The following is a 70,985-nucleotide window of genomic DNA, read 5'->3' as shown; positions in this document are numbered from 1 at the left end:
AGCATCGCTTGGGGTGCGCAAGCCGTGCCTTGCGTCCTTCCAGGCAGACACCTTGACACCCTAGTTTGGCAGCTGGCAGTGGCTAGCGGGGAATTCCTTTGTCGGGAGGGCTGATGCTCTAGAGTTTGAATACACTTCAGGAAATCCAAGTCGTCCGAAGCCCGGGACGTGCCCGACACCACGTCGGGCTTTCCGCAGAACGTGTGAACAAGCACAGTCCTATTCCTCTGCATCACAGAGAACAAGTGTCCACTAGGACAGGGCTCTATCAATCCAAGCTTTCCACAGAGAAAAATAGCACACACACAGCCAGTCCACATGACACGGTGACGTCCAGGATGGGGTGCTCATCCTCTGTGGTGTCCCAGCCCAGGCGTCGTCAGAATCAGGGTCGGGGCACGAGGGCCGCAATGTGGGTATCCGACACAACCTACACACGTGTGGCCGTGCTTGGCTCGATTTTCAAGTAGTTCAAGCAGGTGTGCCATGGGTGTGTGAGGAGCCACAAGGTGGGCTCTTCTAGCTGGCCTAAAGTTCAAAGCCGTCCTGCCAGGGGCCATCCAGACGTTGCACGGCCGGCAGCCAGCGGCCGCGTCCCCTGGGTGGGAACATCTTCCACCCATTTGGAACATGACCCTGTTGCCCTAGGTCTTCCCAGCTGGTTGGTTTGTAGTTCTCTGGGCTGCCGGTGAGTGGGTGGTAGATCCCAAGAACTTGAGCCACCTCATCTTTTCTACTTGGCATACATGGAAGGCCCAGGGTCACACCTTCAGCAGGGCAGTGTGTGTGCTTCCTTTAGATAGAAATGGACGGCCATCTGTGCACTGGAGTCTACTCCCCCCCGCCTCCCGGACACAAAAAGCAGCCTGGTGTGGCACCACCCATCACCACCAGACACCGCCGTTGGTGCAGCCGTACGGATTCCCTCTCAGACTTTTCCCCCTCTTGTATTTGGCAGGCCCACGCCCAAGTGGACAGCGGAGAAAGAGGCTGGTTCTGAAGCTCAGTCAAAAGGATGCTCTGCAAGCCCTCTTTCAACAGAACCCCTACCCTGGCATCAAGGCCCGAGAGAGCCTGGCCCGAAACCTGGGCATTCCCGAAAGCAGAATTCAGGTAAATATCAGTCTCGGGATTCCTGTTCTCTCGGGTTCCGTGTCCAGATGCCACCCGGCCCGAGCCGTGTGAGTCCCAATTCCAGGTCGGGGAGCTGGCTGCCGAGACTTAGCCGTGCTTTGTCTCCCGTGCGTTGGGAGGGAACCAAAGATAACCCATCCAGCCTCAGGGAAAATGGGTGTCCTCTAGCGAGCCTCTGTGCTGAAGGGTTTGTACGTGGTTTCCGAGCCCAATATGCAATTGGCTACAGACACTTCGTGGTGGGGTGCACGCTATGGAGAGGAGCCGTCTCCTCCCCTTGGTGCTCCTGGTCTGGGTGCTGGAGGCAAGCCTGGAATCCACTCCCGGCTAAGAATGGCTGTCCCTTGGGAGAACAGGGCCAGAGGGAGCTGAGTGGCCCTTGGTCCTACAGGAGGTCAGGAATCAAAGCCGAGGGAAAGAGGGTGCGTGAGGCTGCTTGTGCCAGGGGTTTCGGTCCTTTCTGGCTCACCTCCGAGGTGCTAGCGGTGCTCAAGGCTTCCTGTCTGGTAGGGTGGGAGAGGAGCCCTGAAAGGGGAGAACCTTAGGAGCAGGAGCACTGTGCCTGTGGCCTTTCAATGGGCACTAAGACGCGTAGGCTTCCCTTACTGAACTGACTGGCAGGTTCAACAAACTGCCCACACAGCCCCATCAGAGATGCCTAAAAATGGACACACACACGCCCACACCCTCACCGACACCCATATCTACCCCGATGGCCACACCTCCACCAACCCCAACCCCACCCCCCTGCCACCCGGCCGGCCCCCAAGCCTCACACGACCTCACCCGACCTCACTCGGCTGCACCCTACCCTTCACCACGCCGCTCCACTCCACTCCACTCCACTCCACTCCATCCACACCTAACTCTGCATTTGATTCTTGGGTAACGATGAAGGCAGCATGTGGTTTCACTGTTGGAGACAATGACACAGATTTGAACGATGGGGATCGGGTACCTAAGAGCCTCCAGACCTGGAAGTGGCAGGACCTTGCCCTCCTAAGAGTTCCCTGTCAAGGAGTCTTTTCCAGGCAGCATGGGGTTTTCAGGAGTTCGCCCACCTTCAGGGAATTTTGGACAAGAGCACTCACCTATGCGTGGTGTGTTAGGAAAGGGTGCTGTCCATGGGGCCAGGAGGGAGACAGAGGAACATTCCTCAGGCACTGAGCATGGTCAAAAAGGAGGCACAAAGACTCAAAGGGAGCCAGTGAGAGAAACAACAGAGAGAAATGGACACAGAGACAGAGACAGGGACTGAGAGAGAGGAAAAGAGAAACAAGCATAAACAGGTAGATGGACAGAATCGGAGACTGAGACTAACAGGCCAACAGGGACCATGGCAGGTGACAGGAATGGAAAATGTCTAGTGAGACAGAGAGCTAAGCAGAGAGAGACAGAAACGGTTAGCAAGAGAGATGATCAGACAGAGAGGGTCGGGGGAGGAAACGAGGGATATGGAGAGGAGAAGAGAGAGGGAGAATATCAGCAAGCTCCTTCAGACTGACTTTGGGAAAGCAAACATTGTCTCCTGCCTCACGTGTTTTTTTCTTTGGATTCCAGAGGGAGGATGGCAGGGGATATGCTGATTTTCTTCCGTGCAGATAGTGTTTTCTGGAATCCTGTGCAGTTCTTCCGAGGTGATAGCCATAATCTGTGGCAAGTCCAGACCCTTTGGGTGCTGAATATTTCCACTGGGGGCACATGGAGCCTAGAGTTTGTCCACTCCTTTGGTTGTCTGTTTGCTGTGTTGCGAATCACTCTGATAGCTCTTGAAATCTGTCCCTAAGCATTTGAGTGACAGGGGTTTTACTCCTTCTATTTAGGTTTGGTTCCAAAACCAACGAAGAAGAAGCCTAAGGCAGAGCCGACCGCCGTCGGGGAACATCTTACCAGACGGGCAATCGCATCCTGTGCACGAGCCTCAGGCTCTGATGCAAGGTGAGTCCCTGGCTTTCCAAAGGCATTTTCCCATTAGGGTTCCTGGAGACAGATTCATCTCTGAACGTGGGTGACAAGTAGTCAGCAGAGAACCCTTAGGAGAGGACACAAGCCTATCTGGGCCTTGCCCTGCTAGTGCTCACACTATGAGCCTCATGGCCCTGTTTGGAGGGCGGGGTCTTGCATGGCCAGGAAGCCTTTCAACCCTCTGGTCCTGAAACTGTCCAAAGTGCAGAGTTCCCTTCTCTTATCCACTCACAAAGATTTTCCTCGGGCTCCATAGCAAGATTCGTTCCAGAATTGGCCCATCAGGGCTTCAGAACACTCCAGAAAACATGCTGGGAAACCAACCAAACAGCAAACTAGAGAAACAAGCAAACAAACAGTCAAGCAAGAAATAAAATTTTAAAGTGAATAATTAAAATGTAAAATGGAAACTGTGAGTGTGTGTATGTGTGTGTTTGTGTGTGTCTGTGTGGGTGTGTATGTGTGGATGTGTCTGTGTGGGTGGGGGAATGCATTGTGCCTGTGTATACTTCTACATACACATGATAATTCACTATAGACATAGCGATACATATATGTATAAAAACTATATTTGTATCGATTAACTATCTTTCTATCATCTATCGATCTATCATCTATCTATGTAGATCTATACCTATGTTTCAATCTCTCTCTCTCTTTACCCCTCACCTATCTATCTCTCTCTCTATCTATCTATCCATCTATCTATCTATCTATCCCTCTATCTCTCTATCTTTCTATCTACCTACCTATCTGATATGCCATTTCCTCCATATGGCAGAATTTGTGTGCACTGAATGTGAAGTGGGCTTCATTGTCCTCTCTTCTTTGTTTGTGCTCCTCTAGATGGCCGCCCAAAAGAGGCTGGGAGAAAGCGCACGTTCATCTCACCCTCTCAAACAGGGATGCTTGTGCAAGCCTTTGAGAGGGACCGCTTTCCTGGCATTGCCACCAGGGAAGAATTGGCTCGTCAAACAGGACTTCCTGAACCTCGAATCCAGGTAAGGTCTCAGTAGGTGGAAGATGGTATGTCCCAAGGCGGGAGTGCCGTTTTCCTCCCGCGCCGGTGCTGGATATACGTAGGCACTGCTGATGGTTCTGGATGTGTGGGTGGGTCATTGGGGGGTTGGGGAGAGGAATGGGGCTTGTAAGTTTCCCTATAGACATTCACTCAGGTGCCTGACCTGAAGGCATCCATTTCCTGAAGGGGACGGAGCAGAGGAGGTCCCGGACAGCCTGGGAGGGGTCCCGACAGTCTAGCCAGACAGCGAGGGATCTCTCATGGAAGCCAGGGTTCCAGTGTGGCCCTGATTTGGCCCCTCATTTTGCAAGGACCTGGGGACTGGCAAAGGTCCCATCACCCTGGGTCAAGGCCTATCCGAAGGCAGTGTTTTTGCCCGGAGCCTGTCAGACCAGGGGTGCTGGCATGGGGGTTGCAAGGCGACGTGGGAGATCGTGCTTCTGATGTACCTGTCTCCCTTTCTCTCATCTTGCCTAGATATGGTTTCAGAACCGGAGAGCTCGGCACCCGGAGCAGAGCAGAGGGGCGCCTGCCAAGGCCCGGGCAGAAGACCCCGATGCCAGACCAGCCCCGACTGTCCCATCGGACCAAAGGCCCCCGCCCAACATCCACAACAGCGCTCATCAATTGCCTCCAACTGATCCACTGGACAGCTTCCGGTCCCTTACCGCTGCAGCCCCTCCTCTGGCCCCAAGCTTCTTTGTGCCTTGTGCTCCCTGTGGTGGCTGGGTGGGCCAGCCTTTGATGCTCCTGGTGGTCCAGCCCGCCCCGGCTTCGCAGGGAGCAGAGAACCCTCCACATCCGGGAACAGACCCCGGCGGCACCACAGCAGGGCCGAGTCCAGGAGGGAGTCTCGCACCCATGCACGCGGCACTCACGCCCTCCGCCCACGGAGGGGCCTGCCCGCACAGCAGCCTGCACCCTGGCATGGCAGCACGCCCTCAGCCTGTCCCCCGCAGCGCTCCTCCACACACCGGGCAGCATCCGGCTCAGCCACGCAGCCCCCACGCGCCAATTCTGCAGCCCGAACAGGCCGAGACACACCTGTGGCAGCAGCAGGCCCCATCGGATCAGCTCACGTGTCCTCTGCTCTACCCGCAGCCCCAGACCTCAGGCGCCAGAGGCTCAGGGAGCCTCTTAGATGAACTCTTCTCAGACGCCAGGCTTCTGGAAAAGGCACAACCTTTCCTGAGCGACGGCACCCCGGAAGAGGGACTTTGGCCAACCCTGGAAGAACCCCTCAGTGACGACGAATTCCAGGCCCTCCTGGACATGCTGCCAGGCTCGCCAGGGCCTCAGGAAAGCCTTTGGTCGAGCCCAATTCAGGCCTCCTTCCCTGGGATGCCGAGCCACGGCTGAGAAAAAAGGACGAGGAACCAGCCATTCTCCTAGGGCTCGGCAGCAAGGGCAAGGCGCCCAGACTGCCGGCGCCACTGCGTGGCCTCCCTCAGCCCTGCCGTGCTCCGCGGGCGCTCTCAGGACGCACGGGCACCAGGAGGGGCATCCTCCCTGATGTCAGAAAGGATGCTAGCATGCCAAAGGACAAGAATACCGCCCAAGTCCTCTTGGCTTGGAGGTCGATTTGCGGGTTCTCTCTTACATTGCCTTGATTAAATAAACCTGGCTTGGAACTCAATGCAAAGTCTTTGGCTCTGTTTTGGTCCCCTTGTAGTCTGTGCCCCAGCATCCATGCCACTCCTCACAGATCCACCATGTCCCCCTTTGCCTGGGACTGGATGGGAAGGGGGTCGGGGGCCCCTGATAAGAAGCCAGCTTCTACTTGCAAACTAGATTCTCTTGGAATCCCTACAGCAGTGAAGCACCATCACTGAGATTCTGGGAGCAAGAGAGCTTCCATTAGGGCCAGTACAGGGGAGCACCGTTACAAATCTCTCCTAGCACTTTTCTTGGTTCCCAGATTATAGCCAGATTATTATCAGCAGGGCTCAAATTAACCAAGGTGCTGGGGATATAAGGCAGGCAATCAATCTCTCTCTCTCCCTCACGCCCTCCATCCCTACCTCCCTCTCTCACTTGTCTCCTTCTCCCTCTCCCTTGTTCTCTCTCTCCCTCTCCCCCGTCTTATGGTCTCTTTGCCACAAACACTTACAGCGCACACACAGCCACACAAACACACAAGCATCGTTTGAACCAAGTGCTGCTATAATTAGACTCATCCCCAAATGTTGCTGAAGAATCTCGTAGTCTCCATCTCAGTGCACATGGCTGAGTTTCATGAACCAGGGTGGCACTAAAGACGGCCCATTATGTGTTTTGGGTTTCCATGTTTCGAGGGTCTAGGGCCTAGGCTCAGCTAAAATGTCAGATGGGTTTGTATGTTCCAGCCAAATATTCCTTCCTAGCACAGCTGCGCCACCATCCTCTAGGACGCTTTGGAATTCCCCTTCTGCTTCTCCTGCTCCTCCTCCTCCTAATTGTCCTCTGCTCCCCCTCCCCTCCCCCTTCCCACTCCCCTCCCCCTCACCCCTCCCCTCCCCTCCTCATCCCTCTCCCCACACCCCTCCCTTCCCTCTCCTCCTCCCCAGGTATTCGATTTTGGAAAACACACCCTCGCTTCCCATCTCTATCCTACTGGGTCCATCTTGGCTGAGGCGGGGCTATCATTGCACTCCCCAGCGTTACTTGAGTTATCTGTCTCTTCTCCCAAGTTGTGGTGCCGGGCCCTCCTTTTCAGCTCTGGTTTCTTGCCTGACTTTCCCGGACTCGTGCCTGCCGTCCGGAGAAGGAGTGACCGTCTACAGGTTCTCTGGATCCATGTGTTTTCACCATCAAACGATTTTTCCTTGCTTCCCTTTTGGCGGCTCCAGCAGGGAAGTTCGCTTGGGAATGCATTCCGTTTGCGTGGGCCGGATTCCCGACAGCAGAGCTCCCGATGCCGTTGGGCATGGGTCCTTGGGGCTGCTGGACAGTTTCTGACCTGTTTTGACCTGGTTGATGGCCCCAGGCGAGTGAGGGCAGCTCCCCGCTCCCCTCCCCCTCTTCCCCTCCCCCTCTTTTCCCCTCCCCCACCCACTGTTTGGACGTGCATTCGACCTGGCTTCCCTGGGAGACAGGCTTGCCAAGAGAATTGCTTTGACGTAGCCGGGTATAGCTGACACGTTTCGGCCTGGATAGACTTCAGGGGACCGGACCCTCATCAGGCCTCTCTGGAAAGGCTTTGAAGATGCTGGCAGACAGGCGGGGCAACATAGCCATGTTGGGTTTGCCCAGGACAAGCCTCGCACTTCGAAGCCGCCTCCTAGTGTGGTAGTGGGGTCTGCCCCTTCCTTCATGCACTCCCTGGCCCGTGAGGAAGGGTGCGGGCTGCAGATGACAGCTGGAAAAGTTTCCAAAGTTTGTGACCAAAGAGCATGACCCGTGTGTCGAATCCTGTGTCCGTCGGTGCATTCAGCTTTCCTCTTGAAATGAGCGGGTCCTCAGCCTCCAGTCAAGGAAATGCCTCAGGCCTGGAATGCAATGAGGTCCAGGAGATGCCGAGGGAATTGGGAAGTAGACACCGGGAAGCTAGGCCCTCCACACTGGAAAGAACACTGGGGCCAAGCCTTGTCACCACGAACCCAGGGTTGGGGAAAGCCAGGGAGAGCAAACACTGCGTGGAACGGGAAAACGTGTGAAAACCAGAGAGCCCTGGAGCCCATTCAGCCCGGGGAACGGAGGATGCCAGGCTTCCAAAGAAAGGCCTTGCTGGCCTCCGGATTTGCCTTTCAGTCCAAGTCCCCTAACATGGACACATGGGAACACTTCAAGGTTCTCAAGGTGGAAGGGGGGGTTGGGATCCCGAGGCAGCGATTTCCATAAACAGGGGCGGGGCGTGCCCGATCCCTTGATAAGGCCCGTGCTCCTGGGAACTCCACATTTGGCCAGCAGCCTCTGTGCCGGACGGGTGTCTCTCCGGCCATGGATGACTCACGCACGCCCAACGGTAAGTAGACATCAGCACCTGGGCTCTCCTTCTGGCTCATCTGAAATGCCTTCCTGCCCTCTCAGGGATGTGGACGAGGGGAGAAATGGCCCCATGAGACTGCAGGGATGACTCTGGCTGGGCTCTGTTTAAGGAAGCCATTGGGCCAAATGATTGAGAGAGTGGCTTGTGTAGTTCTGTTTTTCCTTTCTTTTTTGTTTTTATTCATTGATTTCTTTGGCCCTGTTGAAATTGACATGGGAGCGGTAGCCCTGCTGCCCACCCACAGCTCCTCTGTGAGAAGTCCTGACGTGCAGCTGCACAGAAAGCTGCAGCCGTTGTCCAAGGCTTCCGATCGCATGCAGCGCATTTCTAGTGGAACACGTTAGGACATTTGAGTTGGTGGTGTTGGTACTTTCTCGCTGTGGTTTAGCAGCTCCCTCTTGTCTTGAGTTCCGTGGGAACGGGTCCGTTTCTCTGCTGTCCCTGGAAGTAGTCCACACGAAGGATACCCAAGAAGCACGGCAGGTCACAGGTTCCCTTGCCACCAAATTCAACACTAGGGCTCGGGAGGCACTGATCCCAGAAACCCTTGACATGCCTCCCACTCGACTCCAAAGTAGGGAGTGGAGACTGGGGGCAGGGGCAGCTGGGGGCGCATGTGGGGTTGGGGCTTTCTGAAGGCAAAGCCCCAAGGCCAGGCTACCGTGTGCTCCATGACTTCTGTCCGAAGCAATCTCACTGGAGCTGGCAAGGAGGAAGGGTGCTTGTGAAGGAAGCATCGCTTGGGGTGCGCAAGCCATGCCTTGCGTCCTTCCAGGCAGACACCTTGACACCCTAGTTTGGCAGCTGGCAGTGGCTAGCGGGGAATTCCTTTGTCGGGAGGGCTGATGCTCTAGAGTTTGAATACACTTCAGGAAATCCAAGTCGTCCGAAGCCCGGGACGTGCCCGACACCACGTCGGGCTTTCCGCAGAACGTGTGAACAAGCACAGTCCTATTCCTCTGCATCACAGAGAACAAGTGTCCACTAGGACAGGGCTCTATCAATCCAAGCTTTCCACAGAGAAAAATAGCACACACACAGCCAGTCCACATGACACGGTGACGTCCAGGATGGGGTGCTCATCCTCTGTGGTGTCCCAGCCCAGGCGTCGTCAGAATCAGGGTCGGGGCACGAGGGCCGCAATGTGGGTATCCGACACAACCTACACACGTGTGGCCGTGCTTGGCTCGATTTTCAAGTAGTTCAAGCAGGTGTGCCATGGGTGTGTGAGGAGCCACAAGGTGGGCTCTTCTAGCTGGCCTAAAGTTCGAGGTCCGTCCTGCCAGGGGCCATCCAGACGTTGCACGGCCGGCAGCCGGCAGCCGCGTCCCCTGGGTGGGAACATCTTCCACCCATTTGGAACATGACCCTGTTGCCCTAGGTCTTCCCAGCTGGTTGGTTTGTAGTTCTCTGGGCTGCCGGTGAGTGGGTGGTAGATCCCAAGAACTTGAGCCACCTCATCTTTTCTACTTGGCATAAATGGAAGGCCCAGGGTCACCCTTTCAGCAGGGCTGTGTGTGTGCTTCCGTTAGATAGAAAGGGACGGCCATCTGTGCACTGGAGTTTACTCCCCCCCGCCTCCCGGACACAAAAAGCAGCCTGGTGTGGCACCACCCATCACCACCAGACACCGCCGTTGGTGCAGCCGTACGGATTCCCTCTCAGACTTTTCCCCCTCTTGTATTTCGCAGGCCCACGCCCAAGTGGACAGCGGAGAAAGAGGCTGGTTCTGAAGCTCAGTCAAAAGGATGCTCTGCAAACCCTCATTCAACAGAAACCCTACCCTGGCATCAAGGCCCGAGAGAGCCTGGCCCGAAACCTGGGCATTCCCGAAAGCAGAATTTAGGTAAATATCAGTCTCGGGATTCCTGTTCTCTCGGGTTCCGTGTCCAGATGCCACCCGGCCCGAGCCGTGTGAGTCCCAATTCCAGGTCAGGGAGCTGGCTGCCGAGACTTAGCCGGGCTTCGTCTCTCGTGCGTTGGGAGGGAACCAAAGATAAGCCATCCAGCCTCAGGGAAATGGGGTGTCCTCTAGCGAGCCTCTGTGCTGAAGGGTTTGTACGTGGTTTCCGAGCCCAATATGCAATTGGCTACAGACACTTCGTGGTGGGGTGCACGCTATGGAGAGGAGCCGTCTCCTCCCCTTGGTGCTCCTGGTCTGGGTGCTGGAGGCAAGCCTGGAATCCACTCCCTGCTAAGAATGGCTGTCCCTTGGGAGAACAGGGCCAGAGGGAGCTGAGTGGCCCTTGGTCCTACAGGAGGTCAGGAATCAAAGCCGAGGGAAAGAGGGTGCGTGAGGCTGCTTGTGCCAGGGGTTTCGGTCCTTACTGGCTCACCTCCGAGGCACTAGCGGTGCTCAAGGCTTCCTGTCTGGTAGGGTGGGAGAGGAGCCCTGAAAGGGGAGAACCTTAGGAGCAGGAGCACTGTGCCTGTGGCCTTTCAATGGGCACTAAGACGCGTAGGCTTCCCTTACTGAACTGACTGGCAGGTTCAACAAACTGCCCACACAGCCCCATCAGAGATGCCTAAAAATGGACACACACACGCCCACACCCTCACCGACACCCATATCTACCCCGATGGCCACACCTCCACCAACCCCAACCCCACCCCCCTGCCACCCGGCCGGCCCCCAAGCCTCACACGACCTCACCCGCCCTCACTCGGCTGCACCCTACCCTTCACCACGCCGCTCCACTCCACTCCACTCCACTCCATCCACACCTAACTCTGCATTTGATTCTTGGGTAACGATGAAGGCAGCATGTGGTTTCACTGTTGGAGACAATGACACAGATTTGAACGATGGGGATCGGGTACCTAAGAGCCTCCAGACCTGGAAGTGGCAGGACCTTGCCCTCCTAAGAGTTCCCTGTCAAGGAGTCTTTTCCAGGCAGCATGGGGTTTTCAGGAGTTCGCCCGCCTTCAGGGAATTTTGGACAAGAGCACTCACCTATGCGTGGTGTGTTAGGAAAGGGTGCTGTCCATGGGGCCAGGAGGGAGACAGAGGAACATTCCTCAGGCACTGAGCATGGTCAAAAAGGAGGCACAAAGACTCAAAGGGAGCCAGTGAGAGAAACAACAGAGAGAAATGGACACAGAGACAGAGACAGGGACTGAGAGAGAGGAAAAGAGAAACAAGCATAAACAGGTAGATGGACAGAATCGGAGACTGAGACTAACAGGCCAACAGGGACCATGGCAGGTGACAGGAATGGAAAATGTCAAGTGAGACAGAGAGCTAAGCAGAGAGAGACAGAAACGGATAGCAAGAGAGATGATCAGACAGAGAGGGTCGGGGGAGGAAACGAGGGATATGGAGAGGAGAAGAGAGAGGGAGAATATCAGCAAGCTCCTTCAGACTGACTTTGGGAAAGCAAACATTGTCTCCTGCCTCACGTGTTTTTTTCTTTGGATTCCAGAGGGAGGATGGCAGGGGATATGCTGATTTTCTTCCGTGCAGATAGTGTTTTCTGGAATCCTGTGCAGTTCTTCCGAGGTGAAAGCGATAATCTGTGGCAAGTCCAGTCCCTTTGGGTGCTGAATATTTCCACTGGGGGCACATGGAGCCTAGAGTTTGTCCACTCCTTTGGTTGTCTGTTAGCTGTGTTGCGAATCACTGTGATAGCTCTTGAAATCTGTCCCTAAGCATTTGAGTGACAGGGGTTTTACTCCTTCTATTTAGGTTTGGTTCCAAAACCAACGAAGAAGAAGCCTAAGGCAGAGCCGACCGCCGTCGGGGAACATCTTACCAGACGGGCAATCGCATCCTGTGCACGAGCCTCAGGCTGTGACGCAAGGTGAGTCCCTGGCTTTCCAAAGGCATTTTCCCATTAGGGTTCCTGGAGACAGATTCATCTCTGAACGTGGGTGACAAGTAGTCAGCAGAGAACCCTTAGGAGAGGACACAAGCCTATCTGGGCCTTGCCCTGCTAGTGCTCACACTATGAGCATCATGGCCCTGTTTGGAGGGCGGGGTCTTGCATGGCCAGGAAGCCTTTCAACCCTCTGGTCCTGAAACTGTCCAAAGTGCAGAGTTCCCTTCTCTTATCCACTCACAAATATTTTCCTCGGGCTCCATAGCAAGATTCGTTCCAGAATTGGCCCATCAGGGCTTCAGAACACTCCAGAAAACATGCTGGGAAACCAACCAAACAGCAAACTAGAGAAACAAGCAAACAAACAGTCAAGCAAGAAATAAAATTTTAAAGTGAATAATTAAAATGTAAAATGGAAACTGTGAGTGTGTGTGTGTGTGTGTTTGTGTGTGTGTGTGTGGGTGTGTATGTGTGGATGTGTCTGTGTGGGTGGGGGAATGCATTGTGCCTGTGTATACTTCTACATACACATGATAATTCACTATAGACATAGCGATACATATATGTATAAAAACTATATTTGTATCGATTAACTATCTTTCTATCATCTATCGATCTATCATCTATCTATGTAGATCTATACCTATGTTTCAATCTCTCTCTCTCTTTACCCCTCACCTATCTATCTCTCTCTCTATCTATCTATCCATCTATCTATCTATCTATCCCTCTATCTCTCTATCTTTCTATCTACCTACCTATCTGATATGCCATTTCCTCCATATGGCAGAATTTGTGTGCACTGAATGTGAAGTGGGCTTCATTGTCCTCTCTTCTTTGTTTGTGCTCCTCTAGATGGCCGCCCAAAAGAGGCTGGGAGAAAGCGCACGTTCATCTCACCCTCTCAAACAGGGATGCTTGTGCAAGCCTTTGAGAGGGACCGCTTTCCTGGCATTGCCACCAGGGAAGAATTGGCTCGTCAAACAGGACTTCCTGAACCTCGAATCCAGGTAAGGTCTCAGTAGGTGGAAGATGGTATGTCCCAAGGCGGGAGTGCCGTTTTCCTCCCGCGCCGGTGCTGGATATACGTAGGCACTGCTGATGGTTCTGGATGTGTGGGTGGGTCATTGGGGGGTTGGGGAGAGGAATGGGGCTTGTAAGTTTCCCTATAGACATTCACTCAGGTGCCTGACCTGAAGGCATCCATTTCCTGAAGGGGACGGAGCAGAGGAGGTCCCGGACAGCCTGGGAGGGGTCCCGACAGTCTAGCCAGACAGCGAGGGATCTCTCATGGAAGCCAGGGTTCCAGTGTGGCCCTGATTTGGCCCCTCATTTTGCAAGGACCTGGGGACTGGCAAAGGTCCCATCACCCTGGGTCAAGGCCTATCCGAAGGCAGTGTTTTTGCCCGGAGCCTGTCAGACCAGGGGTGCTGGCATGGGGGTTGCAAGGCGACGTGGGAGATCGTGCTTCTGATGTACCTGTCTCCCTTTCTCTCATCTTGCCTAGATATGGTTTCAGAACCGGAGAGCTCGGCACCCGGAGCAGAGCAGAGGGGCGCCTGCCAAGGCCCGGGCAGAAGACCCCGATGCCAGACCAGCCCCGACTGTCCCATCGGACCAAAGGCCCCCGCCCAACATCCACAACAGCGCTCATCAATTGCCTCCAACTGATCCTCTGGACAGCTTCCGGTCCCTTACCGCTGCAGCCCCTCCTCTGGCCCCAAGCTTCTTTGTGCCTTGTGCTCCCTGTGGTGGCTGGGTGGGCCAGCCTTTGATGCTCCTGGTGGTCCAGCCCGCCCCGGCTTCGCAGGGAGCAGAGAACCCTCCACATCCGGGAACAGACCCCGGCGGCACCACAGCAGGGCCGAGTCCAGGAGGGAGTCTCGCACCCATGCACGCAGCACTCACGCCCTCCGCCCACGGAGGGGCCTGCCCGCACAGCAGCCTGCACCCTGGCATGGCAGCACGCCCTCAGCCTGTCCCCCGCAGCGCTCCTCCACACACCGGGCAGCATCCGGCTCAGCCACGCAGCCCCCACGTGCCAATTCTGCAGCCCGAACAGGCCGAGACACACCTGTGGCAGCAGCAGGCCCCATCGGATCAGCTCACGTGTCCTCCGCTCCACCCGCAGCCCCAGACCTCAGGCGCCAGAGGCTCAGGGAGCCTCTTAAATGAACTCTTGTCAGACGCCAGCCTTCTGGAAAAGGCACAACCTTTCCTGAGCGACGGCACCCCGGAAGAGGGACTTTGGCCAAACCTGGAAGAACCCCTCAGTGACGACGAATTCCAGGCCCTCCTGGACATGCTGCCAGGCTTGCCAGGGCCTCAGGAAAGCCTTTGGTCGAGCCCAATTCAGGCCTCCTTCCCTGGGATGCCGAGCCACGGCTGAGAAAAAAGGACGAGGAACCAGCCACTCTCCTAGGGCTCGGCAGCAAGGGCAAGGCGCCCAGAATGCCGGCGCCACTGCGTGGCCTCCCTCAGTCCTGCCGTGCTCCGCGGGCGCTCTCAGGACGCACGGGCACCAGGAGGGGCATCCTCCCTGATGTCGGAAAGGATGCTAGCATGCCAAAGGACAAGAATACCGCCCAAGTCCTCTTGGCTTGGAGGTCGATTTGCGGGTTCTCTCTTACATTGCCTTGATTAAATAAACCTGGCTTGGAACTCAATGCAAAGTCTTTGGCTCTGTTTTGGTCCCCTTGTAGTCTGTGCCCCAGCATCCATGCCACTCCTCACAGATCCACCATGTCCCCCTTTGCCTGGGACTGGATGGGAAGGGGGCCGGGGGCCCTTGATAAGAAGCCAGCTTCTACTTGCAAACTAGATTCTCTTGGAATCCCTACAACAGTGAAGCACCATCACTGAGATTCTGGGAGCAAGAGAGCTTCCATTAGGGCCAGTACAGGGGAGCACCGTTACAAATCTCTCCTAGCACTTTTCTTGGTTCCCAGATTATAGCCAGATTATTATCAGCAGGGCTCAAATTAACGAAGGTGCTGGGGATATTAGGCAGGCAATCAATCTCTCTCTCTCCCTCACGCCCTCCATCCCTACCTCCCTCTCTCACTTGTCTCCTTCTGCCTCTCCCTTGTTCTCTCTTTCCCTCTCCCCCGTCTTATGGTCTCTTTGCCACAAACACTTACAGCGCACACACAGCCACACAAACACACAAGCATCGTTTGAACCAAGTGCTGCTATAATTAGACTCATCCCCAAATGTTGCTGAAGAATCTCGTAGTCTCCATCTCAGTGCACATGGCTGAGTTTCATGAACTAGGGTGGCACTAAAGACGGCCCATTATGTGTTTTGGGTTTCCATGTTTCGAGGGTCTAGGGCCTAGGCTCAGCTAAAATGTCAGATGGGTTTTTATGTTCCAGCCAAATATTCCTTCCTAGCACAGCTGCGCCACCATCCTCTAGGACGCTTTGGAATTCCCCTTCTGCTTCTCATGCTCCTCCTCCTCCTAATTGTCCTCTGCTCCCCCTCCCCTCCCCCTTCCCACTCCCCTCCCCCTCACCCCTCCCCTCCCCTCCTCATCCCTCTCCCCACACCCCTCCCTTCCCTCTCCTCCTCCCCAGGTATTCGATTTTGGAAAACACACCCTCGCTTCCCATCTCTATCCTACTGGGTCCATCTTGGCTGAGGCGGGGCTATCATTGCACTCCCCAGCGTTACTTGAGTTATCTGTCTCTTCTCCCAAGTTGTGGTGCCGGGCCCTCCTTTTCAGCTCTGGTTTCTTGCCTGACTTTCCCGGACTCGTGCCTGCCGTCCGGAGAAGGAGTGACCGTCTACAGGTTCTCTGGATCCATGTGTTTTCACCATCAAACGATTTTTCCTTGCTTCCCTTTTGGCGGCTCCAGCAGGGAAGTTCGCTTGGGAATGCATTCCGTTTGCGTGGGCCGGATTCCCGACAGCAGAGCTCCCGATGCCTTTGGGCATGGGTCCTTGGGGCTGCTGGACAGTTTCTGACCTGTGTTGACCTGGTTGATGGCCCCAGGCGAGTGAGGGCAGCTCCCCGCTCCCCTCCCCCTCTTCCCCTCCCCCTCTTTTCCCCTCCCCCACCCACTGTTGGGACGTGCATTCGACCTGGCTTCCCTGGGAGACAGGCTTGAAAAGAGAATTGCTTTGACGTAGCCGGGTGTAGCTGACACGTTTCGGCCTGGATAGACTTCAGGGGACCGGACCCTCATCAGGCCTCTCTGGAAAGGCTTTGAAGATGCTGGCAGACAGGCGGGGCAACATAGCCATGTTGGGTTTGCCCAGGACAAGCCTCGCACTTCGAAGCCGCCTCCTAGTGTGGTAGTGGGGTCTGCCCCTTCCTTCATGCACTCCCTGGCCCGTGAGGAAGGGGGCGGGCTGCAGATGACAGCTGGAAAAGTTTCCAAAGTTTGTGACCGAAGAGCATGACCCGTGTGTCGAATCCTGTGTCCGTCGGTGCATTCAGCTTTCCTCTTGAAATGAGCGGGTCCTCAGCCTCCAGTCAAGGAAATGCCTCAGGCCTGGAATGCAATGAGGTCCAGGAGATGCCGAGGGAATTGGGAAGTAGACACCGGGAAGCTAGGCCCTCCACACTGGAAAGAACACTGGGGCCAAGCCTTGTCACCACGAACCCAGGGTTGGGGAAAGCCAGGGAGAGCAAACACTGCGTGGAACGGGAAAACGTGTGAAAACCAGAGAGCCCTGGAGCCCATTCAGCCCGGGGAACGGAGGATGCCAGGCTTCCAAAGAAAAGCCTTGCTGGCCTCCGGATTTGCCTTTCAGTCCAAGTCCCCTAACATGGACACATGGGAACACTTCAAGGTTCTCAATGTGGAAGGGGGGGTTGGGATCCCGAGGCAGCGATTTCCATAAACAGGGGCGGGGCGTGCCCGATCCCTTGATAAGGCCCGTGCTCCTGGGAACTCCACATTTGGCCAGCAGCCTCTGTGCCGGACGGGTGTCTCTCCGGCCATGGATGACTCACGCACGCCCAAGAGTAAGTAGACATCAGCACCTGGGCTCTCCTGCTGGCTCATCTGAAATGCCTTCCTGCCCTCTCAGGGATGTGGACGAGGGGAGAAATGGCCCCATGAGACTGCAGGGATGGCTCTGGCTGGGCTCTGTTTAAGGAAGCCATTGGGCCAAATGATTGAGAGAGTGGCTTGTGTAGTTCTGTTTTTCCTTTCTTTTTTGTTTTTATTCATTGATTTCTTTGGCCCTGTTGAAATTGACATGGGAGCGGTAGCCCTGCTGCCCACCCACAGCTCCTCTGTGAGAAGTCCTGACGCGCAGCTGCACAGAAAGCTGCAGCCGTTGTCCAAGGCTTCCGATCGCATGCAGCGCATTTCTAGTGGAACACGTTAGGACATTTGAGTTGGTGGTGTTGGTACTTTCTCGCTGTGGTTTAGCAGCTCCCTCTTGCCTTGAGTTCCATGGGAACGGGTCCGTTTCTCTGCTGTCCCTGGAAGTAGTCCACACGCACGATACCCAAGAAGCACGGCAGGTCATAGTTTCCCTTGCCACCAAATTCAACACTAGGGCTCGGGAGGCACTGATCCCAGAAACCCTTGACATGCCTCCCACTCGACTCCAAAGTAGGGAGTGGAGACTGGGGGCAGGGGCAGCTGGGGGCGCATGTGGGGTTGGGGCTTTCTGAAGGCAAAAGCCCCAAGGCCAGGCTACCGTGTGCTCCATGACTTCTGTCCGAAGCAATCTCACTGGAGCTGGCAAGGAGGAAGGGTGCTTGTGAAGGAAGCATCGCTTGGGGTGCGCAAGCCGTGCCTTGCGTCCTTCCAGGCAGACACCTTGACACCCTAGTTTGGCAGCTGGCAGTGGCTAGCGGGGAATTCCTTTGTCGGGAGGGCTGATGCTCTAGAGTTTGAATACACTTCAGGAAATCCAAGTCGTCCGAAGCCCGGGACGTGCCCGACACCACGTCGGGCTTTCCGCAGAACGTGTGAACAAGCACAGTCCTATTCCTCTGCATCACAGAGAACAAGTGTCCACTAGGACAGGGCTCTATCAATCCAAGCTTTCCACAGAGAAAAATAGCACACACACAGCCAGTCCACATGACACGGTGACGTCCAGGATGGGGTGCTCATCCTCTGTGGTGTCCCAGCCCAGGCGTCGTCAGAATCAGGGTCGGGGCACGAGGGCCGCAATGTGGGTATCCGACACAACCTACACACGTGTGGCCGTGCTTGGCTCGATTTTCAAGTAGTTCAAGCAGGTGTGCCATGGGTGTGTGAGGAGCCACAAGGTGGGCTCTTCTAGCTGGCCTAAAGTTCAAAGCCGTCCTGCCAGGGGCCATCCAGACGTTGCACGGCCGGCAGCCAGCGGCCGCGTCCCCTGGGTGGGAACATCTTCCACCCATTTGGAACATGACCCTGTTGCCCTAGGTCTTCCCAGCTGGTTGGTTTGTAGTTCTCTGGGCTGCCGGTGAGTGGGTGGTAGATCCCAAGAACTTGAGCCACCTCATCTTTTCTACTTGGCATACATGGAAGGCCCAGGGTCACACCTTCAGCAGGGCTGTGTGTGTGCTTCCTTTAGATAGAAATGGACGGCCATCTGTGCACTGGAGTCTACTCCCCCCCACCTCCCGGACACAAAAAGCAGCCTGGTGTGGCACCACCCATCACCACCAGACACCGCCGTTGGTGCAGCCGTACGGATTCCCTCTCACACTTTTCCCCCTCTTGTATTTGGCAGGCCCACGCCCAAGTGGACAGCGGAGAAAGAGGCTGGTTCTGAAGCTCAGTCAAAAGGATGCTCTGCAAGCCCTCTTTCAACAGAACCCCTACCCTGGCATCAAGGCCCGAGAGAGCCTGGCCCGAAACCTGGGCATTCCCGAAAGCAGAATTCAGGTAAATATCAGTCTCGGGATTCCTGTTCTCTCGGGTTCCGTGTCCAGATGCCACCCGGCCCGAGCCGTGTGAGTCCCAATTCCAGGTCGGGGAGCTGGCTGCCGAGACTTAGCCGTGCTTTGTCTCCCGTGCGTTGGGAGGGAACCAAAGATAAGCCATCCAGCCTCAGGGAAAATGGGTGTCCTCTAGCGAGCCTCTGTGCTGAAGGGTTTGTACGTGGTTTCCGAGCCCAATATGCAATTGGCTACAGACACTTCGTGGTGGGGTGCACGCTATGGAGAGGAGCCGTCTCCTCCCCTTGGTGCTCCTGGTCTGGGTGCTGGAGGCAAGCCTGGAATCCACTCCCGGCTAAGAATGGCTGTCCCTTGGGAGAACAGGGCCAGAGGGAGCTGAGTGGCCCTTGGTCCTACAGGAGGTCAGGAATCAAAGCCGAGGGAAAGAGGGTGCGTGAGGCTGCTTGTGCCAGGGGTTTCGGTCCTTTCTGGCTCACCTCCGAGGTGCTAGCGGTGCTCAAGGCTTCCTGTCTGGTAGGGTGGGAGAGGAGCCCTGAAAGGGGAGAACCTTAGGAGCAGGAGCACTGTGCCTGTGGCCTTTCAATGGGCACTAAGACGCGTAGGCTTCCCTTACTGAACTGACTGGCAGGTTCAACAAACTGCCCACACAGCCCCATCAGAGATGCCTAAAAATGGACACACACACGCCCACACCCTCACCGACACCCATATCTACCCCGATGGCCACACCTCCACCAACCCCAACCCCACCCCCCTGCCACCCGGCCGGCCCCCAAGCCTCACACGACCTCACCCGACCTCACTCGGCTGCACCCTACCCTTCACCACGCCGCTCCACTCCACTCCACTCCACTCCACTCCATCCACACCTAACTCTGCATTTGATTCTTGGGTAACGATGAAGGCAGCATGTGGTTTCACTGTTGGATACAATGACACAGATTTGAACGATGGGGATCGGGTACCTAAGAGCCTCCAGACCTGGAAGTGGCAGGACCTTGCCCTCCTAAGAGTTCCCTGTCAAGGAGTCTTTTCCAGGCAGCATGGGGTTTTCAGGAGTTCGCCCACCTTCAGGGAATTTTGGACAAGAGCACTCACCTATGCGTGGTGTGTTAGGAAAGGGTGCTGTCCATGGGGCCAGGAGGGAGACAGAGGAACATTCCTCAGGCACTGAGCATGGTCAAAAAGGAGGCACAAAGACTCAAAGGGAGCCAGTGAGAGAAACAACAGAGAGAAATGGACACAGAGACAGAGACAGGGACTGAGAGAGAGGAAAAGAGAAACAAGCATAAACGGGTAGATGGACAGAATCGGAGACTGAGACTAACAGGCCAACAGGGACCATGGCAGGTGACAGGAATGGAAAATGTCAAGTGAGACAGAGAGCTAAGCAGAGAGAGACAGAAACGGTTAGCAAGAGAGATGATCAGACAGAGAGGGTCGGGGGAGGAAACGAGGGATATGGAGAGGAGAAGAGAGAGGGAGAATATCAGCAAGCTCCTTCAGACTGACTTTGGGAAAGCAAACATTGTCTCCTGCCTCACGTGTTTTTTTCTTTGGATTCCAGAGGGAGGATGGCAGGGGATATGCTGATTTTCTTCCGTGCAGATAGTGTTTTCTGGAATCCTGTGCAGTTCTTCCGAGGTGATAGCCATAATCTGTGGCAAGTCCAGACCCTTTGGGTGCTGAATATTTCCACTGGGGGCACATGGAGCCTAGAGTTTGTCCACTCCTTTGGTTGTCTGTTTGCTGTGTTGCGAATCACTCTGATAGCTCTTGAAATCTGTCCCTAAGCATTTGAGTGACAGGGGTTTTACTCCTTCTATTTAGGTTTGGTTCCAAAACCAACGAAGAAGTAGCCTAAGGCAGAGCCGACCGCCGTCGGGGAACATCTTACCAGACGGGCAATCGCATCCTGTGCACGAGCCTCAGGCTCTGATGCAAGGTGAGTCCCTGGCTTTCCAAAGGCATTTTCCCATTAGGGTTCCTGGAGACAGATTCATCTCTGAACGTGGGTGACAAGTAGTCAGCAGAGAACCCTTAGGAGAGGACACAAGCCTATCTGGGCCTTGCCCTGCTAGTGCTCACACTATGAGCCTCATGGCCCTGTTTGGAGGGCGGGGTCTTGCATGGCCAGGAAGCCTTTCAACCCTCTGGTCCTGAAACTGTCCAAAGTGCAGAGTTCCCTTCTCTTATCCACTCACAAAGATTTTCCTCGGGCTCCATAGCAAGATTCGTTCCAGAATTGGCCCATCAGGGCTTCAGAACACTCCAGAAAACATGCTGGGAAACCAACCAAACAGCAAACTAGAGAAACAAGCAAACAAACAGTCAAGCAAGAAATAAAATTTTAAAGTGAATAATTAAAATGTAAAATGGAAACTGTGAGTGTGTGTGTGTGTGTGTTTGTGTGTGTGTGTGTGGGTGTGTATGTGTGGATGTGTCTGTGTGGGTGGGGGAATGCATTGTGCCTGTGTATACTTCTACATACACATGATAATTCACTATAGACATAGCGATACATATATGTATAAAAACTATATTTGTATCGATTAACTATCTTTCTATCATCTATCGATCTATCATCTATCTATGTAGATCTATACCTATGTTTCAATCTCTCTCTCTCTTTACCCCTCACCTATCTATCTCTCTCTCTATCTATCTATCCATCTATCTATCTATCTATCCCTCTATCTCTCTATCTTTCTATCTACCTACCTATCTGATATGCCATTTCCTCCATATGGCAGAATTTGTGTGCACTGAATGTGAAGTGGGCTTCATTGTCCTCTCTTCTTTGTTTGTGCTCCTCTAGATGGCCGCCCAAAAGAGGCTGGGAGAAAGCGCACGTTCATCTCACCCTCTCAAACAGGGATGCTTGTGCAAGCCTTTGAGAGGGACCGCTTTCCTGGCATTGCCACCAGGGAAGAATTGGCTCGTCAAACAGGACTTCCTGAACCTCGAATCCAGGTAAGGTCTCAGTAGGTGGAAGATGGTATGTCCCAAGGCGGGAGTGCCGTTTTCCTCCCGCGCCGGTGCTGGATATACGTAGGCACTGCTGATGGTTCTGGATGTGTGGGTGGGTCATTGGGGGGTTGGGGAGAGGAATGGGGCTTGTAAGTTTCCCTATAGACATTCACTCAGGTGCCTGACCTGAAGGCATCCATTTCCTGAAGGGGACGGAGCAGAGGAGGTCCCGGACAGCCTGGGAGGGGTCCCGACAGTCTAGCCAGACAGCGAGGGATCTCTCATGGAAGCCAGGGTTCCAGTGTGGCCCTGATTTGGCCCCTCATTTTGCAAGGACCTGGGGACTGGCAAAGGTCCCATCACCCTGGGTCAAGGCCTATCCGAAGGCAGTGTTTTTGCCCGGAGCCTGTCAGACCAGGGGTGCTGGCATGGGGGTTGCAAGGCGACGTGGGAGATCGTGCTTCTGATGTACCTGTCTCCCTTTCTCTCATCTTGCCTAGATATGGTTTCAGAACCGGAGAGCTCGGCACCCGGAGCAGAGCAGAGGGGCGCCTGCCAAGGCCCGGGCAGAAGACCCCGATGCCAGACCAGCCCCGACTGTCCCATCGGACCAAAGGCCCCCGCCCAACATCCACAACAGCGCTCATCAATTGCCTCCAACTGATCCACTGGACAGCTTCCGGTCCCTTACCGCTGCAGCCCCTCCTCTGGCCCCAAGCTTCTTTGTGCCTTGTGCTCCCTGTGGTGGCTGGGTGGGCCAGCCTTTGATGCTCCTGGTGGTCCAGCCCGCCCCGGCTTCGCAGGGAGCAGAGAACCCTCCACATCCGGGAACAGACCCCGGCGGCACCACAGCAGGGCCGAGTCCAGGAGGGAGTCTCGCACCCATGCACGCAGCACTCACGCCCTCCGCCCACGGAGGGGCCTGCCCGCACAGCAGCCTGCACCCTGGCATGGCAGCACGCCCTTAGCCTGTCCCCCGCAGCGCTCCTCCACACACCGGGCAGCATCCGGCTCAGCCACGCAGCCCCCACGTGCCAATTCTGCAGCCCGAACAGGCCGAGACACACCTGTGGCAGCAGCAGGCCCCATCGGATCAGCTCACGTGTCCTCCGCTCCACCCGCAGCCCCAGACCTCAGGCGCCAGAGGCTCAGGGAGCCTCTTAAATGAACTCTTGTCAGACGCCAGCCTTCTGGAAAAGGCACAACCTTTCCTGAGCGACGGCACCCCGGAAGAGGGACTTTGGCCAAACCTGGAAGAACCCCTCAGTGACGACGAATTCCAGGCCCTCCTGGACATGCTGCCAGGCTCGCCAGGGCCTCAGGAAAGCCTTTGGTTGAGCCCAATTCAGGCCTCCTTCCCTGGGATGCCGAGCCACGGCTGAGAAAAAAGGACGAGGAACCAGCCACTCTCCTAGGGCTCGGCAGCAAGGGCAAGGCGCCCAGAATGCCGGCGCCACTGCGTGGCCTCCCTCAGTCCTGCCGTGCTCCGCGGGCGCTCTCAGGACGCACGGGCACCAGGAGGGGCATCCTCCCTGATGTCGGAAAGGATGCTAGCATGCCAAAGGACAAGAATACCGCCCAAGTCCTCTTGGCTTGGAGGTCGATTTGCGGGTTCTCTCTTACATTGCCTTGATTAAATAAACCTGGCTTGGAACTCAATGCAAAGTCTTTGGCTCTGTTTTGGTCCCCTTGTAGTCTGTGCCCCAGCATCCATGCCACTCCTCAAAGATCCACCATGTCCCCCTTTGCCTGGGACTGGATGGGAAGGGGGCCAGGGGCCCTTGATAAGAAGCCAGCTTCTACTTGCAAACTAGATTCTCTTGGAATCCCTACAACAGTGAAGCACCATCACTGAGATTCTGGGAGCAAGAGAGCTTCCATTAGGGCCAGTACAGGGGAGCACCGTTACAAATCTCTCCTAGCACTTTTCTTGGTTCCCAGATTATAGCCAGATTATTATCAGCAGGGCTCAAATTAACGAAGGTGCTGGGGATATTAGGCAGGCAATCAATCTCTCTCTCTCCCTCACGCCCTCCATCCCTACCTCCCTCTCTCACTTGTCTCCTTCTGCCTCTCCCTTGTTCTCTCTTTCCCTCTCCCCCGTCTTATGGTCTCTTTGCCACAAACACTTACAGCGCACACACAGCCACACAAACACACAAGCATCGTTTGAACCAAGTGCTGCTATAATTAGACTCATCCCCAAATGTTGCTGAAGAATCTCGTAGTCTCCATCTCAGTGCACATGGCTGAGTTTCATGAACTAGGGTGGCACTAAAGACGGCCCATTATGTGTTTTGGGTTTCCATGTTTCGAGGGTCTAGGGCCTAGGCTCAGCTAAAATGTCAGATGGGTTTTTATGTTCCAGCCAAATATTCCTTCCTAGCACAGCTGCGCCACCATCCTCTAGGACGCTTTGGAATTCCCCTTCTGCTTCTCATGCTCCTCCTCCTCCTAATTGTCCTCTGCTCCCCCTCCCCTCCCCCTTCCCACTCCCCTCCCCCTCACCCCTCCCCTCCCCTCCTCATCCCTCTCCCCACACCCCTCCCTTCCCTCTCCTCCTCCCCAGGTATTCGATTTTGGAAAACACACCCTCGCTTCCCATCTCTATCCTACTGGGTCCATCTTGGCTGAGGCGGGGCTATCATTGCACTCCCCAGCGTTACTTGAGTTATCTGTCTCTTCTCCCAAGTTGTGGTGCCGGGCCCTCCTTTTCAGCTCTGGTTTCTTGCCTGACTTTCCCGGACTCGTGCCTGCCGTCCGGAGAAGGAGTGACCGTCTACAGGTTCTCTGGATCCATGTGTTTTCACCATCAAACGATTTTTCCTTGCTTCCCTTTTGGCGGCTCCAGCAGGGAAGTTCGCTTGGGAATGCATTCCGTTTGCGTGGGCCGGATTCCCGACAGCAGAGCTCCCGATGCCGTTGGGCATGGGTCCTTGGGGCTGCTGGACAGTTTCTGACCTGTGTTGACCTGGTTGATGGCCCCAGGCGAGTGAGGGCAGCTCCCCGCTCCCCTCCCCCTCTTCCCCTCCCCCTCTTTTCCCCTCCCCCACCCACTGTTGGGACGTGCATTCGACCTGGCTTCCCTGGGAGACAGGCTTGCCAAGAGAATTGCTTTGACGTAGCCGGGTGTAGCTGACACGTTTCGGCCTGGATAGACTTCAGGGGACCGGACCCTCATCAGGCCTCTCTGGAAAGGCTTTGAAGATGCTGGCAGACAGGCGGGGCAACATAGCCATGTTGGGTTTGCCCAGGACAAGCCTCGCACTTCGAAGCCGCCTCCTAGTGTGGTAGTGGGGTCTGCCCCTTTCTTCATGCACTCCCTGGCCCGTGAGGAAGGGGGCGGGCTGCAGATGACAGCTGGAAAAGTTTCCAAAGTTTGTGACCGAAGAGCATGACCCGTGTGTCGAATCCTGTGTCCGTCGGTGCATTCAGCTTTCCTCTTGAAATGAGCGGGTCCTCAGCCTCCAGTCAAGGAAATGCCTCAGGCCTGGAATGCAATGAGGTCCAGGAGATGCCGAGGGAATTGGGAAGTAGACACCGGGAAGCTAGGCCCTCCACACTGGAAAGAACACTGGGGCCAAGCCTTGTCACCACGAACCCAGGGTTGGGGAAAGCCAGGGAGAGCAAACACTGCGTGGAACGGGAAAACGTGTGAAAACCAGAGAGCCCTGGAGCCCATTCAGCCCGGGGAACGGAGGATGCCAGGCTTCCAAAGAAAAGCCTTGCTGGCCTCCGGATTTGCCTTTCAGTCCAAGTCCCCTAACATGGACACATGGGAACCCTTCAAGCTTCTCAAGGTGGAAGGGGGGTTGGGATCCCGAGGCAGCGATTTCCATAAATAGGGGCGGGGCGTGCCCAATCCCTTGATAAGGCCCGTGCTCCTGGGAACTCCACATTTGGCCAGCAGCCTCTGTGCCGGACGGGTGTCTCTCCGGCCATGGATGACTCACGCACGCCCAACGGTAAGTAGACATCAGCACCAGGGCTCTCCTGCTGGCTCATCTGAAATGCCTTCCTGCCCTCTCAGGGATGTGGACGAGGGGAGAAATGGCCCCATGAGACTGCAGGGATGGCTCTGGCTGGGCTCTGTTTAAGGAAGCCATTGGGCCAAATGATTGAGAGAGTGGCTTGTGTAGTTCTGTTTTTCCTTTCTTTTTTGTTTTTATTCATTGATTTCTTTGGCCCTGTTGAAATTGACATGGGAGCGGTAGCCCTGCTGCCCACCCACAGCTCCTCTGTGAGAAGTCCTGACGCGCAGCTGCACAGAAAGCTGCAGCCGTTGTCCAAGGCTTCCGATCGCATGCAGCGCATTTCTAGTGGAACACGTTAGGACATTTGAGTTGGTGGTGTTGGTACTTTCTCGCTGTGGTTTAGCAGCTCCCTCTTGCCTTGAGTTCCATGGGAACGGGTCCGTTTCTCTGCTGTCCCTGGAAGTAGTCCACACGCAGGATACCCAAGAAGCACGGCAGGTCATAGTTTCCCTTGCCACCAAATTCAACACTAGGGCTCGGGATGCACTGATCCCAGAAACCCTTGACATGCCTCCCACTCGACTCCAAAGTAGGGAGTGGAGACTGGGGGCAGGGGCAGCTGGGGGCGCATGTGGGGTTGGGGCTTTCTGAAGGCAAAAGCCCCAAGGCCAGGCTACCGTGTGCTCCATGACTTCTGTCCGAAGCAATCTCACTGGAGCTGGCAAGGAGGAAGGGTGCTTGTGAAGGAAGCATCGCTTGGGGTGCGCAAGCCGTGCCTTGCGTCCTTCCAGGCAGACACCTTGACACCCTAGTTTGGCAGCTGGCAGTGGCTAGCGGGGAATTCCTTTGTCGGGAGGGCTGATGCTCTAGAGTTTGAATACACTTCAGGAAATCCAAGTCGTCCGAAGCCCGGGACGTGCCCGACACCACGTCGGGCTTTCCGCAGAACGTGTGAACAAGCACAGTCCTATTCCTCTGCATCACAGAGAACAAGTGTCCACTAGGACAGGGCTCTATCAATCCAAGCTTTCCACAGAGAAAAATAGCACACACACAGCCAGTCCACATGACACGGTGACGTCCAGGATGGGGTGCTCATCCTCTGTGGTGTCCCAGCCCAGGCGTCGTCAGAATCAGGGTCGGGGCACGAGGGCCGCAATGTGGGTATCCGACACAACCTACACACGTGTGGCCGTGCTTGGCTCGATTTTCAAGTAGTTCAAGCAGGTGTGCCATGGGTGTGTGAGGAGCCACAAGGTGGGCTCTTCTAGCTGGCCTAAAGTTCAAAGCCGTCCTGCCAGGGGCCATCCAGACGTTGCACGGCCGGCAGCCAGCGGCCGCGTCCCCTGGGTGGGAACATCTTCCACCCATTTGGAACATGACCCTGTTGCCCTAGGTCTTCCCAGCTGGTTGGTTTGTAGTTCTCTGGGCTGCCGGTGAGTGGGTGGTAGATCCCAAGAACTTGAGCCACCTCATCTTTTCTACTTGGCATACATGGAAGGCCCAGGGTCACACCTTCAGCAGGGCTGTGTGTGTGCTTCCTTTAGATAGAAATGGACGGCCATCTGTGCACTGGAGTCTACTCCCCCCCACCTCCCGGACACAAAAAGCAGCCTGGTGTGGCACCACCCATCACCACCAGACACCGCCGTTGGTGCAGCCGTACGGATTCCCTCTCACACTTTTCCCCCTCTTGTATTTGGCAGGCCCACGCCCAAGTGGACAGCGGAGAAAGAGGCTGGTTCTGAAGCTCAGTCAAAAGGATGCTCTGCAAGCCCTCTTTCAACAGAACCCCTACCCTGGCATCAAGGCCAGAGAGAGCCTGGCCCGAAACCTGGGCATTCCCGAAAGCAGAATTCAGGTAAATATCAGTCTCGGGATTCCTGTTCTCTCGGGTTCCGTGTCCAGATGCCACCCGGCCCGAGCCGTGTGAGTCCCAATTCCAGGTCGGGGAGCTGGCTGCCGAGACTTAGCCGTGCTTTGTCTCCCGTGCGTTGGGAGGGAACCAAAGATAAGCCATCCAGCCTCAGGGAAATTGGGTGTCCTCTAGCGAGCCTCTGTGCTGAAGGGTTTGTACGTGGTTTCCGAGCCCAATATGCAATTGGCTACAGACACTTCGTGGTGGGGTGCACGCTATGGAGAGGAGCCGTCTCCTCCCCTTGGTGCTCCTGGTCTGGGTGCTGGAGGCAAGCCTGGAATCCACTCCCGGCTAAGAATGGCTGTCCCTTGGGAGAACAGGGCCAGAGGGAGCTGAGTGGCCCTTGGTCCTACAGGAGGTCAGGAATCAAAGCCGAGGGAAAGAGGGTGCGTGAGGCTGCTTGTGCCAGGGGTTTCGGTCCTTTCTGGCTCACCTCCGAGGTGCTAGCTGTGCTCAAGGCTTCCTGTCTGGTAGGGTGGGAGAGGAGCCCTGAAAGGGGAGAACCTTAGGAGCAGGAGCACTGTGCCTGTGGCCTTTCAATGGGCACTAAGACGCGTAGGCTTCCCTTACTGAACTGACTGGCAGGTTCAACAAACTGCCCACACAGCCCCATCAGAGATGCCTAAAAATGGACACACACACGCCCACACCCTCACCGACACCCATATCTACCCCGATGGCCACACCTCCACCAACCCCAACCCCACCCCCCTGCCACCCGGCCGGCCCCCAAGCCTCACACGACCTCACCCGACCTCACTCGGCTGCACCCTACCCTTCACCACGCCGCTCCACTCCACTCCACTCCACTCCACTCCATCCACACCTAACTCTGCATTTGATTCTTGGGTAACGATGAAGGCAGCATGTGGTTTCACTGTTGGAGACAATGACACAGATTTGAACGATGGGGATCGGGTACCTAAGAGCCTCCAGACCTGGAAGTGGCAGGACCTTGCCCTCCTAAGAGTTCCCTGTCAAGGAGTCTTTTCCAGGCAGCATGGGGTTTTCAGGAGTTCGCCCACCTTCAGGGAATTTTGGACAAGAGCACTCACCTATGCGTGGTGTGTTAGGAAAGGGTGCTGTCCATGGGGCCAGGAGGGAGACAGAGGAACATTCCTCAGGCACTGAGCATGGTCAAAAAGGAGGCACAAAGACTCAAAGGGAGCCAGTGAGAGAAACAACAGAGAGAAATGGACACAGAGACAGAGACAGGGACTGAGAGAGAGGAAAAGAGAAACAAGCATAAACAGGTAGATGGACAGAATCGGAGACTGAGACTAACAGGCCAACAGGGACCATGGCAGGTGACAGGAATGGAAAATGTCAAGTGAGACAGAGAGCTAAGCAGAGAGAGACAGAAACGGTTAGCAAGAGAGATGATCAGACAGAGAGGGTCGGGGGAGGAAACGAGGGATATGGAGAGGAGAAGAGAGAGGGAGAATATCAGCAAGCTCCTTCAGACTGACTTTGGGAAAGCAAACATTGTCTCCTGCCTCACGTGTTTTTTTCTTTGGATTCCAGAGGGAGGATGGCAGGGGATATGCTGATTTTCTTCCGTGCAGATAGTGTTTTCTGGAATCCTGTGCAGTTCTTCCGAGGTGATAGCCATAATCTGTGGCAAGTCCAGACCCTTTGGGTGCTGAATATTTCCACTGGGGGCACATGGAGCCTAGAGTTTGTCCACTCCTTTGGTTGTCTGTTTGCTGTGTTGCGAATCACTGTGATAGCTCTTGAAATCTGTCCCTAAGCATTTGAGTGACAGGGGTTTTACTCCTTCTATTTAGGTTTGGTTCCAAAACCAACGAAGAAGTAGCCTAAGGCAGAGCCGACCGCCGTCGGGGAACATCTTACCAGACGGGCAATCGCATCCTGTGCACGAGCCTCAGGCTCTGATGCAAGGTGAGTCCCTGGCTTTCCAAAGGCATTTTCCCATTAGGGTTCCTGGAGACAGATTCATCTCTGAACGTGGGTGACAAGTAGTCAGCAGAGAACCCTTAGGAGAGGACACAAGCCTATCTGGGCCTTGCCCTGCTAGTGCTCACACTATGAGCATCATGGCCCTGTTTGGAGGGCGGGGTCTTGCATGGCCAGGAAGCCTTTCAACCCTCTGGTCCTGAAACTGTCCAAAGTGCAGAGTTCCCTTCTCTTATCCACTCACAAAGATTTTCCTCGCGCTCCATAGCAAGATTCGTTCCAGAATTGGCCCATCAGGGCTTCAGATCACTCCAGAAAACATGCTGGGAAACCAACCAAACAGCAAACTAGAGAAACAAGCAAACAAACAGTCAAGCAAGAAATAAAATTTTAAAGTGAATAATTAAAATGTAAAATGGAAACTGTGAGTGTGTGTGTGTGTGTGTTTGTGTGTGTGTGTGTGGGTGTGTATGTGTGGATGTGTCTGTGTGGGTGGGGGAATGCATTGTGCCTGTGTACACTTCTACATACACATGATAATTCACTATAGACATAGCGATACATATATGTATAAAAACTATATTTGTATCGATTAACTATCTTTCTATCATCTATCGATCTATCATCTATCTATGTAGATCTATACCTATGTTTCAATCTCTCTCTCTCTTTACCCCTCACCTATCTATCTCTCTCTCTATCTATCTATCCATCTATCTATCTATCTATCCCTCTATCTCTCTATCTTTCTATCTACCTACCTATCTGATATGCCATTTCCTCCATATGGCAGAATTTGTGTGCACTGAATGTGAAGTGGGCTTCATTGTCCTCTCTTCTTTGTTTGTGCTCCTCTAGATGGCCGCCCAAAAGAGGCTGGGAGAAAGCGCACGTTCATCTCACCCTCTCAAACAGGGATGCTTGTGCAAGCCTTTGAGAGGGACCGCTTTCCTGGCATTGCCACCAGGGAAGAATTGGCTCGTCAAACAGGACTTCCTGAACCTCGAATCCAGGTAAGGTCTCAGTAGGTGGAAGATGGTATGTCCCAAGGCGGGAGTGCCGTTTTCCTCCCGCGCCGGTGCTGGATATACGTAGGCACTGCTGATGGTTCTGGATGTGTGGGTGGGTCATTGGGGGGTTGGGGAGAGGAATGGGGCTTGTAAGTTTCCCTATAGACATTCACTCAGGTGCCTGACCTGAAGGCATCCATTTCCTGAAGGGGACGGAGCAGAGGAGGTCCCGGACAGCCTGGGAGGGGTCCCGACAGTCTAGCCAGACAGCGAGGGATCTCTCATGGAAGCCAGGGTTCCAGTGTGGCCCTGATTTGGCCCCTCATTTTGCAAGGACCTGGGGACTGGCAAAGGTCCCATCACCCTGGGTCAAGGCCTATCCGAAGGCAGTGTTTTTGCCCGGAGCCTGTCAGACCAGGGGTGCTGGCATGGGGGTTGCAAGGCGACGTGGGAGATCGTGCTTCTGATGTACCTGTCTCCCTTTCTCTCATCTTGCCTAGATATGGTTTCAGAACCGGAGAGCTCGGCACCCGGAGCAGAGCAGAGGGGCGCCTGCCAAGGCCCGGGCAGAAGACCCCGATGCCAGACCAGCCCCGACTGTCCCATCGGACCAAAGGCCCCCGCCCAACATCCACAACAGCGCTCATCAATTGCCTCCAACTGATCCACTGGACAGCTTCCGGTCCCTTACCGCTGCAGCCCCTCCTCTGGCCCCAAGCTTCTTTGTGCCTTGTGCTCCCTGTGGTGGCTGGGTGGGCCAGCCTTTGATGCTCCTGGTGGTCCAGCCCGCCCCGGCTTCGCAGGGAGCAGAGAACCCTCCACATCCGGGAACAGACCCCGGCGGCACCACAGCAGGGCCGAGTCCAGGAGGGAGTCTCGCACCCATGCACGCAGCACTCACGCCCTCCGCCCACGGAGGGGCCTGCCCGCACAGCAGCCTGCACCCTGGCATGGCAGCACGCCCTCAGCCTGTCCCCCGCAGCGCTCCTCCACACACCGGGCAGCATCCGGCTCAGCCACGCAGCCCCCACGTGCCAATTCTGCAGCCCGAACAGGCCGAGACACACCTGTGGCAGCAGCAGGCCCCATCAGATCAGCTCACGTGTCCTCCGCTCCACCCGCAGCCCCAGACCTCAGGCGCCAGAGGCTCAGGGAGCCTCTTAAATGAACTCTTGTCAGACGCCAGCCTTCTGGAAAAGGCACAACCTTTCCTGAGCGACGGCACCCCGGAAGAGGGACTTTGGCCAAACCTGGAAGAACCCCTCAGTGACGACGAATTCCAGGCCCTCCTGGACATGCTGCCAGGCTCGCCAGGGCCTCAGGAAAGCCTTTGGTCGAGCCCAATTCAGGCCTCCTTCCCTGGGATGCCGAGCCACGGCTGAGAAAAAAGGACGAGGAACCAGCCACTCTCCTAGGGCTCGGCAGCAAGGGCAAGGCGCCCAGACTGCCGGCGCCACTGCGTGGCCTCCCTCAGTCCTGCCGTGCTCCGCGGGCGCTCTCAGGACGCACGGGCACCAGGAGGGGCATCCTCCCTGATGTCGGAAAGGATGCTAGCATGCCAAAGGACAAGAATACCGCCCAAGTCCTCTTGGCTTGGAGGTCGATTTGCGGGTTCTCTCTTACATTGCCTTGATTAAATAAACCTGGCTTGGAACTCAATGCAAAGTCTTTGGCTCTGTTTTGGTCCCCTTGTAGTCTGTGCCCCAGCATCCATGCCACTCCTCACAGATCCACCATGTCCCCCTTTGCCTGGGACTGGATGGGAAGGGGGCCGGGGGCCCTTGATAAGAAGCCAGCTTCTACTTGCAAACTAGATTCTCTTGGAATCCCTACAACAGTGAAGCACCATCACTGAGATTCTGGGAGCAAGAGAGCTTCCATTAGGGCCAGTACAGGGGAGCACCGTTACAAATCTCTCCTAGCACTTTTCTTGGTTCCCAGATTATAGCCAGATTATTATCAGCAGCGCTCAAATTAACCAAGGTGCTGGGGATATTAGGCAGGCAATCAATCTCTCTCTCTCCCTCACGCCCTCCATCCCTACCTCCCTCTCTCACTTGTCTCCTTCTCCCTCTCCCTTGTTCTCTCTCTCCCTCTCCCCCGTCTTATGGTCTCTTTGCCACAAATATTTACAGCGCACACACAGCCACACAAACACACAAGCATCGTTTGAACCAAGTGCTGCTATAATTAGACTCATCCCCAAATGTTGCTGAAGAATCTCGTAGTCTCCATCTCAGTGCACATGGCTGAGTTTCATGAACCAGGGTGGCACTAAAGACGGCCCATTATGTGTTTTGGGTTTCCATGTTTCGAGGGTCTAGGGCCTAGGCTCAGCTAAAATGTCAGATGGGTTTGTATGTTCCAGCCAAATATTCCTTCCTAGCACAGCTGCGCCACCATCCTCTAGGACGCTTTGGAATTCCCCTTCTGCTTCTCCTGCTCCTCCTCCTCCTAATTGTCCTCTGCTCCCCCTCCCCTCCCCCTTCCCACTCCCCTCCCCCTCACCCCTCCCCTCCCCTCCTCATCCCTCTCCCCACACCCCTCCCTTCCCTCTCCTCCTCCCCAGGTATTCGATTTTGGAAAACACACCCTCGCTTCCCATCTCTATCCTACTGGGTCCATCTTGGCTGAGGCGGGGCTATCATTGCACTCCCCAGCGTTACTTGAGTTATCTGTCTCTTCTCCCAAGTTGTGGTGCCGGGCCCTCCTTTTCAGCTCTGGTTTCTTGCCTGACTTTCCCGGACTCGTGCCTGCCGTCCGGAGAAGGAGTGACCGTCTACAGGTTCTCTGGATCCATGTGTTTTCACCATCAAACGATTTTTCCTTGCTTCCCTTTTGGCGGCTCCAGCAGGGAAGTTCGCTTGGGAATGCATTCCGTTTGCGTGGGCCGGATTCCCGACAGCAGAGCTCCCGATGCCTTTGGGCATGGGTCCTTGGGGCTGCTGGACAGTTTCTGACCTGTGTTGACCTGGTTGATGGCCCCAGGCGAGTGAGGGCAGCTCCCCGCTCCCCTCCCCCTCTTCCCCTCCCCCTCTTTTCCCCTCCCCCACCCACTGTTGGGACGTGCATTCGACCTGGCTTCCCTGGGAGACAGGCTTGAAAAGAGAATTGCTTTGACGTAGCCGGGTGTAGCTGACACGTTTCGGCCTGGATAGACTTCAGGGGACCGGACCCTCATCAGGCCTCTCTGGAAAGGCTTTGAAGATGCTGGCAGACAGGCGGGGCAACATAGCCATGTTGGGTTTGCCCAGGACAAGCCTCGCACTTCGAAGCCGCCTCCTAGTGTGGTAGTGGGGTCTGCCCCTTCCTTCATGCACTCCCTGGCCCGTGAGGAAGGGGGCGGGCTGCAGATGACAGCTGGAAAAGTTTCCAAAGTTTGTGACCGAAGAGCATGACCCGTGTGTCGAATCCTGTGTCCGTCGGTGCATTCAGCTTTCCTCTTGAAATGAGCGGGTCCTCAGCCTCCAGTCAAGGAAATGCCTCAGGCCTGGAATGCAATGAGGTCCAGGAGATGCCGAGGGAATTGGGAAGTAGACACCGGGAAGCTAGGCCCTCCACACTGGAAAGAACACTGGGGCCAAGCCTTGTCACCACGAACCCAGGGTTGGGGAAAGCCAGGGAGAGCAAACACTGCGTGGAACGGGAAAACGTGTGAAAACCAGAGAGCCCTGGAGCCCATTCAGCCCGGGGAACGGAGGATGCCAGGCTTCCAAAGAAAAGCCTTGCTGGCCTCCGGATTTGCCTTTCAGTCCAAGTCCCCTAACATGGACACATGGGAACACTTCAAGGTTCTCAATGTGGAAGGGGGGGTTGGGATCCCGAGGCAGCGATTTCCATAAACAGGGGCGGGGCGTGCCCGATCCCTTGATAAGGCCCGTGCTCCTGGGAACTCCACATTTGGCCAGCAGCCTCTGTGCCGGACGGGTGTCTCTCCGGCCATGGATGACTCACGCACGCCCAACAGTAAGTAGACATCAGCACCTGGGCTCTCCTGCTGGCTCATCTGAAATGCCTTCCTGCCCTCTCAGGGATGTGGACGAGGGGAGAAATGGCCCCATGAGACTGCAGGGATGGCTCTGGCTGGGCTCTGTTTAAGGAAGCCATTGGGCCAAATGATTGAGAGAGTGGCTTGTGTAGTTCTGTTTTTCCTTTCTTTTTTGTTTTTATTCATTGATTTCTTTGGCCCTGTTGAAATTGACATGGGAGCGGTAGCCCTGCTGCCCACCCACAGCTCCTCTGTGAGAAGTCCTGACGCGCAGCTGCACAGAAAGCTGCAGCCGTTGTCCAAGGCTTCCGATCGCATGCAGCGCATTTCTAGTGGAACACGTTAGGACATTTGAGTTGGTGGTGTTGGTACTTTCTCGCTGTGGTTTAGCAGCTCCCTCTTGCCTTGAGTTCCATGGGAACGGGTCCGTTTCTCTGCTGTCCCTGGAAGTAGTCCACACGCAGGATACCCAAGAAGCACGGCAGGTCATAGTTTCCCTTGCCACCAAATTCAACACTAGGGCTCGGGAGGCACTGATCCCAGAAACCCTTGACATGCCTCCCACTCGACTCCAAAGTAGGGAGTGGAGACTGGGGGCAGGGGCAGCTGGGGGCGCATGTGGGGTTGGGGCTTTCTGAAGGCAAAAGCCCCAAGGCCAGGCTACCGTGTGCTCCATGACTTCTGTCCGAAGCAATCTCACTGGAGCTGGCAAGGAGGAAGGGTGCTTGTGAAGGAAGCATCGCTTGGGGTGCGCAAGCCGTGCCTTGCGTCCTTCCAGGCAGACACCTTGACACCCTAGTTTGGCAGCTGGCAGTGGCTAGCGGGGAATTCCTTTGTCGGGAGGGCTGATGCTCTAGAGTTTGAATACACTTCAGGAAATCCAAGTCGTCCGAAGCCCGGGACGTGCCCGACACCACGTCGGGCTTTCCGCAGAACGTGTGAACAAGCACAGTCCTATTCCTCTGCATCACAGAGAACAAGTGTCCACTAGGACAGGGCTCTATCAATCCAAGCTTTCCACAGAGAAAAATAGCACACACACAGCCAGTCCACATGACACGGTGACGTCCAGGATGGGGTGCTCATCCTCTGTGGTGTCCCAGCCCAGGCGTCGTCAGAATCAGGGTCGGGGCACGAGGGCCGCAATGTGGGTATCCGACACAACCTACACACGTGTGGCCGTGCTTGGCTCGATTTTCAAGTAGTTCAAGCAGGTGTGCCATGGGTGTGTGAGGAGCCACAAGGTGGGCTCTTCTAGCTGGCCTAAAGTTCAAAGCCGTCCTGCCAGGGGCCATCCAGACGTTGCACGGCCGGCAGCCAGCGGCCGCGTCCCCTGGGTGGGAACATCTTCCACCCATTTGGAACATGACCCTGTTGCCCTAGGTCTTCCCAGCTGGTTGGTTTGTAGTTCTCTGGGCTGCCGGTGAGTGGGTGGTAGATCCCAAGAACTTGAGCCACCTCATCTTTTCTACTTGGCATACATGGAAGGCCCAGGGTCACACCTTCAGCAGGGCTGTGTGTGTGCTTCCTTTAGATAGAAATGGACGGCCATCTGTGCACTGGAGTCTACTCCCCCCCACCTCCCGGACACAAAAAGCAGCCTGGTGTGGCACCACCCATCACCACCAGACACCGCCGTTGGTGCAGCCGTACGGATTCCCTCTCACACTTTTCCCCCTCTTGTATTTGGCAGGCCCACGCCCAAGTGGACAGCGGAGAAAGAGGCTGGTTCTGAAGCTCAGTCAAAAGGATGCTCTGCAAGCCCTCTTTCAACAGAACCCCTACCCTGGCATCAAGGCCCGAGAGAGCCTGGCCCGAAACCTGGGCATTCCCGAAAGCAGAATTCAGGTAAATATCAGTCTCGGGATTCCTGTTCTCTCGGGTTCCGTGTCCAGATGCCACCCGGCCCGAGCCGTGTGAGTCCCAATTCCAGGTCGGGGAGCTGGCTGCCGAGACTTAGCCGTGCTTTGTCTCCCGTGCGTTGGGAGGGAACCAAAGATAAGCCATCCAGCCTCAGGGAAAATGGGTGTCCTCTAGCGAGCCTCTGTGCTGAAGGGTTTGTACGTGGTTTCCGAGCCCAATATGCAATTGGCTACAGACACTTCGTGGTGGGGTGCACGCTATGGAGAGGAGCCGTCTCCTCCCCTTGGTGCTCCTGGTCTGGGTGCTGGAGGCAAGCCTGGAATCCACTCCCGGCTAAGAATGGCTGTCCCTTGGGAGAACAGGGCCAGAGGGAGCTGAGTGGCCCTTGGTCCTACAGGAGGTCAGGAATCAAAGCCGAGGGAAAGAGGGTGCGTGAGGCTGCTTGTGCCAGGGGTTTCGGTCCTTTCTGGCTCACCTCCGAGGTGCTAGCGGTGCTCAAGGCTTCCTGTCTGGTAGGGTGGGAGAGGAGCCCTGAAAGGGGAGAACCTTAGGAGCAGGAGCACTGTGCCTGTGGCCTTTCAATGGGCACTAAGACGCGTAGGCTTCCCTTACTGAACTGACTGGCAGGTTCAACAAACTGCCCACACAGCCCCATCAGAGATGCCTAAAAATGGACACACACACGCCCACACCCTCACCGACACCCATATCTACCCCGATGGCCACACCTCCACCAACCCCAACCCCACCCCCCTGCCACCCGGCCGGCCCCCAAGCCTCACACGACCTCACCCGACCTCACTCGGCTGCACCCTACCCTTCACCACGCCGCTCCACTCCACTCCACTCCACTCCACTCCATCCACACCTAACTCTGCATTTGATTCTTGGGTAACGATGAAGGCAGCATGTGGTTTCACTGTTGGATACAATGACACAGATTTGAACGATGGGGATCGGGTACCTAAGAGCCTCCAGACCTGGAAGTGGCAGGACCTTGCCCTCCTAAGAGTTCCCTGTCAAGGAGTCTTTTCCAGGCAGCATGGGGTTTTCAGGAGTTCGCCCACCTTCAGGGAATTTTGGACAAGAGCACTCACCTATGCGTGGTGTGTTAGGAAAGGGTGCTGTCCATGGGGCCAGGAGGGAGACAGAGGAACATTCCTCAGGCACTGAGCATGGTCAAAAAGGAGGCACAAAGACTCAAAGGGAGCCAGTGAGAGAAACAACAGAGAGAAATGGACACAGAGACAGAGACAGGGACTGAGAGAGAGGAAAAGAGAAACAAGCATAAACGGGTAGATGGACAGAATCGGAGACTGAGACTAACAGGCCAACAGGGACCATGGCAGGTGACAGGAATGGAAAATGTCAAGTGAGACAGAGAGCTAAGCAGAGAGAGACAGAAACGGTTAGCAAGAGAGATGATCAGACAGAGAGGGTCGGGGGAGGAAACGAGGGATATGGAGAGGAGAAGAGAGAGGGAGAATATCAGCAAGCTCCTTCAGACTGACTTTGGGAAAGCAAACATTGTCTCCTGCCTCACGTGTTTTTTTCTTTGGATTCCAGAGGGAGGATGGCAGGGGATATGCTGATTTTCTTCCGTGCAGATAGTGTTTTCTGGAATCCTGTGCAGTTCTTCCGAGGTGATAGCCATAATCTGTGGCAAGTCCAGACCCTTTGGGTGCTGAATATTTCCACTGGGGGCACATGGAGCCTAGAGTTTGTCCACTCCTTTGGTTGTCTGTTTGCTGTGTTGCGAATCACTCTGATAGCTCTTGAAATCTGTCCCTAAGCATTTGAGTGACAGGGGTTTTACTCCTTCTATTTAGGTTTGGTTCCAAAACCAACGAAGAAGTAGCCTAAGGCAGAGCCGACCGCCGTCGGGGAACATCTTACCAGACGGGCAATCGCATCCTGTGCACGAGCCTCAGGCTCTGATGCAAGGTGAGTCCCTGGCTTTCCAAAGGCATTTTCCCATTAGGGTTCCTGGAGACAGATTCATCTCTGAACGTGGGTGACAAGTAGTCAGCAGAGAACCCTTAGGAGAGGACACAAGCCTATCTGGGCCTTGCCCTGCTAGTGCTCACACTATGAGCCTCATGGCCCTGTTTGGAGGGCGGGGTCTTGCATGGCCAGGAAGCCTTTCAACCCTCTGGTCCTGAAACTGTCCAAAGTGCAGAGTTCCCTTCTCTTATCCACTCACAAAGATTTTCCTCGGGCTCCATAGCAAGATTCGTTCCAGAATTGGCCCATCAGGGCTTCAGAACACTCCAGAAAACATGCTGGGAAACCAACCAAACAGCAAACTAGAGAAACAAGCAAACAAACAGTCAAGCAAGAAATAAAATTTTAAAGTGAATAATTAAAATGTAAAATGGAAACTGTGAGTGTGTGTGTGTGTGTGTTTGTGTGTGTGTGTGTGGGTGTGTATGTGTGGATGTGTCTGTGTGGGTGGGGGAATGCATTGTGCCTGTGTATACTTCTACATACACATGATAATTCACTATAGACATAGCGATACATATATGTATAAAAACTATATTTGTATCGATTAACTATCTTTCTATCATCTATCGATCTATCATCTATCTATGTAGATCTATACCTATGTTTCAATCTCTCTCTCTCTTTACCCCTCACCTATCTATCTCTCTCTCTATCTATCTATCCATCTATCTATCTATCTATCCCTCTATCTCTCTATCTTTCTATCTACCTACCTATCTGATATGCCATTTCCTCCATATGGCAGAATTTGTGTGCACTGAATGTGAAGTGGGCTTCATTGTCCTCTCTTCTTTGTTTGTGCTCCTCTAGATGGCCGCCCAAAAGAGGCTGGGAGAAAGCGCACGTTCATCTCACCCTCTCAAACAGGGATGCTTGTGCAAGCCTTTGAGAGGGACCGCTTTCCTGGCATTGCCACCAGGGAAGAATTGGCTCGTCAAACAGGACTTCCTGAACCTCGAATCCAGGTAAGGTCTCAGTAGGTGGAAGATGGTATGTCCCAAGGCGGGAGTGCCGTTTTCCTCCCGCGCCGGTGCTGGATATACGTAGGCACTGCTGATGGTTCTGGATGTGTGGGTGGGTCATTGGGGGGTTGGGGAGAGGAATGGGGCTTGTAAGTTTCCCTATAGACATTCACTCAGGTGCCTGACCTGAAGGCATCCATTTCCTGAAGGGGACGGAGCAGAGGAGGTCCCGGACAGCCTGGGAGGGGTCCCGACAGTCTAGCCAGACAGCGAGGGATCTCTCATGGAAGCCAGGGTTCCAGTGTGGCCCTGATTTGGCCCCTCATTTTGCAAGGACCTGGGGACTGGCAAAGGTCCCATCACCCTGGGTCAAGGCCTATCCGAAGCCAGTGTTTTTGCCCGGAGCCTGTCAGACCAGGGGTGCTGGCATGGGGGTTGCAAGGCGACGTGGGAGATCGTGCTTCTGATGTACCTGTCTCCCTTTCTCTCATCTTGCCTAGATATGGTTTCAGAACCGGAGAGCTCGGCACCCGGAGCAGAGCAGAGGGGCGCCTGCCAAGGCCCGGGCAGAAGACCCCGATGCCAGACCAGCCCCGACTGTCCCATCGGACCAAAGGCCCCCGCCCAACATCCACAACAGCGCTCATCAATTGCCTCCAACTGATCCACTGGACAGCTTCCGGTCCCTTACCGCTGCAGCCCCTCCTCTGGCCCCAAGCTTCTTTGTGCCTTGTGCTCCCTGTGGTGGCTGGGTGGGCCAGCCTTTGATGCTCCTGGTGGTCCAGCCCGCCCCGGCTTCGCAGGGAGCAGAGAACCCTCCACATCCGGGAACAGACCCCGGCGGCACCACAGCAGGGCCGAGTCCAGGAGGGAGTCTCGCACCCATGCACGCAGCACTCACGCCCTCCGCCCACGGAGGGGCCTGCCCGCACAGCAGCCTGCACCCTGGCATGGCAGCACGCCCTTAGCCTGTCCCCCGCAGCGCTCCTCCACACACCGGGCAGCATCCGGCTCAGCCACGCAGCCCCCACGTGCCAATTCTGCAGCCCGAACAGGCCGAGACACACCTGTGGCAGCAGCAGGCCCCATCGGATCAGCTCACGTGTCCTCCGCTCCACCCGCAGCCCCAGACCTCAGGCGCCAGAGGCTCAGGGAGCCTCTTAAATGAACTCTTGTCAGACGCCAGCCTTCTGGAAAAGGCACAACCTTTCCTGAGCGACGGCACCCCGGAAGAGGGACTTTGGCCAAACCTGGAAGAACCCCTCAGTGACGACGAATTCCAGGCCCTCCTGGACATGCTGCCAGGCTCGCCAGGGCCTCAGGAAAGCCTTTGGTTGAGCCCAATTCAGGCCTCCTTCCCTGGGATGCCGAGCCACGGCTGAGAAAAAAGGACGAGGAACCAGCCACTCTCCTAGGGCTCGGCAGCAAGGGCAAGGCGCCCAGAATGCCGGCGCCACTGCGTGGCCTCCCTCAGTCCTGCCGTGCTCCGCGGGCGCTCTCAGGACGCACGGGCACCAGGAGGGGCATCCTCCCTGATGTCGGAAAGGATGCTAGCATGCCAAAGGACAAGAATACCGCCCAAGTCCTCTTGGCTTGGAGGTCGATTTGCGGGTTCTCTCTTACATTGCCTTGATTAAATAAACCTGGCTTGGAACTCAATGCAAAGTCTTTGGCTCTGTTTTGGTCCCCTTGTAGTCTGTGCCCCAGCATCCATGCCACTCCTCAAAGATCCACCATGTCCCCCTTTGCCTGGGACTGGATGGGAAGGGGGCCAGGGGCCCTTGATAAGAAGCCAGCTTCTACTTGCAAACTAGATTCTCTTGGAATCCCTACAACAGTGAAGCACCATCACTGAGATTCTGGGAGCAAGAGAGCTTCCATTAGGGCCAGTACAGGGGAGCACCGTTACAAATCTCTCCTAGCACTTTTCTTGGTTCCCAGATTATAGCCAGATTATTATCAGCAGGGCTCAAATTAACGAAGGTGCTGGGGATATTAGGCAGGCAATCAATCTCTCTCTCTCCCTCACGCCCTCCATCCCTACCTCCCTCTCTCACTTGTCTCCTTCTGCCTCTCCCTTGTTCTCTCTTTCCCTCTCCCCCGTCTTATGGTCTCTTTGCCACAAACACTTACAGCGCACACACAGCCACACAAACACACAAGCATCGTTTGAACCAAGTGCTGCTATAATTAGACTCATCCCCAAATGTTGCTGAAGAATCTCGTAGTCTCCATCTCAGTGCACATGGCTGAGTTTCATGAACTAGGGTGGCACTAAAGACGGCCCATTATGTGTTTTGGGTTTCCATGTTTCGAGGGTCTAGGGCCTAGGCTCAGCTAAAATGTCAGATGGGTTTTTATGTTCCAGCCAAATATTCCTTCCTAGCACAGCTGCGCCACCATCCTCTAGGACGCTTTGGAATTCCCCTTCTGCTTCTCATGCTCCTCCTCCTCCTAATTGTCCTCTGCTCCCCCTCCCCTCCCCCTTCCCACTCCCCTCCCCCTCACCCCTCCCCTCCCCTCCTCATCCCTCTCCCCACACCCCTCCCTTCCCTCTCCTCCTCCCCAGGTATTCGATTTTGGAAAACACACCCTCGCTTCCCATCTCTATCCTACTGGGTCCATCTTGGCTGAGGCGGGGCTATCATTGCACTCCCCAGCGTTACTTGAGTTATCTGTCTCTTCTCCCAAGTTGTGGTGCCGGGCCCTCCTTTTCAGCTCTGGTTTCTTGCCTGACTTTCCCGGACTCGTGCCTGCCGTCCGGAGAAGGAGTGACCGTCTACAGGTTCTCTGGATCCATGTGTTTTCACCATCAAACGATTTTTCCTTGCTTCCCTTTTGGCGGCTCCAGCAGGGAAGTTCGCTTGGGAATGCATTCCGTTTGCGTGGGCCGGATTCCCGACAGCAGAGCTCCCGATGCCGTTGGGCATGGGTCCTTGGGGCTGCTGGACAGTTTCTGACCTGTGTTGACCTGGTTGATGGCCCCAGGCGAGTGAGGGCAGCTCCCCGCTCCCCTCCCCCTCTTCCCCTCCCCCTCTTTTCCCCTCCCCCACCCACTGTTGGGACGTGCATTCGACCTGGCTTCCCTGGGAGACAGGCTTGCCAAGAGAATTGCTTTGACGTAGCCGGGTGTAGCTGACACGTTTCGGCCTGGATAGACTTCAGGGGACCGGACCCTCATCAGGCCTCTCTGGAAAGGCTTTGAAGATGCTGGCAGACAGGCGGGGCAACATAGCCATGTTGGGTTTGCCCAGGACAAGCCTCGCACTTCGAAGCCGCCTCCTAGTGTGGTAGTGGGGTCTGCCCCTTTCTTCATGCACTCCCTGGCCCGTGAGGAAGGGGGCGGGCTGCAGATGACAGCTGGAAAAGTTTCCAAAGTTTGTGACCGAAGAGCATGACCCGTGTGTCGAATCCTGTGTCCGTCGGTGCATTCAGCTTTCCTCTTGAAATGAGCGGGTCCTCAGCCTCCAGTCAAGGAAATGCCTCAGGCCTGGAATGCAATGAGGTCCAGGAGATGCCGAGGGAATTGGGAAGTAGACACCGGGAAGCTAGGCCCTCCACACTGGAAAGAACACTGGGGCCAAGCCTTGTCACCACGAACCCAGGGTTGGGGAAAGCCAGGGAGAGCAAACACTGCGTGGAACGGGAAAACGTGTGAAAACCAGAGAGCCCTGGAGCCCATTCAGCCCGGGGAACGGAGGATGCCAGGCTTCCAAAGAAAAGCCTTGCTGGCCTCCGGATTTGCCTTTCAGTCCAAGTCCCCTAACATGGACACATGGGAACCCTTCAAGCTTCTCAAGGTGGAAGGGGGGTTGGGATCCCGAGGCAGCGATTTCCATAAATAGGGGCGGGGCGTGCCCAATCCCTTGATAAGGCCCGTGCTCCTGGGAACTCCACATTTGGCCAGCAGCCTCTGTGCCGGACGGGTGTCTCTCCGGCCATGGATGACTCACGCACGCCCAACGGTAAGTAGACATCAGCACCAGGGCTCTCCTGCTGGCTCATCTGAAATGCCTTCCTGCCCTCTCAGGGATGTGGACGAGGGGAGAAATGGCCCCATGAGACTGCAGGGATGGCTCTGGCTGGGCTCTGTTTAAGGAAGCCATTGGGCCAAATGATTGAGAGAGTGGCTTGTGTAGTTCTGTTTTTCCTTTCTTTTTTGTTTTTATTCATTGATTTCTTTGGCCCTGTTGAAATTGACATGGGAGCGGTAGCCCTGCTGCCCACCCACAGCTCCTCTGTGAGAAGTCCTGACGCGCAGCTGCACAGAAAGCTGCAGCCGTTGTCCAAGGCTTCCGATCGCATGCAGCGCATTTCTAGTGGAACACGTTAGGACATTTGAGTTGGTGGTGTTGGTACTTTCTCGCTGTGGTTTAGCAGCTCCCTCTTGCCTTGAGTTCCATGGGAACGGGTCCGTTTCTCTGCTGTCCCTGGAAGTAGTCCACACGCAGGATACCCAAGAAGCACGGCAGGTCATAGTTTCCCTTGCCACCAAATTCAACACTAGGGCTCGGGATGCACTGATCCCAGAAACCCTTGACATGCCTCCCACTCGACTCCAAAGTAGGGAGTGGAGACTGGGGGCAGGGGCAGCTGGGGGCGCATGTGGGGTTGGGGCTTTCTGAAGGCAAAAGCCCCAAGGCCAGGCTACCGTGTGCTCCATGACTTCTGTCCGAAGCAATCTCACTGGAGCTGGCAAGGAGGAAGGGTGCTTGTGAAGGAAGCATCGCTTGGGGTGCGCAAGCCGTGCCTTGCGTCCTTCCAGGCAGACACCTTGACACCCTAGTTTGGCAGCTGGCAGTGGCTAGCGGGGAATTCCTTTGTCGGGAGGGCTGATGCTCTAGAGTTTGAATACACTTCAGGAAATCCAAGTCGTCCGAAGCCCGGGACGTGCCCGACACCACGTCGGGCTTTCCGCAGAACGTGTGAACAAGCACAGTCCTATTCCTCTGCATCACAGAGAACAAGTGTCCACTAGGACAGGGCTCTATCAATCCAAGCTTTCCACAGAGAAAAATAGCACACACACAGCCAGTCCACATGACACGGTGACGTCCAGGATGGGGTGCTCATCCTCTGTGGTGTCCCAGCCCAGGCGTCGTCAGAATCAGGGTCGGGGCACGAGGGCCGCAATGTGGGTATCCGACACAACCTACACACGTGTGGCCGTGCTTGGCTCGATTTTCAAGTAGTTCAAGCAGGTGTGCCATGGGTGTGTGAGGAGCCACAAGGTGGGCTCTTCTAGCTGGCCTAAAGTTCAAAGCCGTCCTGCCAGGGGCCATCCAGACGTTGCACGGCCGGCAGCCGGCAGCCGCGTCCCCTGGGTGGGAACATCTTCCACCCATTTGGAACATGACCCTGTTGCCCTAGGTCTTCCCAGCTGGTTGGTTTGTAGTTCTCTGGGCTGCCGGTGAGTGGGTGGTAGATCCCAAGAACTTGAGCCACCTCATCTTTTCTACTTGGCATACATGGAAGGCCCAGGTTCACCCTTTCAGCAGGGCTGTGTGTGTGCTTCCGTTAGATAGAAATGGACGGCCATCTGTGCACTGGAGTCTACTCCCCCCCGCCTCCCGGACACAAAAAGCAGCCTGGTGTGGCACCACCCATCACCACCAGACACCGCCGTTGGTGCAGCCGTACGGATTCCCTCTCAGACTTTTCCCCCTCTTGTATTTGGCAGGCCCACGCCCAAGTGGACAGCGGAGAAAGAGGCTGGTTCTGAAGCTCAGTCAAAAGGATGCTCTGCAAGCCCTCTTTCAACAGAACCCCTACCCTGGCATCAAGGCCCGAGAGAGCCTGGCCCGAAACCTGGGCATTCCCGAAAGCAGAATTCAGGTAAATATCAGTCTCGGGATTCCTGTTCTCTCGGGTTCCGTGTCCAGATGCCACCCGGCCCGAGCCGTGTGAGTCCCAATTCCAGGTCGGGGAGCTGGCTGCCGAGACTTAGCCGTGCTTTGTCTCCCGTGCGTTGGGAGGGAACCAAAGATAAGCTATCCAGCCTCAGGGAAAATGGGTGTCCTCTAGCGAGCCTCTGTGCTGAAGGGTTTGTACGTGGTTTCCGAGCCCAATATGCAATTGGCTACAGACACTTCGTGGTGGGGTGCACGCTATGGAGAGGAGCCGTCTCCTCCCCTTGGTGCTCCTGGTCTGGGTGCTGGAGGCAAGCCTGGAATCCACTCCCGGCTAAGAATGGCTGTCCCTTGGGAGAACAGGGCCAGAGGGAGCTGAGTGGCCCTTGGTCCTACAGGAGGTCAGGAATCAAAGCCGAGGGAAAGAGGGTGCGTGAGGCTGCTTGTGCCAGGGGTTTCGGTCCTTTCTGGCTCACCTCCGAGGTGCTAGCGGTGCTCAAGGCTTCCTGTCTGGTAGGGTGGGAGAGGAGCCCTGAAAGGGGAGAACCTTAGGAGCAGGAGCACTGTGCCTGTGGCCTTTCAATGGGCACTAAGACGCGTAGGCTTCCCTTACTGAACTGACTGGCAGGTTCAACAAACTGCCCACACAGCCCCATCAGAGATGCCTAAAAATGGACACACACACGCCCACACCCTCACCGACACCCATATCTACCCCGATGGCCACACCTCCACCAACCCCAACCCCACCCCCCTGCCACCCGGCCGGCCCCCAAGCCTCACACGATCTCACCCGCCCTCACTCGGCTGCACCCTACCCTTCACCACGCCGCTCCACTCCACTCCACTCCACTCCATCCACACCTAACTCTGCATTTGATTCTTGGGTAACGATGAAGGCAGCATGTGGTTTCACTGTTGGAGACAATGACACAGATTTGAACGATGGGGATCGGGTACCTAAGAGCCTCCAGACCTGGAAGTGGCAGGACTAAGCCCTCCTAAGAGTTCCCTGTCAAGGAGTCTTTTCCAGGCAGCATGGGGTTTTCAGGAGTTCGCCCGCCTTCAGGGAATTTTGGACAAGAGCACTCACCTATGCGTGGTGTGTTAGGAAAGGGTGCTGTCCATGGGGCCAGGAGGGAGACAGAGGAACATTCCTCAGGCACTGAGCATGGTCAAAAAGGAGGCACAAAGACTCAAAGGGAGCCAGTGAGAGAAACAACAGAGAGAAATGGACACAGAGACAGAGACAGGGACTGAGAGAGAGGAAAAGAGAAACAAGCATAAACAGGTAGATGGACAGAATCGGAGACTGAGACTAACAGGCCAACAGGGACCATGGCAGGTGACAGGAATGGAAAATGTCAAGTGAGACAGAGAGCTAAGCAGAGAGAGACAGAAACGGATAGCAAGAGAGATGATCAGACAGAGAGGGTCGGGGGAGGAAACGAGGGATATGGAGAGGAGAAGAGAGAGGGAGAATATCAGCAAGCTCCTTCAGACTGACTTTGGGAAAGCAAACATTGTCTCCTGCCTCACGTGTTTTTTTCTTTGGATTCCAGAGGGAGGATGGCAGGGGATATGCTGATTTTCTTCCGTGCAGATAGTGTTTTCTGGAATCCTGTGCAGTTCTTCCGAGGTGATAGCCATAATCTGTGGCAAGTCCAGACCCTTTGGGTGCTGAATATTTCCACTGGGGGCACATGGAGCCTAGAGTTTGTCCACTCCTTTGGTTGTCTGTTTGCTGTGTTGCGAATCACTCTGATAGCTCTTGAAATCTGTCCCTAAGCATTTGAGTGACAGGGGTTTTACTCCTTCTATTTAGGTTTGGTTCCAAAACCAACGAAGAAGTAGCCTAAGGCAGAGCCGACCGCCGTCGGGGAACATCTTACCAGACGGGCAATCGCATCCTGTGCACGAGCCTCAGGCTCTGATGCAAGGTGAGTCCCTGGCTTTCCAAAGGCATTTTCCCATTAGGGTTCCTGGAGACAGATTCATCTCTGAACGTGGGTGACAAGTAGTCAGCAGAGAACCCTTAGGAGAGGACACAAGCCTATCTGGGCCTTGCCCTGCTAGTGCTCACACTATGAGCCTCATGGCCCTGTTTGGAGGGCGGGGTCTTGCATGGCCAGGAAGCCTTTCAACCCTCTGGTCCTGAAACTGTCCAAAGTGCAGAGTTCCCTTCTCTTATCCACTCACAAAGATTTTCCTCGGGCTCCATAGCAAGATTCGTTCCAGAATTGGCCCATCAGGGCTTCAGAACACTCCAGAAAACATGCTGGGAAACCAACCAAACAGCAAACTAGAGAAACAAGCAAACAAACAGTCAAGCAAGAAATAAAATTTTAAAGTGAATAATTAAAATGTAAAATGGAAACTGTGAGTGTGTGTGTGTGTGTGTTTGTGTGTGTGTGTGTGTGGGTGTGTATGTGTGGATGTGTCTGTGTGGGTGGGGGAATGCATTGTGCCTGTGTATACTTCTACATACGCATGATAATTCACTATAGACATAGCGATACATATATGTATAAAAACTATATTTGTATCGATTAACTATCTTTCTATCATCTATCGATCTATCATCTATCTATGTAGATCTATACCTATGTTTCTATCTCTCTCTCTCTTTACCTCTCACCTATCTATCTCTCTCTCTATCTCTCTCTCTATCTATCTATCCATCTATCTATCTATCTATCCCTCTATCTCTCTATCTTTCTATCTACCTACCTATCTGATATGCCATTTCCTCCATATGGCAGAATTTGTGTGCACTGAATGTGAAGTGGGCTTCATTGTCCTCTCTTCTTTGTTTGTGCTCCTCTAGATGGCCGCCCAAAAGAGGCTGGGAGAAAGCGCACGTTCATCTCACCCTCTCAAACAGGGATGCTTGTGCAAGCCTTTGAGAGGGACCGCTTTCCTGGCATTGCCACCAGGGAAGAATTGGCTCGTCAAACAGGACTTCCTGAACCTCGAATCCAGGTAAGGTCTCAGTAGGTGGAAGATGGTATGTCCCAAGGCGGGAGTGCCGTTTTCCTCCCGCGCCGGTGCTGGATATACGTAGGCACTGCTGATGGTTCTGGATGTGTGGGTGGGTCATTGGGGGGTTGGGGAGAGGAATGGGGCTTGTAAGTTTCCCTATAGACATTCACTCAGGTGCCTGACCTGAAGGCATCCATTTCCTGAAGGGGACGGAGCAGAGGAGGTCCCGGACAGCCTGGGAGGGGTCCCGACAGTCTAGCCAGACAGCGAGGGATCTCTCATGGAAGCCAGGGTTCCAGTGTGGCCCTGATTTGGCCCCTCATTTTGCAAGGACCTGGGGACTGGCAAAGGTCCCATCACCCTGGGTCAAGGCCTATCCGAAGGCAGTGTTTTTGCCCGGAGCCTGTCAGACCAGGGGTGCTGGCATGGGGGTTGCAAGGCGACGTGGGAGATCGTGCTTCTGATGTACCTGTCTCCCTTTCTCTCATCTTGCCTAGATATGGTTTCAGAACCGGAGAGCTCGGCACCCGGAGCAGAGCAGAGGGGCGCCTGCCAAGGCCCGGGCAGAAGACCCCGATGCCAGACCAGCCCCGACTGTCCCATCGGACCAAAGGCCCCCGCCCAACATCCACAACAGCGCTCATCAATTGCCTCCAACTGATCCACTGGACAGCTTCCGGTCCCTTACCGCTGCAGCCCCTCCTCTGGCCCCAAGCTTCTTTGTGCCTTGTGCTCCCTGTGGTGGCTGGGTGGGCCAGCCTTTGATGCTCCTGGTGGTCCAGCCCGCCCCGGCTTCGCAGGGAGCAGAGAACCCTCCACATCCGGGAACAGACCCCGGCGGCACCACAGCAGGGCCGAGTCCAGGAGGGAGTCTCGCACCCATGCACGCAGCACTCACGCCCTCCGCCCACGGAGGGGCCTGCCCGCACAGCAGCCTGCACCCTGGCATGGCAGCACGCCCTTAGCCTGTCCCCCGCAGCGCTCCTCCACACACCGGGCAGCATCCGGCTCAGCCACGCAGCCCCCACGTGCCAATTCTGCAGCCCGAACAGGCCGAGACACACCTGTGGCAGCAGCAGGCCCCATCGGATCAGGTCACGTGTCCTCCGCTCCACCCGCAGCCCCAGACCTCAGGCGCCAGAGGCTCAGGGAGCCTCTTAAATGAACTCTTGTCAGACGCCAGCCTTCTGGAAAAGGCACAACCTTTCCTGAGCGACGGCACCCCGGAAGAGGGACTTTGGCCAAACCTGGAAGAACCCCTCAGTGACGACGAATTCCAGGCCCTCCTGGACATGCTGCCAGGCTCGCCAGGGCCTCAGGAAAGCCTTTGGTCGAGCCCAATTCAGGCCTCCTTCCCTGGGATGCCGAGCCACGGCTGAGAAAAAAGGACGAGGAACCAGCCACTCTCCTAGGGCTCGGCAGCAAGGGCAAGGCGCCCAGAATGCCGGCGCCACTGCGTGGCCTCCCTCAGTCCTGCCGTGCTCCACGGGCGCTCTCAGGACGCACGGGCACCAGGAGGGGCATCCTCCCTGATGTCGGAAAGGATGCTAGCATGCCAAAGGACAAGAATACCGCCCAAGTCCTCTTGGCTTGGAGGTCGATTTGCGGGTTCTCTCTTACATTGCCTTGATTAAATAAACCTGGCTTGGAACTCAATGCAAAGTCTTTGGCTCTGTTTTGGTCCCCTTGTAGTCTGTGCCCCAGCATCCATGCCACTCCTCACAGATCCACCATGTCCCCCTTTGCCTGGGACTGGATGGGAAGGGGGCCGGGGGCCCTTGATAAGAAGCCAGCTTCTACTTGCAAACTAGATTCTCTTGGAATCCCTACAACAGTGAAGCACCATCACTGAGATTCTGGGAGCAAGAGAGCTTCCATTAGGGCCAGTACAGGGGAGCACCGTTACAAATCTCTCCTAGCACTTTTCTTGGTTCCCAGATTATAGCCAGATTATTATCAGCAGGGCTCAAATTAACGAAGGTGCTGGGGATATTAGGCAGGCAATCAATCTCTCTCTCTCCCTCACGCCCTCCATCCCTACCTCCCTCTCTCACTTGTCTCCTTCTGCCTCTCCCTTGTTCTCTCTTTCCCTCTCCCCCGTCTTATGGTCTCTTTGCCACAAACACTTACAGCGCACACACAGCCACACAAACACACAAGCATCGTTTGAACCAAGTGCTGCTATAATTAGACTCATCCCCAAATGTTGCTGAAGAATCTCGTAGTCTCCATCTCAGTGCACATGGCTGAGTTTCATGAACTAGGGTGGCACTAAAGACGGCCCATTATGTGTTTTGGGTTTCCATGTTTCGAGGGTCTAGGGCCTAGGCTCAGCTAAAATGTCAGATGGGTTTTTATGTTCCAGCCAAATATTCCTTCCTAGCACAGCTGCGCCACCATCCTCTAGGACGCTTTGGAATTCCCCTTCTGCTTCTCATGCTCCTCCTCCTCCTAATTGTCCTCTGCTCCCCCTCCCCTCCCCCTTCCCACTCCCCTCCCCCTCACCCCTCCCCTCCCCTCCTCATCCCTCTCCCCACACCCCTCCCTTCCCTCTCCTCCTCCCCAGGTATTCGATTTTGGAAAACACACCCTCGCTTCCCATCTCTATCCTACTGGGTCCATCTTGGCTGAGGCGGGGCTATCATTGCACTCCCCAGCGTTACTTGAGTTATCTGTCTCTTCTCCCAAGTTGTGGTGCCGGGCCCTCCTTTTCAGCTCTGGTTTCTTGCCTGACTTTCCCGGACTCGTGCCTGCCGTCCGGAGAAGGAGTGACCGTCTACAGGTTCTCTGGATCCATGTGTTTTCACCATCAAACGATTTTTCCTTGCTTCCCTTTTGGCGGCTCCAGCAGGGAAGTTCGCTTGGGAATGCATTCCGTTTGCGTGGGCCGGATTCCCGACAGCAGAGCTCCCGATGCCGTTGGGCATGGGTCCTTGGGGCTGCTGGACAGTTTCTGACCTGTGTTGACCTGGGTGATGGCCCCAGGCGAGTGAGGGCAGCTCCCCGCTCCCCTCCCCCTCTTCCCCTCCCCCTCTTTTCCCCTCCCCCACCCACTGTTGGGACGTGCATTCGACCTGGCTTCCCTGGGAGACAGGCTTGCCAAGAGAATTGCTTTGACGTAGCCGGGTGTAGCTGACACGTTTCGGCCTGGATAGACTTCAGGGGACCGGACCCTCATCAGGCCTCTCTGGAAAGGCTTTGAAGATGCTGGCAGACAGGCGGGGCAACATAGCCATGTTGGGTTTGCCCAGGACAAGCCTCGCACTTCGAAGCCGCCTCCTAGTGTGGTAGTGGGGTCTGCCCCTTTCTTCATGCACTCCCTGGCCCGTGAGGAAGGGGGCGGGCTGCAGATGACAGCTGGAAAAGTTTCCAAAGTTTGTGACCGAAGAGCATGACCCGTGTGTCGAATCCTGTGTCCGTCGGTGCATTCAGCTTTCCTCTTGAAATGAGCGGGTCCTCAGCCTCCAGTCAAGGAAATGCCTCAGGCCTGGAATGCAATGAGGTCCAGGAGATGCCGAGGGAATTGGGAAGTAGACACCGGGAAGCTAGGCCCTCCACACTGGAAAGAACACTGGGGCCAAGCCTTGTCACCACGAACCCAGGGTTGGGGAAAGCCAGGGAGAGCAAACACTGCGTGGAACGGGAAAACGTGTGAAAACCAGAGAGCCCTGGAGCCCATTCAGCCCGGGGAACGGAGGATGCCAGGCTTCCAAAGAAAAGCCTTGCTGGCCTCCGGATTTGCCTTTCAGTCCAAGTCCCCTAACATGGACACATGGGAACACTTCAAGGTTCTCAAGGTGGAAGGGGGGGTTGGGATCCCGAGGCAGCGATTTCCATAAACAGGGGCGGGGCGTGCCCGATCCCTTGATAAGGCCTGTGCTCCTGGGAACTCCACATTTGGCCAGCAGCCTCTGTGCCGGACGGGTGTCTCTCCGGCCATGGATGACTCACGCACGCCCAACGGTAAGTAGACATCAGCACCTGGGCTCTCCTGCTGGCTCATCTGAAATGCCTTCCTGCCCTCTCAGGGATGTGGACGAGGGGAGAAATGGCCCCATGAGACTGCAGGGATGGCTCTGGCTGGGCTCTGTTTAAGGAAGCCATTGGGCCAAATGATTGAGAGAGTGGCTTGTGTAGTTCTGTTTTTCCTTTCTTTTTTGTTTTTATTCATTGATTTCTTTGGCCCTGTTGAAATTGACATGGGAGCGGTAGCCCTGCTGCCCACCCACAGCTCCTCTGTGAGAAGTCCTGACGCGCAGCTGCACAGAAAGCTGCAGCCGTTGTCCAAGGCTTCCGATCGCATGCAGCACATTTCTAGTGGAACACGTTAGGACATTTGAGTTGGTGGTGTTGGTACTTTCTCGCTGTGGTTTAGCAGCTCCCTCTTGCCTTGAGTTCCATGGGAACGGGTCCGTTTCTCTGCTGTCCCTGGAAGTAGTCCACACGCAGGATACCCAAGAAACACGGCAGGTCATAGTTTCCCTTGCCACCAAATTCAACACTAGGGCTCGGGAGGCACTGATCCCAGAAACCCATGACATGCCTCCCACTCGACTCCAAAGTAGGGAGTGGAGACTGGGGGCAGGGGCAGCTGGGGGCGCATGTGGGTGTGGGGCTTTCTGAAGGCAAAAGCCCCAAGGACAGGCTACCGTGTGCTCCATGACTTCTGTCCGAAGCAATCTCACTGCAGCTGGCAAGGAGGAAGGGTGCTTGTGAAGGAAGCATCGCTTGGGGTGCGCAAGCCGTGCCTTGCGTCCTTCCAGGCAGACACCTTGACACCCTAGTTTGGCAGCTGGCAGTGGCTAGCGGGGAATTCCTTTGTCGGGAGGGCTGATGCTCTAGAGTTTGAATACACTTCAGGAAATCCAAGTCGTCCGAAGCCCGGGACGTGCCCGACACCACGTCGGGCTTTCCGCAGAACGTGTGAACAAGCACAGTCCTATTCCTCTGCATCACAGAGAACAAGTGTCCACTAGGACAGGGCTCTATCAATCCAAGCTTTCCACAGAGAAAAATAGCACACACACAGCCAGTCCACATGACACGGTGACGTCCAGGATGGGGTGCTCATCCTCTGTGGTGTCCCAGCCCAGGCGTCGTCAGAATCAGGGTCGGGGCACGAGGGCCGCAATGTGGGTATCCGACACAACCTACACACGTGTGGCCGTGCTTGGCTCGATTTTCAAGTAGTTCAAGCAGGTGTGCCATGGGTGTGTGAGGAGCCACAAGGTGGGCTCTTCTAGCTGGCCTAAAGTTCAAAGCCGTCCTGCCAGGGGCCATCCAGACGTTGCACGGCCGGCAGCCAGCGGCCGCGTCCCCTGGGTGGGAACATCTTCCACCCATTTGGAACATGACCCTGTTGCCCTAGGTCTTCCCAGCTGGTTGGTTTGTAGTTCTCTGGGCTGCCGGTGAGTGGGTGGTAGATCCCAAGAACTTGAGCAACCTCATCTTTTCTACTTGGCATACATGGAAGGCCCAGGGTCACACCTTCAGCAGGGCTGTGTGTGTGCTTCCTTTAGATAGAAATGGACGGCCATCTGTGCACTGGAGTCTACTCCCCCCCGCCTCCCGGACACAAAAAGCAGCCTGGTGTGGCACCACCCATCACCACCAGACACCGCCGTTGGTGCAGCCGTACGGATTCCCTCTCAGACTTTTCCCCCTCTTGTATTTGGCAGGCCCACGCCCAAGTGGACAGCGGAGAAAGAGGCTGGTTCTGAAGCTCAGTCAAAAGGATGCTCTGCAAGCCCTCTTTCAACAGAACCCCTACCCTGGCATCAAGGCCCGAGAGAGCCTGGCCCGAAACCTGGGCATTCCCGAAAGCAGAATTCAGGTAAATATCAGTCTCGGGATTCCTGTTCTCTCGGGTTCCGTGTCCAGATGCCACCCGGCCCGAGCCGTGTGAGTCCCAATTCCAGGTCGGGGAGCTGGCTGCCGAGACTTAGCCGTGCTTTGTCTCCCGTGCGTTGGGAGGGAACCAAAGATAAGCTATCCAGCCTCAGGGAAAATGGGTGTCCTCTAGCGAGCCTCTGTGCTGAAGGGTTTGTACGTGGTTTCCGAGCCCAATATGCAATTGGCTACAGACACTTCGTGGTGGGGTGCACGCTATGGAGAGGAGCCGTCTCCTCCCCTTGGTGCTCCTGGTCTGGGTGCTGGAGGCAAGCCTGGAATCCACTCCCGGCTAAGAATGGCTGTCCCTTGGGAGAACAGGGCCAGAGGGAGCTGAGTGGCCCTTGGTCCTACAGGAGGTCAGGAATCAAAGCCGAGGGAAAGAGGGTGCGTGAGGCTGCTTGTGCCAGGGGTTTCGGTCCTTTCTGGCTCACCTCCGAGGTGCTAGCGGTGCTCAAGGCTTCCTGTCTGGTAGGGTGGGAGAGGAGCCCTGAAAGGGGAGAACCTTAGGAGCAGGAGCACTGTGCCTGTGGCCTTTCAATGGGCACTAAGACGCGTAGGCTTCCCTTACTGAACTGACTGGCAGGTTCAACAAACTGCCCACACAGCCCCATCAGAGATGCCTAAAAATGGACACACACACGCCCACACCCTCACCGACACCCATATCTACCCCGATGGCCACACCTCCACCAACCCCAACCCCACCCCCCTGCCACCCGGCCGGCCCCCAAGCCTCACACGACCTCACCCGACCTCACTCGGCTGCACCCTACCCTTCACCACGCCGCTCCACTCCACTCCACTCCACTCCACTCCATCCACACCTAACTCTGCATTTGATTCTTGGGTAACGATGAAGGCAGCATGTGGTTTCACTGTTGGAGACAATGACACAGATTTGAACGATGGGGATCGGGTAACTAAGAGCCTCCAGACCTGGAAGTGGCAGGACCTTGCCCTCCTAAGAGTTCCCTGTCAAGGAGTCTTTTCCAGGCAGCATGGGGTTTTCAGGAGTTCGCCCACCTTCAGGGAATTTTGGACAAGAGCACTCACTTATGCGTGGTGTGTTAGGAAAGGGTGCTGTCCATGGGGCCAGGAGGTAGACAGAGGAACATTCCTCAGGCACTGAGCATGGTCAAAAAGGAGGCACAAAGACTCAAAGGGAGCCAGTGAGAGAAACAACAGAGAGAAATGGACACAGAGACAGAGACAGGGACTGAGAGAGAGGAAAAGAGAAACAAGCATAAACAGGTAGATGGACAGAATCGGAGACTGAGACTAACAGGCCAACAGGGACCATGGCAGGTGACAGGAATGGAAAATGTCAAGTGAGACAGAGAGCTAAGCAGAGAGAGACAGAAACGGATAGCAAGAGAGATGATCAGACAGAGAGGTTCGGGGGAGGAAATGAGGGATATGGAGAGGAGAAGAGAGAGGGAGAATATCAGCAAGCTCCTTCAGACTGACTTTGGGAAAGCAAACATTGTCTCCTGCCTCACGTGTTTTTTTCTTTGGATTCCAGAGGGAGGATGGCAGGGGATATGCTGATTTTCTTCCGTGCAGATAGTGTTTTCTGGAATCCTGTGCAGTTCTTCCGAGGTGATAGCCATAATCTGTGGCAAGTCCAGACCCTTTGGGTGCTGAATATTTCCACTGGGGGCACATGGAGCCTAGAGTTTGTCCACTCCTTTGGTTGTCTGTTTGCTGTGTTGCGAATCACTGTGATAGCTCTTGAAATCTGTCCCTAAGCATTTGAGTGACAGGGGTTTTACTCCTTCTATTTAGGTTTGGTTCCAAAACCAACGAAGAAGTAGCCTAAGGCAGAGCCGACCGCCGTCGGGGAACATCTTACCAGACGGGCAATCGCATCCTGTGCACGAGCCTCAGGCTCTGACGCAAGGTGAGTCCCTGGCTTTCCAAAGGCATTTTCCCATTAGGGTTCCTGGAGACAGATTCATCTCTGAACGTGGGTGACAAGTAGTCAGCAGAGAACCCTTAGGAGAGGACACAAGCCTATCTGGGCCTTGCCCTGCTAGTGCTCACACTATGAGCCTCATGGCCCTGTTTGGAGGGCGGGGTCTTGCATGGCCAGGAAGCCTTTCAACCCTCTGGTCCTGAAACTGTCCAAAGTGCAGAGTTCCCTTCTCTTATCCACTCACAAAGATTTTCCTCGGGCTCCATAGCAAGATTCGTTCCAGAATTGGCCCATCAGGGCTTCAGAACACTCCAGAAAACATGCTGGGAAACCAACCAAACAGCAAACTAGAGAAACAAGCAAACAAACAGTCAAGCAAGAAATAAAATTTTAAAGTGAATAATTAAAATGTAAAATGGAAACTGTGAGTGTGTGTGTGTGTGTGTTTGTGTGTGTGTGTGTGGGTGTGTATGTGTGGATGTGTCTGTGTGGGTGGGGGAATGCATTGTGCCTGTGTATACTTCTACATACACATGATAATTCACTATAGACATAGCGATACATATATGTATAAAAACTATATTTGTATCGATTAACTATCTTTCTATCATCTATCGATCTATCATCTATCTATGTAGATCTATACCTATGTTTCTATCTCTCTCTCTCTTTACCTCTCACCTATCTATCTCTCTCTCTATCTCTCTCTCTATCTATCTATCCATCTATCTATCTATCTATCCCTCTATCTCTCTATCTTTCTATCTACCTACCTATCTGATATGCCATTTCCTCCATATGGCAGAATTTGTGTGCACTGAATGTGAAGTGGGCTTCATTGTCCTCTCTTCTTTGTTTGTGCTCCTCTAGATGGCCGCCCAAAAGAGGCTGGGAGAAAGCGCACGTTCATCTCACCCTCTCAAACAGGGATGCTTGTGCAAGCCTTTGAGAGGGACCGCTTTCCTGGCATTGCCACCAGGGAAGAATTGGCTCGTCAAACAGGACTTCCTGAACCTCGAATCCAGGTAAGGTCTCAGTAGGTGGAAGATGGTATGTCCCAAGGCGGGAGTGCCGTTTTCCTCCCGCGCCGGTGCTGGATATACGTAGGCACTGCTGATGGTTCTGGATGTGTGGGTGGGTCATTGGGGGGTTGGGGAGAGGAATGGGGCTTGTAAGTTTCCCTATAGACATTCACTCAGGTGCCTGACCTGAAGGCATCCATTTCCTGAAGGGGACGGAGCAGAGGAGGTCCCGGACAGCCTGGGAGGGGTCCCGACAGTCTAGCCAGACAGCGAGGGATCTCTCATGGAAGCCAGGGTTCCAGTGTGGCCCTGATTTGGCCCCTCATTTTGCAAGGACCTGGGGACTGGCAAAGGTCCCATCACCCTGGGTCAAGGCCTATCCGAAGGCAGTGTTTTTGCCCGGAGCCTGTCAGACCAGGGGTGCTGGCATGGGGGTTGCAAGGCGACGTGGGAGATCGTGCTTCTGATGTACCTGTCTCCCTTTCTCTCATCTTGCCTAGATATGGTTTCAGAACCGGAGAGCTCGGCACCCGGAGCAGAGCAGAGGGGCGCCTGCCAAGGCCCGGGCAGAAGACCCCGATGCCAGACCAGCCCCGACTGTCCCATCGGACCAAAGGCCCCCGCCCAACATCCACAACAGCGCTCATCAATTGCCTCCAACTGATCCACTGGACAGCTTCCGGTCCCTTACCCCTGCAGCCCCTCCTCTGGCCCCAAGCTTCTTTGTGCCTTGTGCTCCCTGTGGTGGCTGGGTGGGCCAGCCTTTGATGCTCCTGGTGGTCCAGCCCGCCCCGGCTTCGCAGGGAGCAGAGAACCCTCCACATCCGGGAACAGACCCCGGCGGCACCACAGCAGGGCCGAGTCCAGGAGGGAGTCTCGCACCCATGCACGCGGCACTCACGCCCTCCGCCCACGGAGGGGCCTGCCCGCACAGCAGCCTGCACCCTGGCATGGCAGCACGCCCTCAGCCTGTCCCCCGCAGCGCTCCTCCACACACCGGGCAGCATCCGGCTCAGCCACGCAGCCCCCACGCGCCAATTCTGCAGCCCGAACAGGCCGAGACACACCTGTGGCAGCAGCAGGCCCCATCGGATCAGCTCACGTGTCCTCCGCTCCACCCGCAGCCCCAGACCTCAGGCGCCAGAGGCTCAGGGAGCCTCTTAGATGAACTCTTGTCAGACGCCAGCCTTCTGGAAAAGGCACAACCTTTCCTGAGCGACGGCACCCCGGAAGAGGGACTTTGGCCAACCCTGGAAGAACCCCTCAGTGACGCCGAATTCCAGGCCCTCCTGGACATGCTGCCAGGCTCGCCAGGGCCTCGCCAGGGACTCGAAAGCCTTTGGTCGAGCCCAATTCAGGCCTCCTTCCCTGGGATGCCGAGCCACGGCTGAGAAAAAAGGACGAGGAACCAGCCACTCTCCTAGGGCTCGGCAGCAAGGGCAAGGCGCCCAGACTGCCGGCGCCACTGCGTGGCCTCCCTCAGTCCTGCCGTGCTCCGCGGGCGCTCTCAGGACGCACGGGCACCAGGAGGGGCATCCTCCCTGATGTCGGAAAGGATGCTAGCATGCCAAAGGACAAGAATACCGCCCAAGTCCTCTTGGCTTGGAGGTCGATTTGCGGGTTCTCTCTTACATTGCCTTGATTAAATAAACCTGGCTTGGAACTCAATGCAAAGTCTTTGGCTCTGTTTTGGTCCCCTTGTAGTCTGTGCCCCAGCATCCATGCCACTCCTCACAGATCCACCATGTCCCCCTTTGCCTGGGACTGGATGGGAAGGGGGCCGGGGGCCCTTGATAAGAAGCCAGCTTCTACTTGCAAACTAGATTCTCTTGGAATCCCTACAACAGTGAAGCACCATCACTGAGATTCTGGGAGCAAGAGAGCTTCCATTAGGGCCAGTACAGGGGAGCACCGTTACAAATCTCTCCTAGCACTTTTCTTGGTTCCCAGATTATAGCCAGATTATTATCAGCAGGGCTCAAATTAACCAAGGTGCTGGGGATATTAGGCAGTCAATCAATCTCTCTCTCTCCCTCACGCCCTCCATCCCTACCTCCCTCTCTCACTTGTCTCCTTCTGCCTCTCCCTTGTTCTCTCTCTCCCTCTCCCCCTGTCTTATGGTCTCTTTGCCACAAACACTTACAGCGCACACACAGCCACACAAACACACAAGCATCGTTTGAACCAAGTGCTGCTATAATTAGACTCATCCCCAAATGTTGCTGAAGAATCTCGTAGTCTCCATCTCAGTGCACATGGCTGAGTTTCATGAACCAGGGTGGCACTAAAGACGGCCCATTATGTGTTTTGGGTTTCCATGTTTCGAGGGTCTAGGGCCTAGGCTCAGCTAAAATGTCAGATGGGTTGGTATGTTCCAGCCAAATATTCCTTCCTAGCACAGCTGCGCCACCATCCTCTAGGACGCTTTGGAATTCCCCTTCTGCTTCTCCTGCTCCTCCTCCTCCTTCTTGTCCTCTGCTCCCCCTCCCCTCCCCCTTCCCACTCCCCTCCCCCTCACCCCTCCCCTCCCCTCCTCATCCCTCTCCCCACACCCCTCCCTTCCCTCTCCTCCTCCCCAGGTATTCGATTTTGGAAAACACACCCTCGCTTCCCATCTCTATCCTACCGGGTCCATCTTGGCTGAGGCGGGGCTATCATTGCACTCCCCAGCGTTACTTGAGTTATCTGTCTCTTCTCCCAAGTTGTGGTGCCGGGCCCTCCTTTTCAGCTCTGGTTTCTTGCCTGACTTTCCCGGACTCGTGCCTGCCGTCCGGAGAAGGAGTGACCTTCTACACGTTCTCTGGATCCATGTGTTTTCACCATCAAACGATTTTTCCTTGCTTCCCTTTTGGCGGCTCCAGCAGGGAAGTTCGCTTGGGAATGCATTCCGTTTGCGTGGGCCGGATTCCCGACAGCAGAGCTCCCGATGCCGTTGGGCATGGGTCCTTGGGGCTGCTGGACAGTTTCTGACCTGTTTTGACCTGGGTGATGGCCCCAGGCGAGTGAGGGCAGCTCCCCGCTCCCCTCCCCCTCTTCCCCTCCCCCTCTTTTCCCCTCCCCCACCCACTGTTGGGACGTGCATTCGACCTGGCTTCCCTGGGTGACAGGCTTGCCAAGAGAATTGCTTTGACGTAGCCGGGTTTAGCTGACTCGTTTCGGCCTGGATAGACTTCAGGGGACCGGACCCTCATCAGGCCTCTCTGGAAAGGCTTTGAAGATGCTGGCAGACAGGCGGGGCAACATAGCCATGTTGGGTTTGCCCAGGACAAGCCTCGCACTTCGAAGCCGCCTCCTAGTGTGGTAGTGGGGTCTGCCCCTTTCTTCATGCACTCCCTGGCCCGTGAGGAAGGGGGCGGGCTGCAGATGACAGCTGGAAAAGTTTCCAAAGTTTGTGACCGAAGAGCATGACCCGTGTGTCGAATCCTGTGTCCGTCGGTGCATTCAGCTTTCCTCTTGAAATGAGCGGGTCCTCAGCCTCCAGTCAAGGAAATGCCTCAGGCCTGGAATGCAATGAGGTCCAGGAGATGCCGAGGGAATTGGGAAGTAGACACCGGGAAGCTAGGCCCTCCACACTGGAAAGAACACTGGGGCCAAGCCTCGTCACCACGAACCCAGGGTTGGGGTAAGCCAGGGAGAGCAAACACTGCGTGGAACGGGAAAACGTGTGAAAACCAGAGAGCCCTGGAGCCCATTCAGCCCGGGGAACGGAGGATGCCAGGCTTCCAAAGAAAGGCCTTGCTGGCCTCCGGATTTGCCTTTCAGTCCAAGTCCCCTAACATGGACACATGGGAACACTTCAAGGTTCTCAAAGTGGAAGGGGGGGTTGGGATCCCGAGGCAGCGATTTCCATAAACAGGGGCGGGGCGTGCCCGATCCCTTGATAAGGCCCGTGCTCCTGGGAACTCCACATTTGGCCAGCAGCCTCTGTGCCGGACGGGTGTCTCTCCGGCCATGGATGACTCACGCACGCCCGACGGTAAGTAGACATCAGCACCTGGTCTCTCCTTCTGGCTCATCTGAAATGCCTTCCTGCCCTCTCAGGGATGTGGACGAGGGGAGAAATGGCCCCATGAGACTGCAGGGATGGCTCTGGCTGGGCTCTGTTTAAGGAAGCCATTGGGCCAAATGATTGAGAGAGTGGCTTGTGTAGTTCTGTTTTTCCTTTCTTTTTTGTTTTTATTCATTGATTTCTTTGGCCCTGTTGAAATTGACATGGGAGCGGTAGCCCTGCTGCCCACCCACAGCTCCTCTGTGAGAAGTTCTGACGTGCAGCTGCACAGAAAGCTGCAGCCGTTGTCCAAGGCTTCCGATCGCATGCAGCGCATTTCTAGTGGAACACGTTAGGACATTTGAGTTGGTGGTGTTGGTACTATCTCGCTGTGGTTTAGCAGCTCCCTCTTGCCTTGAGTTCCGTGGGAACGGGTCCGTTTCTCTGCTGTCCCTGGAAGTAGTCCACACGCAGTATACCCAAGAAGCACGGCAGGTCACAGGTTCCCTTGCCACCAAATTCAACACTAGGGCTCGGGAGGCACTGATCCCAGAAACCCTTGACATGCCTCCCACTCGACTCCAAAGTAGGGAGTGGAGACTGGGGGCAGGGGCAGCTGGGGGCGCATGTGGGGGTGGGGCTTTCTGAAGGCAAAAGCCCCAAGGCCAGGCTACCGTGTGCTCCATGACTTCTGTCCGAAGCAATCTCACTTGAGCTGGCAAGGAGGAAGGGTGCTTGTGAAGGAAGCATCGCTTGGGGTGCGCAAGCCGTGCTTTGCGTCCTTCCAGGCAGACACCTTGACACCCTAGTTTGGCAGCTGTCAGTGGCTAGCGGGGAATTCCTTTGTCGGGAGGGCTGATGTTCTAGAGTTTGAATACACTTCAGGAAATCCAAGTCGTCCGAAGCCCGGGACGTGCCCGACACCACGTCGGGCTTTCCGCAGAACGTGTGAACAAGCACAGTCCTATTCCTCTGCATCACAGAGAACAAGTGTCCACTAGGACAGGGCTCTATCAATCCAAGCTTTCCACAGAGAAAAATAGCACACACACAGCCAGTCCACATGACACGGTGACGTCCAGGATGGGGTGCTCATCCTCTGTGGTGTCCCAGCCCAGGCGTCGTCAGAATCAGGGTCGGGGCACGAGGGCCGCAATGTGGGTATCCGACACAACCTACACACGTGTGGCCGTGCTTGGCTCGATTTTCAAGTAGTTCAAGCAGGTGTGCCATGGGTGTGTGAGGAGCCACAAGGTGGGCTCTTCTAGCTGGCCTAAAGTTCGAGGTCCATCCTGCCAGGGGCCATCCAGACGTTGCACGGCCGGCAGCCGGCGGCCGCGTCCCCTGGGTGGGAACATCTTCCACCCATTTGGAACATGACCCTGTTGCCCTAGGTCTTCCCAGCTGGTTGGTTTGTAGTTCTCTGGGCTGCCGGTGAGTGGGTGGTAGATCCCAAGAACTTGAGCCACCTCATCTTTTCTACTTGGCATAGATGGAAGGCCCAGGGTCACCCCTTCAGCAGGGCTGTGTGTGTGCTTCCGTTAGATAGAAAGGGACGGCCATCTGTGCACTGGAGTCTACTCCCCCCCCGCCTCCCGGACACAAAAAGCAGCCTGGTGTGGAACCACCCATCACCACCAGACACCGCCATTGGTGCAGCCGTACGGATTCCCTCTCAGACTTTTCCCCCTCTTGTATTTGGCAGGCCCAAGCCCACGTGGACAGCGGAGAAAGAGGCTGGTTCTGAAGCTCAGTCAAAAGGATGCTCTGCAAGCCCTCTTTCAACAGAACCCCTACCCTGGCATCAATGCCCGAGAGAGCCTGGCCCGAAACCTGGGCATTCCCGAAAGCAGAATTCAGGTAAATATCAGTCTCGGGATTCCTGTTCTCTCGGGTTCCGTGTCCAGATGCCACCCGGCCCGAGCCGTGTGAGTCCCAATTCCAGGTCGGGGAGCTGGCTGCCGAGACTTAGCCGGGCTTCGTCTCTCGTTTGTTGGGAGGGAACCAAAGATAACCCATCCAGCCTCAGGGAAAAGGGGTGTCCTCTAGCGAGCCTCTGTGCTGAAGGGTTTGTAAGTGGTTTCCGAGCCCAATATGCAATTGGCTACAGACACTTCGTGGTGGGGTGCACGCTATGGAGAGGGGCCGTCTCCTCCCCTTGGTGCTCCTGGTCTGGGTGCTGGAGGCAAGCCTGGAATCCACTCCCGGCTAAGAATGGCTGTCCCTTGGGAGAACAGGGCCAGAGGGAGCTGAGTGGCCCTTGGTCCTACAGGAGGTCAGGAATCAAAGCCGAGGGAAAGAGGGTGCGTGAGGCTGCTTGTGCCAGGGGGTTCGGTCCTTTCTGGCTCAACTCCGAGGCTCTAGTGGTGCTCAAGGCTTCCTGTCCGGTAGGTTGGGAGAGGAGCCCTGAAAGGGGAGAACCTTAGGAGCAGGAGCACTGTGCCTGTGGCCTTTCAATGGGCACTAAGACGCGTAGGCTTCCCTTACTGAACTGATTGGCAGGTTCAACAAACTGCCCACACAGCCCCATCAGAGATGCCTAAAAATGGACACACACACGCCCACACCCTCACCGACACCCATATCTACCCCGATGGCCACACCTCCACCAACCCCAACCCCACCCCCCTGCCACCCGGCCGGCCACCAAGCCTCACACGACCTCACCCAACCTCACTTGGCTGCACCCTACCCTTCACCACGCCGCTCCACTCCACTCCACTCCACTCCACTCCATCCACACCTAACTCTGCATTTGATTCTTGGGTAACGATGAAGGCAGCATGTGGTTTCACTGTTGGAGACAATGACACAGATTTGAACGATGGGGATCGGGTACCTAAGAGCCTCCAGACCTGGAAGTGGCAGGACCTTGCCCTCCTAAGAGTTCCCTGTCAAGGAGTCTTTTCCAGGCAGCATGGGGTTTTCAGGAGTTCGCCCGCCTTCAGGGAATTTTGGACAAGAGCACTCACCTATGCGTGGTGTGTTAGGAAAGGGTGCTGTCCATGGGGCCAGGAGGGAGACAGAGGAACATTCCTCAGGCACTGAGCATGGTCAAAAAGGAGGCACAAAGACTCAAAGGGAGCCAGTGAGAGAAACAACAGAGAGAAATGGACACAGAGACAGAGACAGGGACTGAGAGAGAGGAAAAGAGAAACAAGCATAAACAGGTAGATGGACAGAATCGGAGACTGAGACTAACAGGCCAACAGGGACCATGGCAGGTGACAGGAATGGAAAATGTCAAGTGAGACAGAGAGCTAAGCAGAGAGAGACAGAAACGGATAGCAAGAGAGATGATCAGACAGAGAGGTTCGGGGGAGGAAATGAGGGATATGGAGAGGAGAAGAGAGAGGGAGAATATCAGCAAGCTCCTTCAGACTGACTTTGGGAAAGCAAACATTGTCTCCTGCCTCACGTGTTTTTTTCTTTGGATTCCAGAGGGAGGATGGCAGGGGATATGCTGATTTTCTTCCGTGCAGATAGTGTTTTCTGGAATCCTGTGCAGTTCTTCCGAGGTGATAGCCATAATCTGTGGCAAGTCCAGACCCTTTGGGTGCTGAATATTTCCACTGGGGGCACATGGAGCCTAGAGTTTGTCCACTCCTTTGGTTGTCTGTTTGCTGTGTTGCGAATCACTGTGATAGCTCTTGAAATCTGTCCCTAAGCATTTGAGTGACAGGGGTTTTACTCCTTCTATTTAGGTTTGGTTCCAAAACCAACGAAGAAGTAGCCTAAGGCAGAGCCGACCGCCGTCGGGGAACATCTTACCAGACGGGCAATCGCATCCTGTGCACGAGCCTCAGGCTCTGACGCAAGGTGAGTCCCTGGCTTTCCAAAGGCATTTTCCCATTAGGGTTCCTGGAGACAGATTCATCTCTGAACGTGGGTGACAAGTAGTCAGCAGAGAACCCTTAGGAGAGGACACAAGCCTATCTGGGCCTTGCCCTGCTAGTGCTCACACTATGAGCCTCATGGCCCTGTTTGGAGGGCGGGGTCTTGCATGGCCAGGAAGCCTTTCAACCCTCTGGTCCTGAAACTGTCCAAAGTGCAGAGTTCCCTTCTCTTATCCACTCACAAAGATTTTCCTCGGGCTCCATAGCAAGATTCGTTCCAGAATTGGCCCATCAGGGCTTCAGAACACTCCAGAAAACATGCTGGGAAACCAACCAAACAGCAAACTAGAGAAACAAGCAAACAAACAGTCAAGCAAGAAATAAAATTTTAAAGTGAATAATTAAAATGTAAAATGGAAACTGTGAGTGTGTGTGTGTGTGTGTTTGTGTGTGTGTGTGTGGGTGTGTATGTGTGGATGTGTCTGTGTGGGTGGGGGAATGCATTGTGCCTGTGTATACTTCTACATACACATGATAATTCACTATAGACATAGCGATACATATATGTATAAAAACTATATTTGTATCGATTAACTATCTTTCTATCATCTATCGATCTATCATCTATCTATGTAGATCTATACCTATGTTTCTATCTCTCTCTCTCTTTACCTCTCACCTATCTATCTCTCTCTCTATCTCTCTCTCTATCTATCTATCCATCTATCTATCTATCTATCCCTCTATCTCTCTATCTTTCTATCTACCTACCTATCTGATATGCCATTTCCTCCATATGGCAGAATTTGTGTGCACTGAATGTGAAGTGGGCTTCATTGTCCTCTCTTCTTTGTTTGTGCTCCTCTAGATGGCCGCCCAAAAGAGGCTGGGAGAAAGCGCACGTTCATCTCACCCTCTCAAACAGGGATGCTTGTGCAAGCCTTTGAGAGGGACCGCTTTCCTGGCATTGCCACCAGGGAAGAATTGGCTCGTCAAACAGGACTTCCTGAACCTCGAATCCAGGTAAGGTCTCAGTAGGTGGAAGATGGTATGTCCCAAGGCGGGAGTGCCGTTTTCCTCCCGCGCCGGTGCTGGATATACGTAGGCACTGCTGATGGTTCTGGATGTGTGGGTGGGTCATTGGGGGGTTGGGGAGAGGAATGGGGCTTGTAAGTTTCCCTATAGACATTCACTCAGGTGCCTGACCTGAAGGCATCCATTTCCTGAAGGGGACGGAGCAGAGGAGGTCCCGGACAGCCTGGGAGGGGTCCCGACAGTCTAGCCAGACAGCGAGGGATCTCTCATGGAAGCCAGGGTTCCAGTGTGGCCCTGATTTGGCCCCTCATTTTGCAAGGACCTGGGGACTGGCAAAGGTCCCATCACCCTGGGTCAAGGCCTATCCGAAGGCAGTGTTTTTGCCCGGAGCCTGTCAGACCAGGGGTGCTGGCATGGGGGTTGCAAGGCGACGTGGGAGATCGTGCTTCTGATGTACCTGTCTCCCTTTCTCTCATCTTGCCTAGATATGGTTTCAGAACCGGAGAGCTCGGCACCCGGAGCAGAGCAGAGGGGCGCCTGCCAAGGCCCGGGCAGAAGACCCCGATGCCAGACCAGCCCCGACTGTCCCATCGGACCAAAGGCCCCCGCCCAACATCCACAACAGCGCTCATCAATTGCCTCCAACTGATCCACTGGACAGCTTCCGGTCCCTTACCCCTGCAGCCCCTCCTCTGGCCCCAAGCTTCTTTGTGCCTTGTGCTCCCTGTGGTGGCTGGGTGGGCCAGCCTTTGATGCTCCTGGTGGTCCAGCCCGCCCCGGCTTCGCAGGGAGCAGAGAACCCTCCACATCCGGGAACAGACCCCGGCGGCACCACAGCAGGGCCGAGTCCAGGAGGGAGTCTCGCACCCATGCACGCGGCACTCACGCCCTCCGCCCACGGAGGGGCCTGCCCGCACAGCAGCCTGCACCCTGGCATGGCAGCACGCCCTCAGCCTGTCCCCCGCAGCGCTCCTCCACACACCGGGCAGCATCCGGCTCAGCCACGCAGCCCCCACGCGCCAATTCTGCAGCCCGAACAGGCCGAGACACACCTGTGGCAGCAGCAGGCCCCATCGGATCAGCTCACGTGTCCTCCGCTCCACCCGCAGCCCCAGACCTCAGGCGCCAGAGGCTCAGGGAGCCTCTTAGATGAACTCTTGTCAGACGCCAGCCTTCTGGAAAAGGCACAACCTTTCCTGAGCGACGGCACCCCGGAAGAGGGACTTTGGCCAACCCTGGAAGAACCCCTCAGTGACGCCGAATTCCAGGCCCTCCTGGACATGCTGCCAGGCTCGCCAGGGCCTCGCCAGGGACTCGAAAGCCTTTGGTCGAGCCCAATTCAGGCCTCCTTCCCTGGGATGCCGAGCCACGGCTGAGAAAAAAGGACGAGGAACCAGCCACTCTCCTAGGGCTCGGCAGCAAGGGCAAGGCGCCCAGACTGCCGGCGCCACTGCGTGGCCTCCCTCAGTCCTGCCGTGCTCCGCGGGCGCTCTCAGGACGCACGGGCACCAGGAGGGGCATCCTCCCTGATGTCGGAAAGGATGCTAGCATGCCAAAGGACAAGAATACCGCCCAAGTCCTCTTGGCTTGGAGGTCGATTTGCGGGTTCTCTCTTACATTGCCTTGATTAAATAAACCTGGCTTGGAACTCAATGCAAAGTCTTTGGCTCTGTTTTGGTCCCCTTGTAGTCTGTGCCCCAGCATCCATGCCACTCCTCACAGATCCACCATGTCCCCCTTTGCCTGGGACTGGATGGGAAGGGGGCCGGGGGCCCTTGATAAGAAGCCAGCTTCTACTTGCAAACTAGATTCTCTTGGAATCCCTACAACAGTGAAGCACCATCACTGAGATTCTGGGAGCAAGAGAGCTTCCATTAGGGCCAGTACAGGGGAGCACCGTTACAAATCTCTCCTAGCACTTTTCTTGGTTCCCAGATTATAGCCAGATTATTATCAGCAGGGCTCAAATTAACCAAGGTGCTGGGGATATTAGGCAGTCAATCAATCTCTCTCTCTCCCTCACGCCCTCCATCCCTACCTCCCTCTCTCACTTGTCTCCTTCTGCCTCTCCCTTGTTCTCTCTCTCCCTCTCCCCCTGTCTTATGGTCTCTTTGCCACAAACACTTACAGCGCACACACAGCCACACAAACACACAAGCATCGTTTGAACCAAGTGCTGCTATAATTAGACTCATCCCCAAATGTTGCTGAAGAATCTCGTAGTCTCCATCTCAGTGCACATGGCTGAGTTTCATGAACCAGGGTGGCACTAAAGACGGCCCATTATGTGTTTTGGGTTTCCATGTTTCGAGGGTCTAGGGCCTAGGCTCAGCTAAAATGTCAGATGGGTTGGTATGTTCCAGCCAAATATTCCTTCCTAGCACAGCTGCGCCACCATCCTCTAGGACGCTTTGGAATTCCCCTTCTGCTTCTCCTGCTCCTCCTCCTCCTTCTTGTCCTCTGCTCCCCCTCCCCTCCCCCTTCCCACTCCCCTCCCCCTCACCCCTCCCCTCCCCTCCTCATCCCTCTCCCCACACCCCTCCCTTCCCTCTCCTCCTCCCCAGGTATTCGATTTTGGAAAACACACCCTCGCTTCCCATCTCTATCCTACCGGGTCCATCTTGGCTGAGGCGGGGCTATCATTGCACTCCCCAGCGTTACTTGAGTTATCTGTCTCTTCTCCCAAGTTGTGGTGCCGGGCCCTCCTTTTCAGCTCTGGTTTCTTGCCTGACTTTCCCGGACTCGTGCCTGCCGTCCGGAGAAGGAGTGACCTTCTACACGTTCTCTGGATCCATGTGTTTTCACCATCAAACGATTTTTCCTTGCTTCCCTTTTGGCGGCTCCAGCAGGGAAGTTCGCTTGGGAATGCATTCCGTTTGCGTGGGCCGGATTCCCGACAGCAGAGCTCCCGATGCCGTTGGGCATGGGTCCTTGGGGCTGCTGGACAGTTTCTGACCTGTTTTGACCTGGGTGATGGCCCCAGGCGAGTGAGGGCAGCTCCCCGCTCCCCTCCCCCTCTTCCCCTCCCCCTCTTTTCCCCTCCCCCACCCACTGTTGGGACGTGCATTCGACCTGGCTTCCCTGGGTGACAGGCTTGCCAAAAGAATTGCTTTGACGTAGCCGGGTTTAGCTGACTCGTTTCGGCCTGGATAGACTTCAGGGGACCGGACCCTCATCAGGCCTCTCTGGAAAGGCTTTGAAGATGCTGGCAGACAGGCGGGGCAACATAGCCATGTTGGGTTTGCCCAGGACAAGCCTCGCACTTCGAAGCCGCCTCCTAGTGTGGTAGTGGGGTCTGCCCCTTTCTTCATGCACTCCCTGGCCCGTGAGGAAGGGGGCGGGCTGCAGATGACAGCTGGAAAAGTTTCCAAAGTTTGTGACCGAAGAGCATGACCCGTGTGTCGAATCCTGTGTCCGTCGGTGCATTCAGCTTTCCTCTTGAAATGAGCGGGTCCTCAGCCTCCAGTCAAGGAAATGCCTCAGGCCTGGAATGCAATGAGGTCCAGGAGATGCCGAGGGAATTGGGAAGTAGACACCGGGAAGCTAGGCCCTCCACACTGGAAAGAACACTGGGGCCAAGCCTCGTCACCACGAACCCAGGGTTGGGGTAAGCCAGGGAGAGCAAACACTGCGTGGAACGGGAAAACGTGTGAAAACCAGAGAGCCCTGGAGCCCATTCAGCCCGGGGAACGGAGGATGCCAGGCTTCCAAAGAAAGGCCTTGCTGGCCTCCGGATTTGCCTTTCAGTCCAAGTCCCCTAACATGGACACATGGGAACACTTCAAGGTTCTCAAAGTGGAAGGGGGGGTTGGGATCCCGAGGCAGCGATTTCCATAAACAGGGGCGGGGCGTGCCCGATCCCTTGATAAGGCCCGTGCTCCTGGGAACTCCACATTTGGCCAGCAGCCTCTGTGCCGGACGGGTGTCTCTCCGGCCATGGATGACTCACGCACGCCCGACGGTAAGTAGACATCAGCACCTGGTCTCTCCTTCTGGCTCATCTGAAATGCCTTCCTGCCCTCTCAGGGATGTGGACGAGGGGAGAAATGGCCCCATGAGACTGCAGGGATGGCTCTGGCTGGGCTCTGTTTAAGGAAGCCATTGGGCCAAATGATTGAGAGAGTGGCTTGTGTAGTTCTGTTTTTCCTTTCTTTTTTGTTTTTATTCATTGATTTCTTTGGCCCTGTTGAAATTGACATGGGAGCGGTAGCCCTGCTGCCCACCCACAGCTCCTCTGTGAGAAGTTCTGACGTGCAGCTGCACAGAAAGCTGCAGCCGTTGTCCAAGGCTTCCGATCGCATGCAGCGCATTTCTAGTGGAACACGTTAGGACATTTGAGTTGGTGGTGTTGGTACTATCTCGCTGTGGTTTAGCAGCTCCCTCTTGCCTTGAGTTCCGTGGGAACGGGTCCGTTTCTCTGCTGTCCCTGGAAGTAGTCCACACGCAGTATACCCAAGAAGCACGGCAGGTCACAGGTTCCCTTGCCACCAAATTCAACACTAGGGCTCGGGAGGCACTGATCCCAGAAACCCTTGACATGCCTCCCACTCGACTCCAAAGTAGGGAGTGGAGACTGGGGGCAGGGGCAGCTGGGGGCGCATGTGGGGGTGGGGCTTTCTGAAGGCAAAAGCCCCAAGGCCAGGCTACCGTGTGCTCCATGACTTCTGTCCGAAGCAATCTCACTTGAGCTGGCAAGGAGGAAGGGTGCTTGTGAAGGAAGCATCGCTTGGGGTGCGCAAGCCGTGCTTTGCGTCCTTCCAGGCAGACACCTTGACACCCTAGTTTGGCAGCTGTCAGTGGCTAGCGGGGAATTCCTTTGTCGGGAGGGCTGATGTTCTAGAGTTTGAATACACTTCAGGAAATCCAAGTCGTCCGAAGCCCGGGACGTGCCCGACACCACGTCGGGCTTTCCGCAGAACGTGTGAACAAGCACAGTCCTATTCCTCTGCATCACAGAGAACAAGTGTCCACTAGGACAGGGCTCTATCAATCCAAGCTTTCCACAGAGAAAAATAGCACACACACAGCCAGTCCACATGACACGGTGACGTCCAGGATGGGGTGCTCATCCTCTGTGGTGTCCCAGCCCAGGCGT

This window comes from Camelus bactrianus, chromosome 17 (assembly GCF_048773025.1).
Source record: "Camelus bactrianus isolate YW-2024 breed Bactrian camel chromosome 17, ASM4877302v1, whole genome shotgun sequence".
Lineage (NCBI taxonomy): Eukaryota > Metazoa > Chordata > Mammalia > Artiodactyla > Camelidae > Camelus > Camelus bactrianus.
The sequence above is the reverse complement of the archived record's forward strand: the minus strand, read 5'-3'. Positions refer to the sequence as shown.